Source organism: Manis pentadactyla, chromosome 4 (assembly GCF_030020395.1).
Source record: "Manis pentadactyla isolate mManPen7 chromosome 4, mManPen7.hap1, whole genome shotgun sequence".
Classification (NCBI taxonomy): domain Eukaryota; kingdom Metazoa; phylum Chordata; class Mammalia; order Pholidota; family Manidae; genus Manis; species Manis pentadactyla.
This window is the reverse complement of record NC_080022.1, coordinates 87,085,561-87,157,649: the sequence shown is the minus strand read 5'-3', so window position 1 is coordinate 87,157,649 and position 72,089 is coordinate 87,085,561. Positions and strand designations below refer to the sequence as shown.

Genomic DNA, 72,089 nt, shown 5'->3' with positions numbered 1-72,089 from the left:
ATAAATGCTACAAATGGATGAACTTCAAAAATGTTAACTGAAATAAACCAGACAAATATTGTATGGTTCCACTTACATGAAATACCTATAATAAGCAAATTCATAGGGACAGAAAATAAGTAACAGCTACCAAGAGCTAAGGGAAGGGTGGATGGGAAACTATTGCATAAGGATTGGCTATAGAGTTTTTGTGGTGAGAAAGAAGCTTTGGAAATGGATGGTGATGATGTTTGCACATTATGAATGTAATTATTACCACTGAACTGTACCCTTAAAATGGTTAAAATGGCAAATTTTATGTTATATATATTCACCACATAACGTCTTTTAAATAATATTTTTAAGTGAATGCAAATAAAGACATTTTTACATAATCAAAAACAGATTAAATATGTAGCTAGCATCTTTGCATTACAAGAAATGTCAGAGAAGTTTTTCAGTATGAAAGAAAATTACATAAAACAGAAATCTTGACTAAAAGGAAGGAAAAAAGGAACTGGAAATGGTAAATATGTAGGTAAATATAAAGACCTTTCTTTTCTGAATTTCTTTAAAAGTTAATTAATGAAAGCAAAAATAGTACAAATAAATTTTGGATTTAAAACATATGTAGAAGTAAAATGTATGCAAACAATACCGTTAAATGACAGAGGGGTACAAGTGAGTCATGCTGCTGTAAAGTTCTTAGATCATATATTTAGTAGTATAATATTAATTCTAGATAGATTATAACAAGTTAAGGATGCATATTCTAACCTCTAAACAAAGCACCAAATACAATAATAGAAACAGGTAGTTAAAAACGTAAAAAATGGAGGAGATAGAATTAAATTCTAAACAATGCTCAACTGAGAGAGGACAGAAGAAAAGAAAACCTACAAATCAAAGCAGACAAATAGGAAATAAAGAGCAAGATGATAGATGTAAACCAAATCAGATCAATAATTATATCAACTATAAATAAATTAACATAGTTAAAAAAAGAATGAAGACTTGATTTAAAAAAAAAAGGAAAGCAAGACCCAACCATACACAGTTTAAAAGGGATGATTTATTTATTTTGCTTTTCTTATTATTCATTTTTTTCTTTTTATTCTTTTTTTTAAAAATAAGGTACCATTGCTATACAACCTTATTAAAGTTTCACATGAGCAATATTGCAGTTACTACATTCACCCACATTATCAAGTCCCCCCGCCAAACCCCACCACAGTCACTCTACATCAGCATAACAAGATGCTATGGAGTCACTACTTGTCTTCTCTGTGCTATACTTCCTTCCCTATGACCCCCCTTCATTATGTGTGCTAATCATAATGCTCCTTAATCCCCTTCTCTCTCCCTCTCCAGTCACCCTCCCCACCCCTTTCCTTTGGTAACCGCTAGTCCCTTCTTGGAGTCTGTGTGTCTGCTGCTATTTTGTTCCTTCAGTTTTGCTTTGTTGATATACTCTGCAAATGAGGGAAATCATTTGGTACTTGTCTTTCTCCACCTGGCTTATTTCACTGAGCGTAATACCCTCTATCTCCATCCATGTTGTTGCAAATGGTAGGATTTGTTTTCTTCTTATGGCTGAATAATATTCCATTGTGTATATGTACCATGTCTTCTTTATCCATTCATCTACTGATGGACACTTAGGTTGCTTCCATATCTTGGCTATTGTAAATAGTGTTGCGATAAACATAGGGGTGCATATGTCTTTTTGAATCTGGAATCTTGTTTTCTTAGGATAAATTCCTAGGAGTGGAATTACTGGGTCAAATGGTATTTCTATTTTTGGCTTTTTGAGTAACCTCCATATAGCTTTCCACAATGGTTGAACGAGCTTACATTCCCACCAGGAGTGTAGGAGGGATCTATTCTCCCATACTGTAGAATGCCTTTTTGTTCTACTAATGGTGTCCTTTGCTGTAGAGAAACTTCTTATCTAATCCCATTTGTTCATTTGTTCTTTTGTTTCCCTTGCCTGAGGAGATATATTCATAAAAAAGTTGCTTATGCTTATATTCAAGAGATTTTTGCCTATGTTTTCTTCTAAGAGTTTTATGATTTCATGGCTTACATTCAGGTCTTCGATTGATTTCTAGTTTACTTTTGTGTATGGAGTTGAATATAATCCAGTTTCATTCTCTTAAATATAGCTGTCCAGTTATGGTACTATCACTTGTTAAAGAAGCTGTCATTTCCCCATTTTATATCCATGACTCCTTTATTGTATATTAATTGGTCATATATGTGCAGGTTTTTATCTGGGCTCTCCATTCTTTACCATTCATCTATGTGTCTGTTCTTGTGCCAGTACCAAACTGTTTTGATTACTGTGGCTTTGTAGTAGAGCTTGACGTTAGGCAGTGTAATCCCCCCAACTTTATTCTTCCTTCTCAGGATCTCTTTGGCTATTCAAGGTCTTTTGTGGTTTGGTATGAATTTTAGAACTATTTGTTCTAGTTCATTGAAGAATGCTGTTGGTATTTTGATAGGGATTGCATTGAATCTGTAGATTGCTTTAGGCAGGATGGTCATTTTGACAATATTAATTCTTCCTATCCATGAGTGTGGAATGTATTTCCATCTACTGGTGTCTTCTTTAATTTCTCTCATGAGTGTCTTTTAGTTTTCATGGTATAGGTCTTTCACCTCCTTGGTTAGGTTTATTCATAGGTATTTTATTCTTTTAAAAGCAATCTTAAATAGAATTGCTTTCCTAATTTCTCTTTTTGCTAGTTCATCATTAGTATATAGAAGTGCAGCAGATTTCTGTGTATTAATTTTGTTTTCTGCAACTTTGCTGAATTCAGTTATTAGTTCTAGTAGTTTTGGAATGGATTCTTTAGCGATTTTTATGTACAATATCATGTCATTGCAAACAGTGACAGTTTAACTTCTCCCTTACCAATCTGGGTGCCTTTTATTTCTTTATGTTGTCTGATTGCCATGGCTAGGATCTCCAGTACTATGTTGAATAAAACTGGTAAGAGTGGGCATCCTTGTCTTGTTCCTGATCTTAGAGGAAAAGCTTTCAGCTTCTCACTGTTAAGTATGATTTTGGCTGTGGGTTTGTCATATATGGCCTTTAGTATGTTGAGGTACTTGCTCTTTACATCCATTTTGTTGAGAGTTCTTATCATGAATGGATGTTGAATTTTGTCAAATGATTTTTCATCATCTATTGAGATGATCGTGTGTTTTTGTCCTTCTTTTTGTTGATTTGGTATATGGTGATGATAGATTTTTGCATACTGTACCATCCTTGCATCCCTGGAATAAATTTCACTTGATCATGATGGATGATTTTCTGATGCATTTTTAAATTTGGTTTGCTAATATTTTATTGAGGATTTTTGCATGTATCTTCATCAACATACAAATGGGTCTTGTTTTTTCATCCATTATGTCTTTTGACTGGTGCATTCAGTCCATTTTCATTTAGAGTGATTATTGATAGATATGTACTTATTGCCATTGTAGGCTTTAGATTTGTGATTACCAAAGTTTCAAGGTCACCTTTCTTACTATCTAACAGTCTAACTTAATTCACCTATTATGCTATTTCAAACACAATCTAAAGGTTCTTTTTTTTCTCCCTTCTTATTCTTCCTCCTCTGCTCTTTATATATTAGGTGTCATGTTCTGTGCTCTTTGTGTATCCCTTGACTGACTTTGTGGGTAGTTTATTTAATTTTGGATTTGCTTAGTAATTAATTTCTCTTCTTCCTTTATTGTGGTTTTATTTTTTCTGGTGACAGCTATTTAGCCTTAGGAACACTTCCATCTAGAGCAGTCCCTTTAAAATAGACTGTAGAGACCGTTTGTGGGAGGTAAATTCCCTCAATTTTTGCTTATCAGGGAACTGTTTAATCTCTGCTTCAAATTTAAATGATAATCTTGCTGGGTAGAGTATTCTTGGTTTGAGACTCTTCTGTTTCATTGAATTAAATATATTGTGCCACTCCCTTCTGGCCTGTAAGGTTTCTGTTGAGAAGATGATGATACCCTCATTGGGCTTTCCTTTATAAGTGATGTTTTTCCTCTCTGGCTGTTTTCAGTAGTCTGTCCTTGTCCTTGATCTTTGTCAATTTATTTATTATATGTCTTGGTGTTGCCTTCTCATGTTCCCTTATGTTTGGAGATCTATGCGCTTCCATGACCTGAGAGACTATTTCCTTTCCCAGACTGGGGAAGTTTTCAGCAATTATTTTCTCAAGGAGAGTTTCTATCCCTTTTTCTCTCTTATAATACAAATATTTTTCTGTTTGGATTGGTTGCACAGTTTTCTTATTGTCCTTTCATTCCTAGAGATCCTTTTATCTCTCTGTGCCTCAGTTTCTTTGTTTTCCTATTTTCTAATTTCTATTTCATTTACCATCTCCTTTACCTTATCTAATCTACTTTAAGTCCATACATAGTGTTTTATTTCAGATACTGTATTTTCAAAGTTTCTATCTCTTTCTCGAAGTTCTCTCTGAGATCTTGAAAATTTTTATATAGCTCCATGAGCATTTTTATGATTTTTATTTTGAAATATTTATCAAGAAGATTGGTGATTTCAGTTTCACTTAGCCCTCTTTCTGGCATCTTCTGTATTTTGCTTGGACAAAATTTTGTTGTTGTTCCATTTTTTTAGCATTTCCTATGGAATAATAATTTTATGTAGGTAGTGCCCTCTAGTGCCCAGAAGCTCTGCTCTGTGGAGCTGCTCAGCACCTGTAGAAATGGCGGGGGTTGCAGGTGAGCAGCACTGGCACCTGCTGGGAGGAAAGAGCTCTTTCCTGCTTTCTGGCTGTCACATCTGCCTCCATGGCCATGTACAGTGAGCCAAGCATGCAGGGAGGAGCCTCTGTGCTATACCACTGTAGCTGCTATAGGTGGGGCCATCCTCTGGCTGCCTGTTGTGATTGCTTGGGCAGCAGAGGTACAGGACAAGTGCCTGCTGGGAGGAAGGAGTGGCAGGCTACATAACACAGTGGGTGGCCTCAGGGCTGTGTTGCCAGCCAGAAGGATGGAGTGTCTGAAGATCTTGAGAGTTCCCAACCTGCTAGGCTGAGTGTGCCAGGATGATTTTGTCCACCTGCCCTTTCTCTTGAGCAGCAAGCTCTGTATAATATTTGCCCCTTTAGCACCCCTCTGGATCCTGGGAAGTCTTTGAAAGTGCCTGCCTTTCTTTTGTCCTGGGGAGCTAGTTATGCATGCCTGTTCTCCACAAGTGGCTGGAATATCAGTCTCTCCCAATATTCTGCCTGTTTTTGCTTTCCAGGCCCACTAATCTCCAGAGCACCATGTAATATGGACTCACGCTCTTGAAGCAGATCTCCATGGCTGGATATTTAGCAGTCCTGGGTTTCTACTCCCTCCCCACTCCATTCTCTTCCTCCTGCCTATGGGCTGGGGTGAGGGGAGGGCTTGGATCCCACTGGATCATGGCTTTGTTACTTTACCCTTTTCTGTGAGGTCTTTTCCCCCAGATGTAGGCAGTCTGTTCTGCAGTCTTCAGATCACTCTTTCAAGATTAGTTGTATTTGCTCTTTTTGTGTGTTATATGTGGTTTGGGGAGGAGGTTTCTGCCTCACTTCTCATGCTGCCATCTTTTCCCCTTGTAAGGGATGCACTTTAAATATAAAGATAAAGACAGGTTGAAAATAAAAGGTTGGAAAATATGCAATAAAGACAGCATAATATAGTTACACCAGTCTGCTTTAATATCAAAGAAAGGAGTCTTTTTTTTTCACTGTCATCAGTGTTTATTTGATAGCAATTAGTTTAGTCTGCAAGTTTAAGGCAAACATAACTAATGCATTTTCTTTTCTTCAGAAATTATAAAGATTACATAAAGTCCGTCCCAAAAGTTCTAGGACATATTCAGTAATTAAAAGTATGTCTGATTATGATGCCTTGTATGAATGGATACATAAATGAACTAAGGCAGTATACAATGCCTTTTAGAAGCAAAATTCAAGAGAAGTTAAGGGTGATTTTTATCTTGTTTGAACAATGTATTTTGAAAGGATTATAGTTAAAAAATTACTTAAAGTTAAATAAGGTTGGCAGCCATAATGAATATGATTCATAAAATAAACACAGTTATAGAGGCTACTTAAAGACTGAAGTTTGGGCTTTTGAAAAGGAGAGGTGCATAATGTTTGAACCTGTCCAGGGGAGCACATAGGTGTGATGGCACTATTGTGGGTGGCCCCATTCCATTGTTTCTCAGAGAAAAGGATGGTAGATGCACTTTGTCAGCTGTTTCTTTTTTCCCAGTGAGCAGTAAATGCCTAATATCATTAATAAAACAAAGTTAAATATGAAAAAAGGCAGCCCTCAAAGAAAAGAGTCTTTAAGAAGAGGAATATCACCAAGATGAAGTTATTTCACGTTAAAAGAGTCAAATCATAAAGAAGATCTAATGATCCTAAAACTGTATCTTCCTTCTAAAGGGGTTTCAAAATACATGAAGCAAAAAATTGACAGAATTAAATGGAGAAACAGATATATAGATTTGTTAAGAATTTTTGTGTCTATAACATATGGATCCAAAGATCAATTCATTAAGATGTCAGTCTTCCCCAAATTGGTGTGTAGATCTCATTTATATTCTAAGCAGGCTTTTTTTTTTTTGTAGGAACTAACAAGCTGTATCTAAAATTTATATAAGAATGCAAAGAACCTAGAATATAATTTTTAAAGAGAATAAAATTGCAGTTTTTATAATAACTGATTTCAAAATGTATTAGCTTATTGGAAGCCACAATAATCAAAGTCATAAAGTATTGACAAAAGTATAGATGACTACATCAATGGAAATATAGAGAGAGACTAAAAATATATATACATTTTAAAAAAGGAATTGATTTTTGACAAGGCACGCACCAAGATAATCAGTGGAGAAAGGAAAGTCAAAACTGATGTTGTTATAACAACAAGATACTTTTATGGAAAAAAAAATGATCTCAGCTGCTGCATCATATACTATATAAATATTACCATGATATGGATGATGGAACTAAACTGAAACTATAAAGCTTCTAGGAAAAAATATAGGAAAATATCTTCATGACTTTCTGGTATACAGAGATTTCTTAGAACTCTAAAGCACTAACCTTAATGTAAAATTTACATAGTGTAATTTATGAATATTAAAAACTTCTGTTCTCAATGAAACATCAATAATAAAGATATAAACCACAGACTAGGAGAAATATTTGTAATATTTCTGAGAATATCTGAGAAAGGACATGTTGGTAGGTCATATAAAGAACCCCATACTAAATAATAAAAATCCAAACAGACCAGTTTTTAAAGTGGGCAGAAGATTTGAAGAGATAATTCCTAAAAGATAATATACATGAATGGCCAGTAGACACATAACAGGCTGTCTGTATCACTAGTCTTCAGGGACATTCCTATCAAAACCACCATGATACTCTACTCCCTATCTACTAGAATGGTTAAAATTAAACAGACCAACAATACCAAGTGCTGACAAGGATGTGGAACAAGAAACACTATTCTGCTTTGGTGGTGGCAGTGTGAAGAGGTATGACCGCTAGTTTGATGGTTTCTTATAAATCAAACATATACCTACCCTAGGGTCCAGCAATTTTACTACTGGTTTTTAACCCAAGAGAAATGAAAACACACTTGGTGGTGGTGTTTCTGAGCTCTTTAAGTGATATTTTCATAAACTTCCAAAAGGTTAAAGCATACTTGTTATTTCCATTTCCTTACCTTTCATTTACTCCTCAAATCACCCTTATTAAATAAGCATCATTCTCTTGATTTCCCTGAAATTTCTTTGACAAATTCACAAATGACCTCCCAGTTGGCAAATGCAAGGGTCACTTTTCAGTTACTTTTTTACTCAATTTCACTGCTGTGTATGGCATCCCTGATGATTTTCTCTTCCTGAAATTTTCTTCCTATAGTTTACTGATTATATTCTTACCTCTCTGGTTTCCCAACTACTTCGTTTTGTTCTTCTTTGTTGAATTCATTTACTCTACCATCCTTCCTCATTAAATGTTGGCATTCTTAGGGTTTTAGCTTTTTGTTATTCTTACTTTTTATATATTATATATATTTATTTACTTATTATTTCTATATTCTATATTGTAATCTTGGTGATCTCATATATTTTTCTAACTTCAACAGCCATCTTTGTGCCAATGACTACCAGGTTTTTATTTTCAGCTTTGGTTTCTTTCCTAACTCTGATCTATATATTCATTTCTGTAATGGATATCTTTATTTATATAATCCTTGTCATAAATCCCATTTAATTCCTGTTTTAGTTATTCCTAAACTAAATTGACAAGAGTATAGATAAATAGGACTGTTATCCCTTTGTTAAGGCCCAAATCTGGGACACCTGGATATCCTTTATTTTAACTTTTCCCTCATTTTTCACTTTTAATCTTTTACAAAGTTTCATCAAAACTACTTTCTAAGTTTTCTTATTCCATCCCTTAGTCTCTGAAATATTAGTGCCATAGTGCAAGGCCTTACCATTTTTAAATTGTATTATTGACATAACTTCATAGCTGGAATTTCTGCTTTCTGTCTTTCCTAAGATGCAATCACTTGTAATTTCCTGAAAGTGACATTGGAATAGACCCAAATAGAGTATGTGCTCACAATTTCCTCAGAGACCAGGTGCATTTCCCATCATAGTTCTATATCAGATGAGAAGATCCTGCTTCCCTCATTTAGCATAGTAGTAAAGGAAGGACTAATCTGGATTAATTAGATTCCTTCCCTAGGAATTTCCAAACTAAAGGTTAAAGAAGAGAGTATTTCTTCTTTCAGGTCAGAAGACAATAATCCTGAGCCCAGAGCTTCTATCAACCAGGCCTCATATTTTATGGATAATCTCATCTGAGAGCAGGCATTTGGCCTAGAGAGAGAAGCAGAAATGAAAGGGAGGTGGGCGGAACAAAAGCCATGGGTTGTGATTCCAGTGATCTAGCCCTGTTCTTTTCAATGTTTAGTTATGTAGATTCAAAGAATTCCACTTTTATCAGATTGGTTTTCTGTCCTCTGCAACCAGAGAGGCATCACCATTATAGCCTAGCTTTTATCCGTCCATTTATTTAACTCAGAGCTCTCCCTTGGAGGGTTCTTCCTAGTCTCTTTCATTTGGATAAGACAGCCATCTTTCAAGACCCAGGCCAGGGGTTGGAATCTCTGGTAAGTTTTGAGTGACCTAAGGGAACAGACTCTTTTATTTCTTAATACCACACACAATTTGTTAAATAAATACAAGGGGGAGTGAATGAATTAGTCTCACACCAGCTTGTTATTTTTGTTAAGAATATGTCAGTGGCTAATGCTGAATTCATTAAATCAGTCACTATTCATTTTATACTCTTTCAAATACTCTCCAAAATCCTCCTGCCTTTAGATCCATGGGAATCTACTCAGATGTATATCTTCTTGAAAAATTTTTCTTCCCTAGTAAATTGTCTTTTACAGTATTTAAAAATATCTTTCCTTTATGATATTCTAATTTTGAGTTCTACCTGTCCAAATCTCAATAATGATTACAATATTTTATTTACCACATGTTGAAATGTTCACATTACTTCTCATGATTTTGCCATTAAAATCTAAATCTACAGGCCATGTGCCTTGAATGTAAATAATTGGCTGTTTTTCAGTCCTTACATAATTACACCATAGTATCTGAAACCAGATCACTCCATCCTTGAAATCCCTCTTCCTTTAGCTTCTGTGGGAACGTTTTTTTTTTATTTCTCTCTTTTTTTCTTACCTCTCTAGGGGATGAACACTGATCAGTTCAGATGCAAGTAAGAATTTTAAATTTAACTTTCATCTTAAATGTAGTTGAATGAAGAAAGGAGCTATGAAAAGGAACAAAGCTTTGTGTTTCAGGTGCTTGAAACTTCATAGTCATTTAAGAGTCTCCCTTGGCTTGAGATCATGATGAGTAGTGTTTAATAAGGTTGTTATTCTTAACCTGCTCAGTCATATCCTGGGTAAGGACAAGCATACCATAGTATATCTTTTTATTGACCATGTTGACTCTATACACAGCCAGCTCTGTGACTCAGTTAGGCAATGTGTCCCTAGATTCCCAGTCTAGGCTTTCTCTTATATACCCCAGTCCTGACCCACCACCCCTTAGTTGAAACCATTATTACTTCCTTTTAATTTTTTCAAGAAGCCTTACCTAATGGCTCTACCTCCTCTCTTATAATACCCATCTATTCTTCACGGTGCTGGGTGAGTAATGTTCCCAAAACACATTCAGATAACTTTGTGTTTCTTTTTGCCTGCAAAATAATGTTCCTATTCTTTCAGGTGACATTCAAGTCCCTCCATGATCTGGTGCTGACTTAGCACATCCTGGTCATTTTGAATACTTGGTTCCAACTCAGCTGACCAGGGCAAAGTTTCAAATAATAATATCTCATGTTTATTGAGGGTTTGCTTTGTGCTGAGCACAATTGCTCCTTAACATGATGGTCACAAGATTTGACCTGAAGTAATCCTTGTCCTAACCTTACTCTCGCTCTGTCATCCCACCCCAACCACCAGCTCCATTAATTTACTTCCCTTCTACTCTAGTCCCTCTGATTATGGCATCCTGATTTTTGGCTTTTCTAGTTGCTCTGCCATCCTTTATTTTTGGGCTTCTGTCTTCTCATCATGAGATTTGCTCAGCTTTCCTGTTTGTTAACTAACACTCGGCTTGTCCTCTGGATGCCCTCCTTAGAATTACCACTGCAGGAAGCCTGCTGGCACTAGCCCCAGCAATTCGGGCTCTACTTTGTTCTTTGTCTTTGATGCCATGGGGTGGGCCCTGGGCGTTCTGAACCTAGCCTTCCTGATTAACTATAAACTCATAGTATAGATTTCCTAGAATCTCAGGATTAAAAAGAATCCCAAAGTACTGAGTGAAAATCCCTATGTTCTTTCTATTTGTCATTCTTTATAATAGTACTTCAAATATTTGGTGGCAGATTTCATATCCCTAAATCTTCTTTCTAATCTAAACTTCCCAGTTCCTTTAGTCACTGTCTCCAGCCTGACTGACTTCCTCTAAATTAGCTTCATTTAACTACTGCCCCTTTTACAATGGCTGGTAGGTCGAGTTTTGAAACAACGTCCCAATTATGAACATATTCTAACCAGTTTGGACTAGAAGAAGGTTTTATATTATTTACAATTAACATTTACCTAGCTTTTCCCATGATGCAGATTGGGATCCTTTAAAATCCTTTTTCTAGAATCAATATATTAGCTATTTCCTGCTTTGGCATCAGCTTCATCTCTGATCCGAGTCATGAGGTGGGATGAGAGTGGGCCATGCTTCTTGCCACAGGGCAGCAGCTTCCACTAGTTTCTCTGCAGCAATGTGCAGACACCCAACAGATTGCTGTGGGTACATCCAGACGGGTCATGAGTGCTTGAGGATTCTGCTCAGTTTTCTCTTAATTGTAGTTCCTATTGCTCTCCCATTCACTTAAACCATCTGAATGCCAGGAGCAAGACATTATTAGACGGAAAACCTTGAATCCATGTCAATTTACTTTTCATTATTAGTAACAAATTCCTTTTCACATACAACTGATTGAGACACATCAGTGTATTTTGACAACGAGATTCCCCCACATATGAAACTTCCTCTAGGTAACTGACCCATTCTCCCAGGATGCACTGTATTCTTATTTAGTCAGGTACTCTGGTCCATGTATGCCCCAGGGGAGAATCCATTTCTTCGCTTTTTCCATGTTCTAGAGGCCATCTGCATTCCCTGACTCATGGCCCCCTTCTCGATGTCACTCTGTCTCCCTCTTAGAAGGACCCTTGTGATTATACTGGAATTACTTCAGTAACCTAGTATAATCTCCTCATCTCAAGATTATTAATCATATCTGAAAAATGTCTTTACCACATAAGGTAACATATTCACTGATTTCAGGAACTGAGACATGGATGTCTTTGGGGGTGGAGGGTGTCATCTCTCAGCCTGCCACAAATTTGGGCTCAGCTTCTCTTTTCCAAAATGATCAGTTTCAACTAAACAAACATTACTTGGATTTTCTTTACTATCTGTATTTTATTGCCTTTTCTGTTTGTTTGGTGCAATGCCACTAATTTGTATCAGGTTGGGTCTATTTGGGCAGCTGTATCATTCTCTCTTACTCTCACTAGTACAGAACACCACAAAGGATTCATTTTGCTTTTTGAAACAATTCCTTTTTTTTTTTTTGCTTTCCCATTTTCCTTCTTGCTGCCTTTTTACCTCTTTATTTCAAAGTTTCCAAATTCAAAAAGTATAAATATACATAAAGATCAAACATGTGCTGTACTTCAGGTCCAAAGCAATTTCCTCAAGAATTTGTTTATGATGGCAGATGGCCGTTTAAACATAGTAACCCATATGTTTCTTTTAAATTCAAGAGAAAGAAGATAAGAATCCAGTGAACAATCCTGGGTATTTAACATAAGAAATCTGGGATTCTTATGCATGTCAGACAAACACACAGCAAAAAGTTATCTGGACAATATTATCCGCCCTTCTTTCTTCCCATAGCAAACTGAGGACCCAAGATAAATTTCTTTTTTAAGATTACTTGTCATCTGTCCTTCATTGATGCCTAAGCCTGTCAAAGTCTATTTCAAGTGCATGAATTAAAGGTAGCACCACATAGAAAATAACAATGCAGGTTCTGGAATCAGATAAACCTCAACATTTCATTTCAGCTACTTGGCTGAAATCAGACAATCGCAACCATAGCTTTATCTATTACTGACCTTGGGAAGATTACTTAAGCATTCTAGTTTAGTTTTCCTATTGGTCAGATAGCAGTACTGAGCTGTATAGTTGTGAGTACTAAATAAAACAATTCATGCAAAGTACTTAATCTAGGACAGGCATGCAGTAAATTCTAAATAAATATTAGTTCTCTGTTCTTTTTATCAGGTCCCATTAGAACTACTCCAGACACATCAAACAGAGATTTGTTCCTCAGCTTTGGTCAGCCTGAAAAACAGAAATAACCTGGAGCAATGGCACCATGGACAAAACTTTCAAGACCCTTATTCTCCTGTGCATTTCATTAATATTGGCCTCAACATCACTTACTGGCTAAAAAGAAACAAATTGGTTTGTACTATCATTATCCTAAAATTCTGAAGATATATTTCTTCAAAAGGAAACAGGAAAAAAAGAGAAGATCTAGCCTTGTAGAATTTCTCTGTTATGATTAGTTACATTTTTCATTTTTTCTTCCAGATAAATCTACAAAAACACTTTTTAAAAGACTCCTAAAATTTCTTCACTTTGGAGAGTTTGAAAAATTAGGACTACAGTTATTCAGATACATCCTAGAGGAACCCATGTTCCTTTTGCATGGCAGAAAGAAGGGCCAAAAAACAGACTTTGGTTAGCAGGGATGAACCTAGAAGAAACTCATAGTAGGATAAGTTTCTTATGTCAAAGACATGGATAGAATTCTAGAATTACTTGACTGAACATTTTCTGAGCAAATCAAATGAATGCATAAATCTAGTTGCTCACCTATAGTCATTTAAAAGAATGATGTGGCAGTTCTTCTCATTTGCCAGGATTTTCTTAAATCCTTCTTTATCTTCTTAAGTATTATCAGATGCCCACAGTAGTAAACTCTGCAGGACCAGAAGGGAGAAAAAATGACTTTTGAGGCATTAAGTCAAAATTTGCATGAGGCATCAGTGCTAGGCCAGACAGCTGGTGAAATCGTTCCTGTATCTGGGGGTTTAAACCTCATTATTTCCCTTCAGTGTGGCATTTTTACCAAGCAGTTATAGCCAGGTCCTTCCCGACTCCAGGCCCTGTGAGAGTGTGGAGTGACGGTGTGCAGGCTCTTCAAGTCATCTTCCCTCCCTCCAAAGTCTTCTTTAGAAATTCCAGAGGCTGCTTAGTGGTGAAAGGTTGTTCAAGTATTTTCCTCTCCTTTTTATTCTCTTTTAGAGCAAACATTCAAACACTCCTTAAGCCAAAGCAGATGCCTCACCCCATGTCTGCATTTCAAAGCCCTGAATATTTATAGGTCTTTGAGAATTCCAAGCCTCAAGTTTAGGGTAAAATGCTATTTTTACTTGGTTGCTATTTACTTGGTTGAAGACTCACCTATTATGGTTAACACACTAGACAGTAACTTTTCAAACTGTAACTATAATATATTCTACTTTAGAAAATGGATAATAGTACAAATAAGAAAATAAGAATACCCCTAAAACCACTATCAATCTAACATTTTGATCTCTTTTTCTCTTTATATATGTACATGCATATAAATACACAACACTAGTGATGCCAGGATTCTTGTTTGCGGAGTCAAAGAATGAACTTAGCAAACAGTCAAGGTAGGAGAGCCAGGGTGAGGCTTTTATTTAGAGACACAGTGAGAAAATAGAGCTCCTGGCAGGGACAAGAGAGCCCGTGGTGGTGCATTGTCTAGGAGGTTTTATAGGCAGTTGAGGATTTTTCCAGAACATGAAAAAAACTTAGGGGTGTGGACTTGCATCACCTGCCCTGCCCTCAAGGTGGGCTGGGCTTTTGTCTGTCTGCTAGGGCTCTTTATAGTGAAGTCACCAGCTATGCTGAGATACCCTTGCAGAACACTCAAACATTCCAGGCCAAGTTGCTCCCCGCCTGTTGACCTCTAACTGATCTCACTGAAGATGTCTATATTCTTAGTCTGGTATCTTTCCCTAGAGAATCAGTGTGACCTTGACTTTGCATAATGCTTAGCACAGAGTTTCAATAGGGACTTCTTTGCCCATTGTTACATTGCTCTGACTGTAAATATTCCGCCCTGCTTTTCCTGGAGGCCCTCACCCTACTCTATCTAAGCCCATGGTCCCTGTCTCACTAGGATGTTTATGATGCTTTCAGATTTTACATACAATTTTTATTCTGCTTTTATTAATCTATTTTATTATTGGAACACAGGTATTCTCTCATGCCAATAAATATTTTTTTGAAAATGTATTAATTAGCTAAATATTAGTCTGTCGTATCCAGGTGTAACATAAGGAAAGTCGTTCTCTTATTTCTCACTAATGTGGCAACTTGGAACTAAGTCAGTGAGCTATGAGGCAATGCCAAGCAATAACCTTATGCATCTGTATTTGGAGTCTACAAAGGCAGAGGGGCAGATGTTGCAGAAAAAAAGTTTGAAGAAATAATGGCTGAAATTTTTCTAAATTTAAGGAAAACTATTAAATCACAGGTCCAAGAATCTTAACAAACCCCAAACACAAAAAGAATATTGAGAAAACTATATGAAGGCATATCATAATCAAATTCTTAAAGCTAGCAATAAAAATGTCTTAAAAGCAATCAGATATAAAAGAGATTTTGTTAACAAAAATAAAGATTTCTCATTGGAAATTCAGAAGACAGTGGGACGTTTGCAAAGGACTTAAAAAAACTTGTCTACCTAGAATGTATACTAACCTGTATATCTTATGAAAGAAAAAATACCTTTCTCAGACATAAAAAACTGAAATAATTCATCAGCAGCAAATATGAATTATGAAAAATGTTAAAAGAAGGTCTAAAGCAGAAGGAAAGTGATGACAGAGGAAAATATGAATCCACAGAAAAGAACAGTAAGTGCTGGAAATGGTAAAGATGCGGTTAAATATTAATTTTTTTCTTCATTTTTACATATCTTTACAAGATAATTAACTGAAGTGGTATAATAGTAAACAGTGATAACTTAAAGACATAAATTATAAACTGTAAAGCAACCACTAAAAACAAAAACAGAAGAATAACTATTAAACCAATAAAGGAGATAGAGTGGAATTCTACAAAATGTATGTAATCTCAATGCAAAAGAAGGCAGAAAAAGAGGAAATATAGAGAAAAGGACAGATGGGATTTATCTTACACCATACACAAAAATCAACTCAAAATGGATTGAACTGAAACTGTAAAACTTCTAAAAGAACACACAGGGAAAAAGTTTCATGATATTGGTCTTGGCAATGAAATTATGGATACAACACAAAAACACAGGCAACAAAAGCAAAAATAGACAAGCGGGACTACCTTAAACTAAAATCTTCAGCACTGCAGAGAAAACAACCAACAGAGTGAAAAGGCAGCCAATGAATGGGAGAAAATATTTGCAAACCATATATCAAACAAGAAGTTAATTTTCAAAGTATGTAAGGAACTCATAGAACTCAATAGCAAAAATAAAACTAACAATCTATTTTAAAAATATGCAAGGACTTGAATAGATACTTCTCTAAAGAAGACATGCATAGAGCAAATAAGTGTATTAAAAGATGCTCAACATCACTAATCATCAGGGAAATGCAAATCTAAACCACAATGAGATATCATCTCACATTTCATGGAATGGCTATTTTCAAAATAACAAAACAACAGTGTTGGTGAAATGTGGAGAAATTGGAACCTTTGTACACTGTCAATAGGAATGCAAAACGGTGTAGCCACTATGGACAACAGTATGCAAGCTTCTCAAAAAATTAAAAATGAAACTACCATATGATCCAGCAATCCCACTTCTGGTTATTTATCCCAAAGAGTTGAAATCAGAATCTCAGAGAGTTATTAGCATTCCTATTTTCAGTGCAGCATGGTTCACAGCAGCCAAAATGCAGAAACAACCTACATGTCCATGAGTGGATGAATGGATACAGAAAATGTGGTATATGCATATGCTGGAATATGATCGAACCTTAAAAAGAAGGAAGTCCTGCAATATGTGACAATGTGGATAAGCCTAGACAACATTATGTGGAGTGAAATAACCCAATCACAGAAGGACAAACACTAAATGACTCCGCTTAGATGAGATGGAAAAGAAGCAGGGGAAAGAAGAGCCATTTCCAGGGGCAGGAGGGAGGGGTAAATGAGGAGGTGCTAACTAAGAAATACAAAGTTTCAGTAACGAAAGATGAGTAAGTTCTAGAGATCTGCTGTACAAGCTCTCTTACTAAGCACAAAATTGTTTAGAATTTTTATCTAGACCATAAAAAGGATGAGATCATGAAGGAGAGTATCTAAAATAAGAGAGCATGGAATCTGCAGTGCAGCAACACTCAAAGAACATGTGAAAAGATTGTGTAGAAAATGTGAAGAAAGAGTCAGAGAAGTAGAAGGAAATTCAAGATAATGTGATATAATGGAAACCAAAAGAGAGACTCTTGAGAACTGATGCAAGTGGTCAACTGCCAATGCTGAAAAGATGTTGAATTGTCCATTGCATTCGATAATGTTAACAAGGCTGAAATTTCACTATAATACACAGAAAAGTAACTTTATTATCTAATATTGATTTGCTCTTGCCCTTGAGTCACCATTTCTGCTGATATCAGAAAAAAATATCTTAATAATTGAAAGCATTTCCTTTTACTTTTAAATATTTTCATATTTACTCAGCCTTCCATACTGCCCCTTTTTCCTTCTTGAGGACAGCATAGGGTACCTGGAGGCAGTAGGAGTCTTGTGGTCCCATGCTCTTGGCTGGTCCTTTCTGGCCTCTGCTGGATGACCTTTGTCTTGCTCCGTGTAGTTGGTGTAGCTGGTCCTGCCTGTCTTTTTTAGGCATCATGAGAACTGCAGGCCTTGCTATTGTGTCTTGTCCTAACATTTCCATACTTTGTGGTTTCCTGATCCCAGTTCCAGGCCACTTCTGGTCCACTAATCTCAGTCCTCTTTTTCCAAAGCTGCTCTTCTGCTCCAATACATCACTGGAAAATGCTGAAAATAAGTCTTCTCTGAGAAGCTTAAACTCTGGGAAAGGGAGATATTAACCTTTGCAATTCTCTGGCTCCCTCAAGCTTATTTAAAGAATTTTGGTGCAATATTCTTCCCATAATATTTGACCCAAAGTAGAGAGTGACATTGGCATCATGATATTTGACCCCAAAGCAGAGAATGATGTGGATGTTTGTGTCTATTATCTTGATCTCCAAGCTTTTGTTATGTTAGGGGTATTTTCAGAATGTAGAAAAGTGCTTTACTTTCTCTATATACTTTGCTTTCTAAAACCATGTCTTCCTATGGATTCAAATAAGTCTGGCTTGAAATATAGAACTGAACAATGATTCTTCCTATCTGGGTTCTCTCTGCCTTCATGAAACAATGAACAGGTGAGAGGGAAACCTTGGGACACGTATGAATTAGTGATTTCAGAAATGAAACTCTGCTGTCTTCATATTTCAAAATTATCCCCATTGTATCAAGTAAGAGATTATTAATGACCTTGGTAGGAACAGATTCAGAAGCTAGATAAGAGTTTGTGGCACTGATTGAGAAGCATGTGGTCATCCCTTCTAGAATCTTGCCGTGACAAGAAAGGTGAAACAGGGCTGTAACAGTAGGAAGTGCAGGATTGGGAAAAAATTCTGTTCGTTTTTTTTCTTAAAATAGAGGAGATTAGGCTCTTATTAGAGCTAGTAGATATAGGAGGTTGAAGACAGGAAAATATGTGAATGATAGTCCAGAGTTTCAAGAAAAGTGAGAAGAGGTGGTTGCAGACAGGAGAAATCCTACCAAAATGTAAGCCTCAGTCAATGCTTTCTGGGGATGAAAGCCCACTGAATAATTAAACACTTGTTTTATTAGAACAATGTTTCCCAAATACAGACATAGGAATAGCTGGGGATATTTACTAAAAAACTGGATTTCCAGGCCCTACCTGAGAGATTCTAATTCAGTAGGTCTAGGATAGATCCCAGGAGTCTGCACTACCCCATGGAATTCTCATGATGAAGAGAGCTTGGGAGATATTGCCAGGACACCGTTAAATGGCTATAAAACATACAAGTACATAACATTAAGGGCTAACTCTAAAATCACTAGACCACTTAAATAAGAGGAACTCAAAGAAATAAGGAGGAGGAGAGCCTTATGAGATTGCACAAGGAAAAATGAACTTGTTTGCTCAGTTTTCTGCAGGGAGCAAAAAGTGATTTTTCATGGTGCTGCAGAACATGTCCACAAAGCTTGGCAAGGCAGTGACAGAAACTCCAATAGAAAGCAGTTCCTTGAGTCTGCTGCTTTTTAAGTGGGCTTCATGTAAATATTCCTAAATATCTGAATACCAAGTGTGACCTCAAACCAATGTAATAATGTTAATTTTTATCATGCATCCAAACTCCTATATTTAATAACACTTCTTGCTGGGTTTTCAGCATGATAGTATTCAATGTCCTAGTAACTGAGTGAATTTTAATTGCATAAAATTGAATTAAAGAAAGTTTTTCTTATTTGGGAATGTTAGTTGAAATTCTTCACAATACAGTTCAATATAGAAGAGATTCACTAACCCCTCTTTGCCCCACAAAATCAGTGTCATCTCCTTATTATTCTTTTTCTAAGAAACATTGTTTTTCAATTGCTGAAGTAACTTTTTTTTTTTTTTTTTTTGCTTCACAATGTCCCCAAGAGTCCCTAACAATGAAGGAAGAACTAAAAACAATAAAATTTGTTTCTGAAGAGCCTTGTCCTTCACTAAAAAACCCAGCCATGAGATTCCATTCAGTTCATTGTACTCTTCTCAAGCAAACCTTACAGATGAACCTCTTTTGAGAGAAATCATGTTCAATAGCAGCAGTCTAAAAAGCTACTGCATGCATCTATGAAGTGAAATTTTTTCACTATCATTGTGCCTAAAATAAAAGACATTTCAAAAGACATTACAAATGTCCCTTTTCTCTTTGTAGGGAAGAGTGGCTATTATGAAATCCTTGCCAAAACTACTTGCTAATGTTGTATTAATTTAAATATTTCTTTTTTCTTGAATTCTGTTAAGATTCATTAAGAGATAAAGAGAAGATTCCTTGCGTTTTGTTCAGCTATATACAAAGAGATTCCCTAAAATAGTGAAAAAAATTACTTAAGGCATATGTTTGAATTTTCAGAGAACCATTGTGCCTGAGAGTTGGAAAGGATCTTAAAGTTTGCTGACAGAAACTTCATTTTATGTACAAGAAAACTGGAACCTCTTAATGCATAAGGTGATTGACCCTAACTATTAACTTCCTTCATAATTTTAATGGTTATTTCAATTGGTATTAGCAGTTTCCTCAAGTCTGCTATTAGAGAAAAGAGTTTTTTCTGGAAATTCAATGTGAAAAACAAATACAAAAAGATTTTTCTGTGTTAGACCATTATTTGAATCAGCATTTCATCAAGCAGTTTTTGTGGGGCCTGTACAGCTTTCCTTTATTTGTAAACGATCTTGAGTTCTATTTCATATTCTTCCTATACCCTTAACCCAGTGCAGGAAAGTTGATGGTATAGTTACAGGGGTATACTGTCATAATTTTTTTCAACCTGTTAATTAGTCTGGTTTGACTATCACAGTATCAAGTAGGAGATGGCAAACTTGCCAATCTCAAAAATTCAAACAAAAAAAAATGTTCTGGTAGATTAGAACCAACACTACCCTAAGTCTATAGCAAGCTTTGAACCCATTTCTAAGAAAATCAGACTATGCAACATGTTATGAGGGAAATGACTGTTGATTAATATCCTGAAAGCGCTTATGTACCTCCCCAAATAAATCAACTGTTGCTTCCTTCCCACGACAATATTAGGCAAATGAATGAGTTAGTTTTATGTTCACATTTATAAACAATATGAAGGACATCTACTTGACAGGGAAAGACAAGGCAAGTGCCTTCTATGATTCAATGTAACAACAGTCAGCCAGAAAAAGTTGACAGTAGTGTCCAATACAAATCACACCCACTTCAGAGTCCAAGACAGTCAAGTAAAAAAAATTCCCTTCTTCCCAAAGACCTGACAACTACTGTGGAGGTATAAGACCTACCTGTCTCCCTGACTTGTCTTCAATGTCCTTTCTGCAACTTCCCTTTAAAAGTGCTCATAACCAGGATCAGGAAGAGGAGGTAGGATCTCTTTGGTCTTTAACGAAGAATGATCTACGGTTTTTCCCCCACACCATCATTGAACTTCTGGAGGTAGAGAACCCAATGCTGTCTCTAGAAAGACTTTATAAGTACCCCAGACTATCGACAAGGGCCAGGTTTCAGTGAAGTCTCGGTGGAATACAAACAGGGTGTACCAGCGGCTGTTTATTAGAAGGCCCTCTCAGTAGTGATGACGACAGCTGATTGACTTCTCTGCTCAGGTGATGAGATGGGCCCTACTGAATACTAAGGGTGATCTTTCTGTATATACCTCAGCTCAACTTCCGCACTTGCTGGACTTCGTCAGGTTCTCCTTGCTAAAATTCTCTTCCTCATCTGGCCTCCTCAAGCCAGGTTATCCTGTTTAGCACAGGTCATACTCCATTTCCTAGGTCTGATGAAATTACCCTCTTCCTGTTAACCCAAAACAGAGAGGAAAGGTGGGGGAGTCTGGTGGGCAAGATCCTCTGTTTCTTCCCTATAGGCCTTGGATTTTTCAAGAATCTGTTTTTTTAATATAAATTTTATCAAAATTACCACCACCTGGAACAGGCAACAGAACACAAAATGTCCTGTTGTGCCCCTTCAAGTCAGTCATCCAAGGAATGACAAATACCTGACTTCTGATACCCTGTAGCTCTGGGAGGAAGGGGTTCCCAGCCCAGGGCAAGGCTCCTATGAGACCTGTGAAACCAATATAAGTCAGAGGAAAGGGTAGGTTGCAAGAAATTCTTTTATTTCATAGTCTCCTCCTGTCTCCTCCAGCCTTGGCTTGCACACTCTGCTTCCCCCATCTGCCCCTTCCAGCAGGAAGTCTATGGGTGGGTCCTTGGTGGCTGGCAAACCCCAGACTGATTACATACCAGGAATGGAGTAGAGGAGAGAATGGCCATTTTCTCTCCACCCTTACCTCAGATCGTCAGGAGGCTGTGCCATGGTAAATACCTACTGATATGTAAATAAACTAAGGCTAGGCAGGAGATTCTGGAAAGCCTGCCATTTACCCCATACACCCATACACCTATTCAACTATATGTATAGGTTTTATGAAAAGTTTTGCATGCTTTTCAACTATATGTAAGTGAAATCATATGGTGTGTATTCCTTTGTAAATCATTTCTTTCACTCAGTATTCTTTTTATGAGAGTCATCATACATGAAAACTACATATATGGCATTGCATGCAGTCATAGTTCAAGAAACTACCTTTGAAATTTAAAAAAATCATTGACTAGTCTTTCTTTTTTTATTGAGATATATTTGACATATAATATTATGTTAGTTTCAGGTATACAACATAATGATTTGATATTTATATATTGTGAAATGATCACCATAATAATTTTAGTTAACATCCATCACCACACATAGTTACAAATTTTTCTTGTGAGAAGAACTTTGAGATCTCTTAGCAACTTTTAAACATAAAATATAGTACTACTAACTATAGTCACCATGCTGTACATTACATCCCTATGATTTAATTTACTTTATAATTGGAAGTTTGTATCTTTTTAAATAATCACATTCTCCCACTTTGCCCACTCTCCAACCCCTACCTCTGGCAACCACCTATCTGTTCTTTGTATCTATGAGTTTAGGGTTTTTGCATTTTAGACTGCACATATGAGATCATACACTATTTGTCTGAGTTATTTCACTTAGTATAATGCCCTCAAGGTCCATCTGTATTGTCACAAATGGCAGGATTTTCTTCTTTTTATGGCTAAATAGTACTGCTATGTGTATTTATACTACATTTTCTTTATCCATTTATCCACCGATGGACACTTAAGTTACCTCTGTGACTTGACTGTTGCAAATGAAGCTGCAATGAACATGGAGGTATATATAACTTTTTAAGTTAGTGTTTCTGTTTTCTTTGGAAAAATAACCAAAAGTGGAATTTCTGGATCATATAGTAGTTCTTTATTTCATTGAACTATAGTTGACATACAATATTATATTAGTTTCAGGTATACAACATAGTGATTCTACAATTACATGTATTATGAAATGTTCACCATGATAAGTATGGTTATCATCTGTTATCCTACAAAGTTACTACAATATTATTGACTATATTTCCCATGCTGTACATTTCATTCCCATGATTTATTTATTTTATAATTGTAAGTTTGTACCTCTTTATCTCCTTCACCTATTTTGCCCATCTCCCCACACTACTGGCAACCACCAGTCTGTTTTCTGTGTTTGAGTCTACTTCTGAATTTTGTTTCTTTGTTCTTTTGTTTTTTTTAAAAGTCACATATAAGTTGAAATCAAGTGGTATGTCCTTTTCTGCCTGACTTATTTCACTTAGCATAATTCCCTCTAGATATGTCCAAGGTGTCACAAATGTCAAGATTTCATTCTTTTGTCTCAGTAATATTCAGTAAATACTCAGTAAAATTGTATATATTTACATCACATCTTTATCCATTCATCAATTGATGGACACTTAGTTTGCTTCCATACCTTGGCTATTGTGAATAATGCTGCAATAAACGAAAAGGTGTATGTTTCTTTTTGAATTAGTGTTTTTGTTTTCTTTAGGTAAATACCCAGAAGTGGAGTTACTGGGTCATATGGCATTTCTATTTTTAATTTTTTTAGGAAACCTCCATGCTATTTTCCATAGTGGCTGCCCCAGTTTGCATGCCCATCAACAGTGCATAAGGGCTCCCTTTTCTCAACAGCCTTGCCCTCATTTTGTACATTGCCTTTTCATTTTGTTGACAGTTTCCTTTGCTATGCAGAAGCTTTTTAGCTTTTTAGTTTGATGTAGTCTCATTTGTTTATTTTTGCTTTTGTTGTCTTTACTTTTAGTTTCAGATCCAAAAAACTGTCATCATGGAGCTTACTATCTGTGTTTTCCTATAGGAGTTTAATAGTTTCAGGTCTACTATTCAATTTTGGGTTAATTTTTGTGTATGGTATAAGAGATTGGTCAAGCTTCATTCATTAACATGTGGCCATCCAGTTTTCCCAACACCATATATTGAAGAGGCTGGCCTTTTTCCATTATATATTCTTGGTTCCTGTGTCATAAATTAATTGGCCATACATGCATGGGTTTATTTGGGGGCTCTATTCTGTTCCATTGATCTTTGTGCCCTTTTTAATGCCAATACCATACTGTTTTGATTACTATAGCTTTGTAATTAAGAAGCATAACTATTTGTATTTGCGTTTTCTTATACTGATCTAAAAATCTCCTTGTAGCAATATGGATACTTGTGATAAACACAGTCTGTTAAAATCTGTGGAATACAGCAAAAGCTACAATAGAAAACCAAACCATTAACACATGTAATGACATAGATGAATCTCAGGAGCACTGAGCTAACTGAAGGAAGCCAGACATAAAAGACTATGTGCTATGTAATTCCATTTATATAAAATTCTACAAGAGGAAGACCATAGTGCTAGAAAGCAGGTCTGTCTTTTCCAGGATCAGAAGTGGTGGGAGAGTGGAGAGATTTACTACAATGGGGCCCGAGGGAAATTTTCGAAGTGATGAAAAATGTCTTATTTATTGATAGTAGTGATAGTTACTAAATTTTATTATATAAAAATTATACCTTAATAAATATGTTTGAAAATACTATGAATAACAATATAAAAATATAAATGCTCTAGAAATAAGTCTAATAAAAGAGGAATAAGCCATTTATTAAATGAAGAAAATAAACTTTTCTGCAAGACATTAAGGATAATCTAAACATGTAAGAACTATAGTTTGTTCATAGATTAGAAAATGTCAGTTCTATTCAAAGTGGTCTATAGATTCAATACTATTTTAATCCAAATCTCAATATTTCTTTGTGGAGCTTAACAAAATGAAATGACTTTAAAGTTTATATGGTAGCACAAATACTAGAATAATCAGGACATATTTGGAAAAAAAATCGATGATACTTGCCCTATCAGATAATAATTAACATAATGTAATATTTGCATAAGATTAGATAAGTATCTTAGAAGAAAAATCAAGAGAGCCCAGAAACAGCTCCACAAGGACATTTAGTATATGATAAATATGTTATGACAGAGCTGAGGGAGGAAATAATGGGCTTTTCAATAAATAGTGTAGATGTTTATGGTGTAGGAACCATTGTTTTATCATCTTAAAAAGATGGAGTTGGATGCCTACTTACGCTATATACAAAAATCAATCCCTATTGGAAAAAAAAACTTCAAGGTAAAACTATGAAACTTGTTTGGAACAGCATGGTGGAATTTTATACCTCAGGATAGAAAGGATTTCTTAATTATGATACAAAATACAAGCCATAAAGGAAAGATTGGTAAATTTGACTACATTAAAAATTAAATTATATGCATTGAAAGATACCAAGAAAGTGAAAAGACAGGTCATAAACAGGGAGTAATGACATAAAATGAGTCACAAACTGGTTCATGATGTTTGCAAAACAAAAAACCAACAAAGGGCTAATATCCAGAATATTTATTATATATTTAAAAATCTCCCAAGAATCAAGAAGAAAACAGCCAGCCGCCAGAAAAACAGCAAAAGAAATGTATAAATTTTTTCTTCACAAAAGAGCCTGCTCAAATGATCCTAGAACGAAAGGTTCTTAGCAATATGAAAAGATGTTCAACCTACTTGTAATCAGGGAAATGCAAATTCAAACCATTATAAGACATCATTTTATACCATAAGAAAGGCACATTTTTGAAAGCCAGACAATGCCAAATTTTGATTAGTGTTTAGTAGTGGAAACTCTTATTCACTGTCATGGAAGTATAAATTATTACTGCCACTTCAGAAAATAGTTTGGCTTTCTCTATAAACTTGAAGATGTACATTTCCTAGAACCCAGAAATTTCATTAGTATGTATAGACTCCAGAGAAATTGTTGCATCCTAAGTTAATTCTTACATCTTAGCCAAGAACATGTAAAATAATGTTTATAGAAGCTTTGTTCATGATAGAAAAAAATGGAAATAGCCCAAATATACATCAACAGTAAAACAGATAATAAGTTGTTGCCAAATCTTACAATGGAATACTGTAGAGCATTAAAAATGAATGACAACATAATGAATTTTGCAAAAACATCATTTTGAGTGAAAGCATAAAGGCACAGCAGACATACCATTTGATTATATTTATGTGAAATTCAAAACCTCCAAAATGAAATAAAGTTCATGTAGGGCTACCTATACAGGTATAAAATCTCCAAAGAAAGCAAAGGAATGATTAATACATAATTCAAAATATTGGTTACTGCTAAGTGAGGCAGTTGCAATCAGTGAGTGGCACCTAAGAGGCTCTGGAGAATAGAAATGCTCTGTCTCTTGGACTTTACAGTATAAATACGGATGTTCATTTGCTGCCCTTTAATACGTGCATCTGCAATAACTATTTTTGTGTATACTATATTTTAATTTTTCTTAATTTTTTAAAAAATTGCAGATGAATTGGTGCAGTTCCAAGGATACAAACCCAGATATTTCAATTCAATAGATTGGGATTGCCCCAAGAAATCTGAATTTTTATCACATTCCCATGGTGATTCTAATGAAAGATGTCTAAGGGCCACACACGGAGTATCTGCTTATTATTTCTGTGAGCTTGAACTTCGCTCTTGGAACTTGGCATTTCAACAAGAGCTACAAGATGATGAAAGGAAGCAGTTTGCAACAAATAAACAGAGAATAAACTTCTCATTCCAGAAGGTATTACTTTACTCTACAAAATAACTAAACATTTACAAAGGAAAATTTTTTAAAGTTGCATTTATAAACCACACTGATAAAGTTACACAAGAGTCTGACGAACAAACAACATCATGAAACATCTCTGTACCATGTCAGTACCATCCAGAGAAATCAAGTCAACCATTATACCACAGGTTGAAGTGCTTAGTACCTGAAAATCAACCCAGTGCCCTCTTGGTTTATCATTTGTTTATCAAAATATAAAAACCCAGCACTTTTGCAAAACATGAAGTTGTTGTCAATTAACTTTATAGGAAAAAATTTTTGTTAAAGGAAATAAAATATAAAAAGATAATGTAGATCAGCTGCCAGTCAAAATTAATGCTACATTTTTCTAAGATACATTAAGTTATGACAGTCCAAGCAATGCTGTTCAATTATTTTAGAGATCTGACTGTACAGTGCTGCTATTCTAAGCAATCTTGTGATGGCATAATTTTATTTTACATATGTACAGATCACATTATTGTATATACACGTCAAGGAACTGCTCCAGTCATCACATCACAATGATAGTTTCTTATTTAGGCAGAAAGATTTCCTTTGGCTTCTTGCTTACAGCAAGGGGCACAGGCAGCCATTTCTTTCCAAGAGTTCACTGCATTCAGTGAAGTCTGGACTCTAAGCTTGTTGCTTCCCTCATGGAATGATGAGCAGTATTAAGGATTCATACTGATAAATAATGTCTCTGGTTGAACATTTCACACATTAGGTATAATTGATCTCTGTGCTTCTACGAGACTGTATGACCCTTTCATATTAGCTTTTCTAGCAAAGTAAATGATCATTCCAATGGCTGGTATTGTTAAGGAGGATGCACAATACAGCAGGAGAAGTTCAGGAGAAAAATAGTCCTTGTTATTTTCTCTTCCTGGAAAGTGACAAAATGGATGCAATTAATGTCTAGCACAAAAATTAATTGTTTAATAATAATACTGTTACATGTTTTATTTTAGTAGTACAACTAGTTCTCTAAAGTGAAGTGAATCAAAATAGGGATAAGGACCAACAGGACCCAAAATGCAGATTTCCCTGAATTATCCAAATAATCAGTTGTTAGTTGCTATGGTCCTGGTGGGTCTAAAGATGACAGCCATTGACTTCTACAAACTTGACTCAAACAGATTCATGTTCAGTTGTAGAATGGAAGGAAGTGTGCAACTTTTAGGGCTCAATTATAAGAGCAAGAACTGGAAAAGAGCGTTTGCTTTGGGAAATATAAATACCTACTAAAGAACTAGGACTCTGATCACTATGAATTGAAATGACCAACCAGTTCTCTAAGAAAATCCTTATAACACCTACAGTGTAACCAATACAGTCAACCGCCATTTATAGAGTAGTAAGAGAAAGAATTCTTGCCAGTGGCTTTTTCAGAGATATATAAAAAAACTTTTATTTTGTATCTCTGAAGTAAGGCATCTTAATATATGCTATACCTCACCAGCATTTATATTATCTCTTGATAAACTGAAGGTCTTTGGATAGTATCATATTTTAGCTTAAATGTGACTGACAGCAAGAAGCATTCTCCGATGCACATCTTCCCCAGCCTAAATTAAGAGCCCTAATATACTTACTTTCATAACCCACTACTTTCCCTTCATAGCTCTTATCACAGCTTGTAATTAAGCATTTGTTTAAATGATTACCTACTAAATTTCTTTTCCTCCTCAGACTGTAAATTACATAAGGACATTTTCATTTTGGTCCACCACTTAATAGCCAGTACCTGACTCACTGCTTAGAGCACTTGGCATCCAATTAACATTTTTTGAATAGTAATATATTCTATCTTTCTTCATCCTGTCATGTTGTCATTTAGTTTTAAATTGGGTAGAGAAGGTAATAATATACAGAAATTAAAATTAAGATTAGCATTCTTTCTGATCTAATAAAAATTATCTGACAGCTGCTATACTATTTAACATCTTAACCTTATCAGAAGATGCATTTCTATTTATGCTGGAGATTCATCTCTATACTTATATTTGTGTCTCATTGAATGACCTCACAAGTATTAAGTTTCTTTAAGTGGCATATATATTGTTTAGCCTAGGAAGAAACGGCTGATCTGACTTTGGTGGTCACTACATTCCCTCTAGAGGCTTCTAATCACCGAAGGTAAACCAAGTAGAAAAGAATCACTAGGGTCAGGTAATGGTTAAGTCAGTTTTTTTTAACTATTGAAGTTAAAAACACCTCACTTTAAACATAATGATATGACCTCACTTTCCTACTTTCCTTGCTAGAGCAGAACTAGTGTAGAGGTATTAAGGGTATAAGTCAAAGTATAAGGGTAATATTTTAATGGGATGTCCATTATCATAATTATGATTAGGCATAAATATTGACATGCTGGGCAATGGTATTTCTTCTCCTATTGTTTTCTTTTCAATTTAATAACTGTTATCTTTTGCCTCTGGTTTTACCCTCAGGCATTTGGAGTAAAACACAAACTTACTGCTGAGTCAGTTACCAGGGCAACATTCAAATATAATTTTCTATTAGCTGTATAAACCCTGAAAATCCTAAACATGTCCAACTGTTCCTGTCATTGGAATACATCCAAGCCAAAACCAAACCAAACAAAATTAATTATAAAATGCAGCTAAATAGAAAGGAAGACTAGTTCAAAATACCCAGGAGAAATGTAAACTTTTTCTCTCCATTCATTTGTAGTTATTTTAAACCATATTTAGTTTGGAGGCCTGAATTTCTAGCTGAGTGCCTAATTTGATTTGTTCTTTTTTTTCAGAGTGAAAAATGGCAAATGTGTAAGTTGCTTATTTAATAAAGGAATTAGAAAAGACAACAATGTGTGGGAAAGAGTTAAAAAGTGGGGAAGCTTTGATATGTATGTCTTTAAAAGAATATCATGAACTACAAACTGAATTACAAGAATGCTGGTAGTCTATTCCCTGGGCCTGGGTTTAATTACAGGTATCCTGGAGGTATCAAGGATTAAAGGAAATAGGAATGAATGAATTTCAACCTACTTACAATGAGATCTCAATCTGTCCAGAATCATCATCCCAAACCTTATTGGAAGCACTGACTACGTACACCCCTGTGTCATTTTGACTGACATGATGCAAGGCGAATGTTCCATTCTTTGAACATGTAGTAACTTCATTGGCCACATCAACTCTTTTTGGGATACCCATTGCAGGTGAATGACTAAATGTTTGACAGATAATTGTAATATTTTCCCCTTCTTTAACATTTCTACATGGATGTATTGATATTGCCATGTTTCAAGGAGGTACTGTGAAGATAGAAAACTTGGTAAGGCTTGCAATCTTGAGAAATTTGGCCAGGTGAGTAAAATTTTAACCCATTTTCTGACCATTTCCACCTTCTGACCTTCAAATTTTCTTTACATTGACAAGCGGTTGCTGATAGGCCAAGTGCCAGAGGCTCTTAAAAGTTGCATTTGTCTGCAGTCCTGTTCACTCCCAAGTATATACACAGTGGGAGCTCATTAGCACACAAGGTGCAGGAGACTGATTTGAAAAGGCTGACATATTCTGCTTACATCAGTAAAATCAAATGATACTACTGTGCGTTCAGCAGGAGGGATTAGGAAGTTAAGGAGCTCCTGAGTAACTGCTGAGACCATTGCCCCCTCCCTCTCTCTCTCCCAGAACAGGGTAGAATGGAGGACTAGGAGCTTGGGTTTTTAAGGAGGCAATTCTGTAGTCTAGAGGTTTTTGTATGTTGTTCAGCATCCAGAGAACCAGCCACTCTGGTTATTATCCTGAAAAGAATCAATCCAGAAAATGCACAGGTATTCCATGTTCAGAGAATAGCATTGCCTTCTGGTAGGGAGGAAAAAGTCTGACCAGAAGCCTTCTTTTTCCATGTGCCAGCCCTATTTCTTTAGTTTCCTTATATCCCTCCAGGGAAAGGTTTTGGAAATGTGTTTAAATATTGGAAAATGCAAGACCAGTGATGAATATTCAACTTTGAAAAAAGCAAATGGAAATTCTACATTCACCCATAATATCAACCTCCTGGGTAACCTCTGTAGGATAAGGCATCTGGGCATGATTATTTTAAGAATCATTAGGAAATGACCACAATTAACATGGAATTCAGATCCTTTTTGCCAGCTCATTCATCTAAACCTAGAAATTCTTTACAAACCTCTCATCTATAAAAAATAATGAAAAGCAAAACAAAAACTAACCTTTAACATCAAGTGTTAAACTTCTTAATTGCAAGCCAACCTCATTTTTAGATTCACATTCATACACGCCTGCGTCCTCCAGCTGGGCCTTGTGGATGGTATACGCGCCGTCTCTGGACTTCAGCACCATGTCTCCTGTCTCGGCTTTTTTCTTTAGGATTATCCAAGTTTGGGGAACATTTCCACATGTACAGGAGATAATGACAGTGTCTCCTTCTTTGACACTCTCAGAAGGAAAAACTGTAAGTTGTATGTCTTTTGGAGCAACTGTAAAGAGAATTTAAAAGGTACTTCTGATTGGGTTAAATACAGACCAATTCCATATTAATTTAATGACAGCAATAATAGTTGTCAAGGAACTATTTGTGCTTCCTGTTTGCATTAAGTGCTTAGAGGGGCAAGTAAAGAAGTCAGAATTGACTGGCTTCTTGTAAATGATCATGTTTTCAATAAGAGAAGACAGTTGTATTATTTCCCTCATATATTAAAATAATTCTTTACCTGATCTAGCCAAAGAATAGGTGTTGAATAAATAGCTATAGAATTCAACTGTGGAAAATAACTTTTTTTTTTAGTCACATTGCTGTGCAAAATTTTCCTTGAAGTACAAAGGCCTTTCCGGGCATCTGAGTTTTGAGCTGGATCCTCCCAGATCAAGAAATTAAGTTGTGCAGAGACAGCTTTCTTGCTACCCTAAACAACTACCATTTAGCAAGTGCCAGGCACTGCACTAAGTACTTGACATACAATATCTCTATTAAAACACAACCCATGGAAGGAGGTGCCATATCACCATTTTATAATTGAGATTCCCATTAAATTCATTAATTTTTGTGATTTGAGGATCTTTCCCGAACCAGAGCTAGAGTACCATGACATCTATCCTAAGGACTTTCTTTAAGGTTGTTCATTGCTCTCCAAGTTTCTTCCTTTAAAATACGAATAATCACTGAGATGAAGTAACAAGAAAGTCATTAATTCCTTAGGGCAAATAATATCAAGGGTAAGAAAGGAAATAATAGCCCCAGTGAAAAAAAGGACTTTAAACCCCAAAGGGAAGGTATGGGGGGAAATCCAAAATAGTAATCTCATGGGTTTTGCCAAAAACTGCCTATGAGTTCAGCCTAGGAATTGTTCTAGAAATTGTTTCATTTTCAGTCTTGGATTTTCATCCAGGAAAGGGGGTATAGATCTGATATACTAATCAACTCTCATGGTTCTTATACCACCACACTGATGAATCAGAGGGCATGATCACTGCTACTCTTAATTTCATAATTTACAAAAGGTTTAAGTGCCTTATAGGCTTTTAAGCAGATACTAGCAGGCATCTTGTAATACTATCCTTCAGAGTCCAGTTTAGCCAGATATGGAAGTTTTAATCCTAAATAATTTCCAAATATATATTTGTACCTCTTCCTCTCCTTATGTCAACACCATAATCATTGCCTCATAAGTGTAACTGGAACTCCTGGCACAGATCCTGGAGCTAGCCTTCCACTGGAGGTTAAAAGAATTTAGAATAAATTACTTGGACTGGATCATAAAAAAGTAATGTTCCAGGAGCTTTCCATGCATAGGAAACATCATGAGCTTTTCAAAACCCTCAATATCTTTTTTTAGTTAAAATTTTGTTTTCAAAGAGACTTTGACCAAAACCAGTAACACAACCAAAATAATATTAGCACTAAGAACCCATTAATCACACTTTGCTCACCTTGGATAATTAATTCAACTTCTTTTTTGCTTATTCCAGCCTGGTTAATTCCTTCACACACATAAATACCAGAATCATCCATTTTTGTAGAAATTAAGGTCAGAGTTGAATTCTGAGAAAGAGGCTGTAGATCTCCATTATTTAACTTCCTACTCCACAGGATTTGGGGAGCTGGAAGGCCATGGCTGCTGCATGTCATATTCACAGAACTACCTTCCTCCAGGGTGGAGGAGGGGCTGACCAAGACGGTTGTATCCCTGGGAGCAACTGAAAAAGTAGGGACACTTGTTAGCATTACCACTTCTTCCCTGAGATCCAGAGTTTTAATAATGTTGCAAAACTGTTCTATGGATTCAATGGATTATAATTCAATTCATTATAAATGTTCATAACGTTACCAAAGTTTCTGTCCCAGTTACTTTCTCAGATACAGAATGACAGAGAGCAAAATGGGACACATCATGTATATTTTCTAATGGAAATAAGTTCTATAGAAACTCTCTTGTTACCAAAAAATGGATGATCAATGATAGTATGTATTGACATTCCTGGTGCATTAAACGTGACCACGAATTGTTTGAATCTCCTATAAAAAGATGAAGTCTATTTTTCTACCCCTTGAATCTAGGCTGGCCCTGTGACTCGGTTTGTCCAGTGTAACATGGAAGAAGTAACACTGTAGGACTTCCATGCCCAAGCCTTTCAGAGGCTGCTTGCATTATCACCCTCTTGTAACTCTCCACCCAGGTGACTAAACATAGGCCACCTTCCTTGAAGATGAGACAGCACGTGGAGAAAGGAAGACCTGAACATCCTAGAGGAGGCCCCAGACATGTGAGTGAGGCCATCCAGGACCAGCCATCCCCCACTGACCTGCCAACTGACTGAAAATGTATAAGTGAATTCATCTGATACCATATTGAGCAAATAACGGCCCATCTGATCTCTTCCCAAATTGCCAACTCATAGAATCAAAAGGTAATAAATGATTATTATCTTAAGTGTTGGGGGTTGTTCATTAAGGTAATCATTACTTTGAAGTTTCTTTTCAATTATTTTTTTTCACAGAAGTTCTAACCATCAACCTCATGTTAAGTATTGCCTGGCAAACATGATAAAGAAATCCATGTCGCACTGTGGATAGATCACACACCTACTTACCATTAATGTAAAGTGTCTGTGTACTTTGCCTTTGTTTGGGTTCAAGTTCCATTTCATCAATATGTAACTTAGCCCGACAAACAAGGACTTTTCCAGTATCTTCAGTGGTGGGGATGAAGGTCATTTCCAAACTCTTGGTCTCCAGGGATTTGCCATCCGCCTCATCCAAAAAGTGTTTGTTCTTCATAATACTCTCCCCCTTAAGTAATTCAATCTCCAGCAGGTCAAAAGGATACACATTAGGAACCTTGCAGCTTACAGTGACTGGGTTTTCACTCACTAGTGGACCACTCATTTCAATTTCTGGATCTCTTGGGAATGCTACAAATATCAAGCAAAAATGGTGCTCATATGAGACATTCAACAGAAGAATGGAACTAATCTCTATTACATGCAAAGTTCTCATAGTGACAGTTTTAAACTCACTTGGGATAGAATGATTACCAATATAAAAATAATGACATGAAGTATAAATATTTATGATGTTAAATATAAATAATGCTGGAACAAAAAATACTTATTACATGAAGTAATCAAGTAGTAAATATACTTCTTATTTTTCTCTTCTTAGTGAGGCAATCTTGCAGACAACCAAGACTGATCTTTTCAAAGGACACATGAGCTTTCACCATCTTATTAAGTAACTATATATTTTAAATGTTTTTAATATTTGCCATGATGTATTGAATATTTGTATGTACTAGTCCCTTAATACTTATTACTTCAGTCTTCCAAACATCCTGACAAAATGAGTATTATTTAACTTATTTTAAAACTAGGAAATTTTACAAAAAGTATAGAGGCTCAGAGACTTTCACTAAGCATCATATCTAGTAAGTCACTGAGTTGAGATCAGGACCTGCATTTCTCTGAGCTCAGAAACAGGCTTGGTTTCACAGAGCCATGCAGCCTCTTGGGATCAAGTAAGACCCACTGGGCAGGTCTCAGTTTAGACATTTTAATTTCCAATGTCCAAGTTTAGGCAGCAGGTTTTAAATATTTCTTTTTTAATATCTGTAGTTAAGAAAAAACTATAAGAGATTTAGATTTTGACTAATATTTATAATGCATCTTATGTGAGCCAATAAACATGAAACTAACATAGTTACCAAGAGTAATGCTAAAAAAATTTTTTTCCTTAGGCAAAATGTTTTTAAAGTGATACAGTCTCAAGTATTTCCATAGTGCAATAAGATTTCCCTGCTGGTTCTCATTTCTGCTGGGAATGTGCCAACATCAGCAGATCTTGGATTCTGGGTAATATGTATGACACAGTAAAATTTACCCATCTTTTGAGAGATTCAAATCCCTTTATAGACATACTCTAACTCATTTTGAAAAAAATATGAGGGGTAGGTAACACGAGTTTGGACAGGCTCTCTGGTTGAAATGCTTCTCTTGAATTCTGCTGAAGAAAGCAAAGCAGCCTAATCCTCTCAAATAACCTTGCGGACACTTTGTAGATGTTGTCCCTCACTCATTATAAACTGAGGAACTCCAGCAATGTCAAATTCATAGAGATTTGACGTTGTAAAGGATTTTAACAAAAGCGACAAGAACAGCAAGAAAAAGTGTAGTGCACGTGTTTAGTGTCAATCAGCATGAAGATCTAGTGCTAATTCCCGGCTCTGCTTTTTACCTGAGGGGCGGCTGCTAACCATCTCCTATGGCCAAGCTAACTGTCTTCATTTTTGGTTTTCCCCTGCTCTCTATTGCTTCATTTTTTCCCAGCCTACCAGTCAGCTTTTCAAATGTGACTTCAAACAAGTAGGTCCAGGCTTCACCCTCAGTTCGAATAGTTGAGCAGCAGTCACCCCCATCCAGTTATCTGAATGGGTGCTGACCCCCGATTCTTATTTCCTACCAGCTCTATGTGTGTGTGAATTCCCCATACACACAGAGGGGATGGGCAGCAGTGAGCATGTAGTAGGTTCTAGTGCATGATGGGAGAGTATGGACAAGACAAAAACTAAGAATTGTGGATGCAGTGTACATACGTAATATATACTGAAGGTGTAGGCCATTTAAGTTGCTTCAAATACTGGTTTAGAGATTTAGGAACCATTTACAGTGCTAAACTTCTTTTCTAAACACATAGATCTCATATATCATAGACTTATATGTTTCTTCTAGTGGACTGAAAAAAAAACCCAAGCAATAAACAATTCTGAACACCACTTACAATAGAGGCCCACCATGATTGCTTTCTCCACTTTCTTACTTCCACAAGTCACAGAGCACAGGTAAGAGTTTTCATCCTCCAAACTCACAGGGCTTAGGGTCAGTGTGGACTTGGTCCCCTCATCGTTCCCCTGTCCGTCCAGAGAGCCTTCTACCTGGGTGCTCCAAGAGAAAGATGGGGACTCGCAGCCCGTGACTCCACATGTCAATATGACTGAGTCACCGATATGAACAAAAATGTGGGGTGCAGGGAAGATCTCAACAGTAAATTGTTTCTCTGGGAGAAAAAAGAACAAGACAAAAAGAAAGTATAATTCTTTTCTTCTTTTACTAAATTCCAGTACATGATATTTTTTTCTTTCAGCTAACATCTTGGCCAAAAGAAATTATTCCCTTTCACCTGGGGACCATGAGGAATGAAATCATATCTTTTAAGAGTGAATCCACAATAGTACATTGATTCAGTCATTTAAGACAATGAATGGGGATAAAAATGTGTCAAGACAGAGATTGGCATCTTTTCATAACAATAATTTGGTCTCTGCTCAAATGTAATTTATCAAATCCCTGTAACAGCAGACATCAGCTCAAATAATTTAAGAGGTTTCAGTATGTCCAGAATTGTGTAAACCACTTTACATATATTATCTCATTTAATCCTCACAACAACTTCACACACTGTTGATTCTTTTTCTCCTTCTGCTGCTTCTCCTTATTTTCCTCCTCTCCCTCTCTGCCCAACCCAGTCCTCCCCGCATCCCTTTCCCTCTTTTATTTTGAGGGAACACGCTCAGAAATGATAACTGGCTTTACCCAGCTTGCAAGTAGCAAAATTAGGACTTGAAGCCAGGTGGGTCTGATTCAAGATCCAGCTTTTCAGTTGTTTGAACAACTAAATCAAGTCATCCTCATGTGGAGATAAAATAAGAGCTAATAGAGTTATTGAAAAATGTTACAAAAGTATGTCTTCTAATTAAATACATTATCCATAATAAACCAGCCCTTAGAGTTTCTGTACTAACATTATAAAATTAAACTATTGAAAGTCATACAGAATCACACTGAAAGCAGTCAAAATCTAAGCACACATTAAAGTGGTGGACAAGCCACCTCTAAAATTTGATGCAATATGAAAATACTTTGCAATTAATTTGGGCCTGGAAACAGATGCAAGGGTAAACTCCTAATTCTTAAATACCCAGGAAAGCTCTTTGCCTACCAGTTTTATCCCTACTGAGCACACAGTCTGCCTTGGGATGGCTGTTGTCTAGGGAAAAAGGGAATTCCAAGTCTGCACTCTCTGTTCCTCTGAAGAAACTGGAGTGATTGGGTAACTCTGGAAGTGACAGATGAGACTCAACAGAAAGCACTAAAATTGTCCTTGTAAATATCAGACTGGAGCTGGAAGAAAGAAATCTCAACCTGTAAACAATCCAAATACATCACATTTTGCAGAGTTCTCATCTGTGCCAGAAGTTGTTTTTCTCAGATTTTTGTCTGTGACATTGTAGTATCTTCCAAAGAAGGCTTTCTTCAAATTACCTCGGTATTTAACACTATTTGATTTTGAAAGAGAGAAATCATTCAGAATAATAGCCAGAGTTTCCAAATTCTTTATATATGCTAGTGTGAGAACAGGGGGCTTTAAAAACAGATCCACTTCTTGCCTGGGAATAGTTCTCAGACCATTCTCTACAGGGGCTGCGTATGTTACCCTGTGAACCTGGGGCTCCTGCAGGAGTACGTACCCTCTAGGTAGCTGAAAGGTCCTTCACCAGTTCAATTCTCTCTTCATCATTTAAGGTTGCTAGTATTTTGTGATGCAGAATGCAAAACAACCCTCCCTAAACCCTCAAACGCATTTCCTTTTCCTTTTCAGCTTTTTATGGGGAAGAGTTATTCCAGGCTGGATGATTAGCTTCACATGCTTTGATTAATAAAAATAAAATAAGCCTTCCTGCTCTCCTGCTAATGCTAATCTAACACCAACTGAATTAATCTGATGGTGAGTTTGAATTTTATTTTTTTAATCATCCCAAGTTTAAGCCCCATGTTTTCATGTTCTAAAACTTTTGTGTTACCCATATTTACAATTTATTCATTCAACACCTACTGAGCACCTGCTGTGTGACAGGTACCCAAATATCAGAAAACACATGCATGTATACACACAGTTCCTGACCTTAACAAGCTTAGAGTTTAATGGAAAGACACATATAAGTAGATATGTTAGTTTGGCTCTTACTAAATATGTACATCTACTTATATGCTTGTCCTTCCTCCCTGGATTGTAAACTTCTCCAGGTAGGGCAGTTGCCATAACTTTTTCATGTCTATACTCACAGCATTAAGTACAATTCTTGGATTCTTAGACAGAGTTCTTAATATGTGTTGAACTAAAGTACATAAATGTCTGCAAGAAGTGTTGAGTGTATATTAAGGGAGGAATGACCAGCTTTGCCTAACACAATCTGGAATTGGGAGGCTGACATGAACTTTGTCTTGAAAGATGGCTAAGATTTTGCCAGGTGATGAAAGAGCATTCCAGGCAGAAGGAACTGCATGGGCAGAGATACAGTCACCAGTGAAGTTGCAAGGGTAGTCCTGACCAGATTGTGAAGAGTTTTATGCAACTATTTTAAGAAAAATGTATTTTAATTTACATGTAATTTGGTTGAAGTCATAAAAAATAAGCAGGTTTTTTGTTTAAGTTCATAGTTAGCACTTAAACTGTGCACAGGATTATTTTTGAGACAGAATGATGGCAGGATGACCATTTAAAGACAATTAGCTATAGTTGAAAAGCCATGGAATTTTGGATTGAAATAGGCCTGTGTGAAAATCGTAGCAAGTGTCACTAATGAACTATTTGACTCTAGGGAAATTATGAACTATGCTGAACCTGAGTTTTTATTCAGCTCATAAGGTTGTGATAAAGACTAATGAGATAACATATATAAAGTTGGAAGTAGAATACCTGATAAATATTAGGCATACAATCAATAGGAATCATTATTAATCTCTGAAACAACATTTTCTCATCTGTGAAGTGGATATAAAATACTCTTTCATTATTTCTTGATGATTATAGCTAACATATATAAAGTGCTTGGAATATAGCTGGTGTTCAATGACTGTAGTTATTTAAGAACATCTGTGAAGAGTCCAAGTAAGAGATGATCAACTAAGGCAATGGCAAGTGGGTTGAAAAAATAATTAGATTCTAGGGATCATTTTGAGGTAGAACTGACAGGATTTGGTGACTTTGAATGAGAACATGAATAGGGCAGTAAGCAGCATTCAGTAATCCAAGTTTTGGGATTCTAGAGTGGAAGAGACGAGGACCAGAATGGTAAACGAAGAATACCAATATTTGGGGCAGAAGGAAGAGAGAAAGCCAAGGAATAAGGCAGGGAAGGAATGGTGAGAGATGGAAAAGAATAAAAAATCAGAGCCAGGGAAGCTCTGGAAGAAAGACTTTTAAGAAGTATGAGTAAAGCGAATATAAAATTGTGCTAAAGTAAACAACAATCATATGGGTCATCAGTCAAACTTAAGGAAGCAGTTTTGGCATTGAAGCAGTTTCACTATTGTTCAGATCCTGAAGCCAGCCCCTTTATCCTTCCTTTTTCACATTCTACTCACCTTGAACAATCAATTCCACCTCTTTTCTGTTTCTCCCAACCAGATTAACTCCTTCACACACATAAATTCCAGAATCTTCCATCCTCATAGCAATTAAAGTAAGAGTTGCATTCTCAGAAAGGAACTGTGGACTCCCATTATCCAGTTTCTTGCTCCAGAGAATCTGTGGAGCTGGTAGACCTTCACTGACACATGTCATTGTCACAGAGCCACCTTCCTGCAGCCTTGTGGAGGGATTCACAGAGATAACTGTGTTCTTGGGTGAGACTGAAAAGGCAGGCACAGTATTAGTAATTGTTAAGCTTCATCTTGATTCAACAGAGATAATGTACTTGTCGCATGTGCTGTTTTCATGTGTTTTCACAAATTTGACAAACTTACTCTGCCAAACTGGTATAAAGAATTGCAGTTGTAAAAATTAGTCTATCCAATTTCTGACTAATTTGGCTTACTTTTTTTTTTTTTTTGATGTTTAGTGTTTTCAGATGACCATAGATACTCAAGAAAGACCTTTGGAGTGATGTGCTTCAATCTCCCAGGTAAGGTAGGAGTACCCTCTCAGCATCCTTAACAAGTGCTCACCTAAACTGGCTTCAATATTTCTGGTGTGTAAGGCCATCTACTGCCTTATAAAACAGTCTATTTGATTTTAGGACAGCTCTAATTATTAGAATTTTTCTCTCCTATTGAGCTGATATTTTCCTCTTTGTAACTAACTTTTGCACATTGGACATAGTTCAGTCCTCTGCTGTTACAGAACAAATCAAATCCCTCTTCCACATGACTGTATTTCAAATACTTAATCGTAGCTCTCTTTTCCAAGTTTTGTATTCTCTAGGAACAATATCCTGTATCTAGACTATTCTTTTCAAAATATTGATAAAAGCCTTTCCATCTCCTCTTTCGGCTACACATGCTATAGTTGGCAATACTCTTTGCAAATGTGGTGTCCAGAGCAGGACACAGCATTTCAGTCTAGAACAGAGCACAGTGAGTCCACATCTACATGATTCTAGGACTACAAGACTGCCTCAAATTCCCTGGCAATGTTAGGGAATGTGGAAGTGATCAAACCTCACCTCCATCCTCCCACCCAATGCACATGTGTACATGTGAGCACATGCATATGTGCACCACACAAAGAAGTGCTCAGCTTATAAAATCTCTATACTTTGATATTTCAAGGCATATTTTATTTTATAAGAGTTTATAAAATATGATTAAAAACATTTTATCATTTGAGCTTATTTCCTCCTACCCAGTCTGGTGGTATTATCATTCCCCTTGGTTAGGTCAGGAAATAGAGAAATTAAGTGGCCCAAGTTCACACAGTGAATGAAGGCAGAACTTAACCTGAAGTCTTCTCAGCCCCAATCCAGTGTTCTTTTCACAGAATTGTACTGTTGATTAAAGTCAACAACTCAAGAAATAAAAATGGAATAAAAACTACAAACAAGTTTCTTCTTGACTTCAGCTGCTAACTTTCTTCCCATAAAGACTAGATTACATCCCACAAATACTTACTGTAGACGTGCAGTTTTTTTGTAGTTTCTCTTTCTTTACGCTTAAGATCAATTTCATCAATGTGTAATTTAGCCCGGCAAACAAGAGCTTTTCCAATATCCTCACTTGTAGGAGTAAAGGTTACTTCCAAACTCTTGGTTTCCAAGGACTTTCTTTCCATAGGCTCCAGAAAATCCTGATTCTTCATGAGGTGGTCATTCTTCAACAGATCCATCTCCAGCCTATCAAATGGGTAAACATCAGGAACCGAGCACTTGACTGTGACTGGCTTCCCAACCTCCAGAGGGCCACTCAAATGGATCTCTGGGTCCTTAGGGAAAGCTGTAACGTCAAACAAATACATATGAGTGGGCTTTTTGCTCAGATTATGTAAGGTCCCTTACTACTTTAACACAATGCAAAACGTTTAATTTTTTTGTTAATACAATCTTCATTCATTGTATAAATAGCCTTTCATGGTTCTGAGCAAGTTCATGAATTGGAATCAACCACATTTCAGAGCTCTTCAGCTCTGATCCTACATGTACAAGGATTGCATGTTATTGGAGTAAAAGAAAGCCAAAGAAATGAAAGTTTATTGAATACTTTTATGTGCCCATCAACATCAATGACTTTTATTTTTATCCTCACAATAACTCTAAGAGATAGAGAACACATTTCACAGATGTGAAAACAGATTAGTGCGTTTGAGTAATTTGCCTAAGGTCATATAGCCAGTAAAGGGTAAGTCTATGATTTAAACCCAGGATTTCTGTTATTCTGTATTGCCACTGCAGATTCACGTTACGTTATATCACATTCTCTTATTTTAGTCAGATATATTTCCACTTAACAGATAAGGAAACTGAGGCTCAGAATGTCATTGCAAAGAATAGTTATTGGGCAAGATATGCTAAGATATGAAAGCAACAATGTAAAATATTGGTTTCTGAAAATGGTGCCCCTGACAGGAATTCATCCACCAGAAAGATATGGCTGTGCAATCTTTAAATTCTGGGAGGCAAGTTTTTCTCCTGTGGTGCCTAACTCAGCGCCCTAACCGGTACTCCACTGGCCCCTCCTAATGCCAAGGGAATGCGCTAATTCAGTTGGCCATTGCTCCCTCTGCGAGGCCTACCTGTTCACCAGCTGTCATGACAGTAACACACTGGCTGGACTCAAGACTCTGCGTAGTTAGAACACCAAGGTCTCAACTCTAAAGAATATTACAATCGAATGTGGAGTCTACACAGGACTTTAAAAAATAATGAAGGACAGACATGCTTGAAGAAAAACCTCAGGCTAGATAATTAAAGCCAGAAGGGTTTTCATTTTTTCTTTTTTTAAATCTTCAAGTATTTGGTACTTGTGAGAAAAGGCAAAGGAACTGGAAATGCTCTGCTATGTGAAACAACACAGTACATTTCATTTTTCCACCAATGATTTCTGCCCTCTGAGTCTGTAAGAAATATGCCTACAATCCACACAGTTTGCTGTCAAGTAATATAAGAACTTGCTACTTTTCCCTGTATTTACATAAGGGGGCTTTTCAAGGAGCTCAGGAGACTGCACAGACATAAACTATGCATGTACAACCAGCATAATTGAAAACAGATGGCTGGGCACAGTGTTTTGGGCAGCATTAGCAACACATGGGGCTTGTTGAAGTCTCAAAGTAAAGAGGCAAAGTTGAGCTCCACTACAGCAGAAGGGAATCAACATAATTATAAGATAATCACATGAGGCCTAGTTTTTTTGAAGGAGCAGTCATCAGGAACCAAAGGCAAGTGATTTATTTCAGTTAAATTTTTAATCCTCTTGCTAACTTTATTTGCTGGATTGAGAATGAATTGGGATGCATTTTGGTAGAAGGATAAACTAGGGGTATTCATTCACATTCATGAGGCAAATCTAATTCATTATATAAAAATCCTGAGGTTGAGTGGTTGAGTATTAAGTCTTAATGGCACCATCACCAAAGAAAACCTCCTAAATTTATCTATACCATAGTCAAGTGAGTGAAATGTTCACAGATATTTTATTTATGCCTACAGGGAAAATTTTTGTACAGAAACCTGTTTCCAAATTATAAATCTACTTAAACTGGTTTTAAACACCAAATTGCATAAGAATAAATAAATGGGAAAGCCCTGAAGAATGGAATTCATAAATCATTTGGACACATGGCCAAGTAAGCACATAAGGATATACATCACATAGAAATTTTTGAAAATAAAATAAAAAGATCTTCATCTTATGGCTAAGAAAACCAAAGCCCAGAGAGGCTGAGTCTTATCCATAATCACCATGTTTGTGGCAGAGTTGGAAACAGAAGCCAAGATTAAGTTCCTAGTGTTAGACTCAGCTGTCTCTTAATTTTCTTGGAGCAGTGTGTCCTCTAGCCAAGAATCTGGATATGAATATCCTTATAAAATATTTTCTTTTAAAGAATCCATTTTTAAAAAATCTCATTTTAAGGCAAAACTTAAAGAAAATTACAGATTGTCTGAAGTACTCACAGTAGATCTCCACCTGGTTTCCTTTTTCCAGTTTCCTCAATCCACAAGTCGCTGTACACAGGTAAGAGTGTTCATTCTCGAAACTAATGGGATCCATGATCAGCGTGGAACTGGCTCCCTCATTTCTCACCTTCCCATTCAGTGGACTGTCTATCTGGGTTCTCCAAGAGAAGGATGGGGGCTCGCAGCCTGTTGTGTTGCATGTCAGCGAGACCGAGTCCCCTATCTGAGCAACAATTTTGGACTCAGGGAAGATCTCTATTTTAAAAGCTTGAGCTGTGAAGACAAGAAAAGGAAAGCAGACTTTGTTTGGTGTTCTACTCCCACCTCTCTGTTCTGGTATAACCTCCAAAACTCAATCTGGCTGATCTCCCTCCAAAAATGCTTCTAACTAACAGCAAGGCAGCCAAAAACCAAAGGCATCACTGCCAAAGAAGGTGCTGGAATCACCTTCACTTAGGAGAATTCTCATTTCCATTCTTGATGCCCATTTATCAGAGTTTTTGTTATTTGTGAAGTTTGATCTCATTATCAAGTACAGGAAACTAAAGAGATAGATCTTACTAGAGAAAGAATTCAATTACTTGGCATTGGAAAAAACAAAAACATCAATTTACAGCTCCCGTTTTGACAATATAATGATACATAGCAGGACTCAATAGCACATTTAAAGTTAGGTTAAACTAAGTTTTCCCACTGTTTAAAAATCCTAGTGCTTTCTTCACTACCATAGAAAGCCAAAATCAGGGCTAAAATGGAATGCAAGCATTTGGAACAAAATCAAGTTTAAGAACTTACAAGCTACGAACAACATCCAAAGTATATTTGAAGCTCCAAAGATCACGACCATCTTCCTACACATTGTAAGTTGCTGCTGTGATGAGAAAATAGTGGTGCCAAAACCCTCCTTACTGTCCCACCTGAAGGTGCCTGGGAAGAGACTTTTTGCTCCTAAAGCCGGGCAGGCTCAGTGAGGAGTGAAATAGAAAGTCTGCTCTTTATAAAGGGTCTTGTTGCAGAGGCGCAGAGGCGGAGGGAAATCCCTTCGAGGGGAAACCCAGAGGAGAGCCAGAAAAAAAGTTTAACTGACACTCAGCCAAGTCCAACATTAACCCCTTCAGTTGCTCTCAGTACTGAAGGTATTCTCTCTGCTCCAGAAAAAAGAAACATTTATGAGGCAATAAAATTAAAGCTTTTTGTGATTTTCCCTCCAAAAGGGATATCTTTGCAAGAAAGATATAAGGAAGTGCTCATGCAGAATGAGGCTTTCTCAATCCAATGGGAGAAAAGAGAGAGAGAAAAAACAGTAAACTGTACTCTAGTTTGTGAAGTGGCTAAATAACTTGTGTCATGGGAACTTATTTTTCTCCTTAAGATATATTCACAATTCTAAAATAGAAACTAAATTTTGTCAAGAAAAAGGAAAAGTTCTTATCTTTTGATGAGTTAGTTTGAAAAAGGAAACATTAACTTCTTAGTTTTATACTTTTTATTCATAAAAATAGTTCTTCTGACAGTAAACATCAATGTTCTGAAATGATTTTCTTGAAACTAAATGAATGCTACCAAAAAAAAATTATTTATCTGATTTGCTTCAGAAAAGTGACCAACCCTTTAGTTCAATTGCTGGAAAGTTGGAAGTCTTTTGCAGACTTAAATGCAAATGCATGGAATTCATCTGAAGTTGTAAATCTCTTGGACTGTGAGATTTTACCACAAACACAGCTAAAACACAAAAAATAGGGTTGTTTTTTTTGTTATATGGGCAGTGATGAAAACCAATTTTATGCTCTTCCATTGTGTCCCAGTGCAATTACTTTTTTAAAGCTGTTTTAAATGGCTGTTTTAGCCTTGCACATACATAGCTCAAGTCTTTGTAAAATGCTTGTCCATCAGAAAGAAACTGTAATAGCCACTGCCTTGAATTATACACATGCAGGTTTACCTCCCCCATTGGGTCATCAGTTCCTTGCCTGGCCAGGACAAGTTCTCATTCACCATGGTGTCTATCTCTGCCCTCCCAATAACTAAACACATGGTTTTGTACTTAGTAGATCCTAAAATTAAGTGTAATGATAACTATTATAAATCAAAAATTGGAAAAGAAACTTCCAAAATGCTAGCAGTCATATGTAAATACTGCATGAAAAAAATGTTGGATTCTACAAGGAAATCCCAAAGTTCACAGATTCAGGGGGAAGTGTATAATAAACAGCCCTGTGCTATGTGACAAAGACTGTAACTGAGGTATGGAATCTACACTTGTCCTTCTACAGGCTGCAGAGTTTTCTGGATCTCTGTTTAGATACTGATGAGGCTCCCACTAAAGGATAAGGAGAGAAAAAGAAGTGGAAGAAGCTATTCTAGAGATGTGTTGATATGTAAGTATGAACTACTAAATATCTAGGGACCAGAAACGTGGTTTCAGGCAAAATTAGCTGTTAAACAAGTAACCGAGAGGCCCTTTACAATGTAGGTCTCATCAGAGAAAATGGTCAGAACCATTTATGCTGACTGCGTAACTTCAAAAAAATCTAAAGGGGATGAAAGAGTGTTAATTCATTTCTCTGAGGTGCAAAGGCCAGTGACCAATAGGATCCAAAACAGGATCCCAAAGACCAAATCATGGTGAACGACTTCCATTCTGATTTGGATATGATTCTAAGCTTGGGACATTGGAGAAACACCTCATCTATTGGATCAGTTCATAGTAGTTTCAGCAAAATGTTTGATTAAGGCCTTCATCATATCTGAGTTGTATACCATTTGAAGTTCTACCTGCTTCTTGCAGGCTGAATTGGTAGCAGTCACTTCTGTGGCCTTTACACTAGTGCATGCTGGCAGTAAGGCACCTGTCATGCTGCATTTATCTTTTAACATGTCTATCTTTCCTAACTTACAAACACAGATGGTTTCATTTTTCATCTCAGAATCTAGCCCAGAATAAGATATTCATTAAAATTTGTGGAATGAATGTGTGAAAGGAGTTGAATGTGTAAAGTTAGCAGATTGGGACTAATTTGCCTGGATACTGTTACTGTGTTTTGTCAGCAACATAGAAGATGTGATTATCAAATTTATTCATAATTCAAGATTGGGAAAGAAAGTTAACCTTAGCAATGACAAAATCAAGATAAGGAAGATTTCAAAGGATGAAATTTAATGGGAATGCATTAAAGCTAACCATTTAGATGTAAAACATCAAATAGTTGAGTACAGTATTTGATGAGGAGGAAAGTTGACTTAACCATAATCCATAGGAAGATCCTCTGGTTTTAGTGATCCATACAATGGACACAAACCAACATAACCATGAAAAACCAAAGCAGATGCGTAAGTTCAAATTGCAGTTATACCATTCAAACTTCTAATCACCTGAGACCATGGTCCCCAAGATCATATTGGGAGCAGGGGTGTCTAATTCCAGATGCCACTGCTTAGAAGAAAGACTGAAAAAATGGAGGGCATCCAAAAGAAAGAGATGAGGACTGTAGACAGTTCTAAAATCCTTGACCTAGTAGTAACTGTTGAAGGAACAGGATATTTTGTTTGGATTAAAGATGCTAATGAAGTCACATGTTAACTGAATGACTGATGTTTAGAGGAAGAATATATTTGTTATTCTGGGTTATACCAAGGAATAAAAGTAGGACTCATTAATAGGTGGTTACAAGATTATTAGCTCTAGGAAAACCAGGGATGTGTGTGTCCTGTTCACCATTAGAGCTTCAGCACTTAACATAGTGGCTAGTAGATAGTAGGGGCTCAGTAAATCAATACTGAATGAATAAATAATATCAGTTTGAAAAAGAGCTTGACTCAGAGCCCAGTAGTGAAATGATATGAAATAAACAAGGGCATGCTTTCTGAGCCACTGGGTGTTATCACATCCACAGATAATTACTGAAGCAATAATTCAGGATATTTATTCAGTTAATAGCACTTGACATTTGTGTTTACCTAAAGAGTTTTCCAAAATGCCTTAAGATTACTGCCTATGAGCCTCTTCCTATTAGAGGTAAGGTGTCTGTTTTTACCTTCACAGTGTTGATCAGGAAACTGAGGCTCAGAGAAGTTTAGTTGAGCAAGATCACACAGATGGCCAGTTGGGTCTTAAACCCAGCTCTTCTCACTCCCAGCTCGGTACCTGGTGCACTATGCCAAGCTGCCTCCGCCTCAGTGTTTGTTGGAAAGAGGCATCTTCCTGTTAATGTTGTCACTTAAAAGGACCCAGAAGCCTACATATCTACCTCCAGTCTGACACAATGAGTATGACAGATGATCTAGGAGACTGTATCCACTTCTCCTCCAGCTGATGACTGTAAGTTTCTTAATACCACTGTCAGGGCCATTTCTGAAGTTTATGTACTGAAACAACTTATGCTGAGCATTCAGAATGTTGTGCACGTGTACAAGAAGGGGAGGAATGAGCAGGCAGTATGGGAGCACCTTGTCCAGACTCACTCTTAGGGGGTCAAGATCTAATTCAAAAAAAGGAATTCCCTTTACCTCTTGTCAGAGCATAGAAAGAAATTTAAGCGAGTCCCTGAGCATTAAAACACACTTTCTACCCATGTTCTTGTAGCTGCCTCCAGTCAGCCCTAAGTGGGATTTCCTTGGAAGCCAGCTCATAAGACCATTCTACCATACTTTCTGGCCCAGAATGAATCAAACTCCATTCTTCTTTTGCAACATGAGCAACACTAAGGAATTGAGGAGATGAAGATATATTCCCACTCAGAAATTATTGCAAAACATCTGTTTGCATTGTGAGAGGTGACTTGGAGAGGATACTCTATGAGCTCATGGAAAATAGGGCTAAAACAACACATGATAAAGAAAAATGAGGCAAATATCATGAGAGAAAAGCACTCTAAACCACAATGTATTAGATTTATTAACAAATTACTTATTTAACTTGGGAGTGATCTCATAATTTACAATGATCAGAGTTTTGTACAGAAAACAAATTTTAAAACGTATTTTTCTGTCATTTGACTAGAGCACAGACATATATCCCCCCAAATGTAAGACCTTTTGAAATTTCCCTTTAAAAAACAATGATTTTTAAAATTAATGTGCTAAATTAAAGTTCCAGCTTTCATAAACAGCATATAAGATTTTCTTTCGGAGCTTAGAACCAGTACAAGAACTGTAGCTCAGCATTGCATTGCTAAACTGTTTAAAAATACATTTTGACACTGGCAGTGTGCCGTGAAATAAAAAGAAGTGGTCAAGAGTAAGGATACCTAGGTTCTTGCCTCTATTCTGTAAATAAAAGGGTAATCTAAGGCAAGAGTCTTAACTTCTAAGGTCCAAGTTTTTTCACCTGTAAAGAAGAAGTGTCAGGATACACAGTCTCCAAACCTCCTTCCCTTTGATTGTTATGACTTCTGGACTAATAATAAGTAGCTTAAGAACCATAGGCAAATTGGCCAAAAATAGCTGGCCCAAGCATTATTACTGTAAGCAGACCAACACAGGTCCTTTTGCAAGGCACATACACTTTTGCAGGAAATTCCTGGAAATCCTATTTCATATCTTTAAGTCATTGCTATCACTTTGTTGTGATTTACACTGACTTTCTGCGTTGGCTGAAGCTCTAGGTTCTGGATTTACTCTGTATGTCCCAGTGAGCCCCTGGACATGGACATGTCTATCTCCCTGCCACAGCTAAGGTCAGTGACAAAAGGAATATTTACTGAGTGCCTCCTGTATGCCAAGCACTGTTCTAGGTACTTAGGAATACAGTGGTGCCAAGTAAACAATATCCTTACTTTCGTGAAGTTTATATTCTAGTGGAGCTAAGCAAAGAAATGTCTAGAGCAAAGGGACTAGCAGAGGGAAGGTAAGTCAGAAAGGGCAGGGGAGCAAAGTCAACACCAAGTGGAAGTCCAAACCGTTTGAGCAAGAAGATGGAGGGTTTATTTCAGGAGCTGTACTCCTCTTTCCCTTCCCCTCAGTCTACTCTAAAATAGAGGTTTTAGTGGCCTAAGATATAAAATATAGTGTGAACTAAATATTTTAAGAAGTCACACACCCAAAACATCTGCTGGCCATGCCCCAGCTGGGTTTAGCCAGAACAGTGCAGGTTTTGAATGATGTAATGTTGGCTTAACCAAAGTTGGAAGTTTGCCATCTGAGGATTGGAAAAGAGGGGCACAGGAGGTGAGGGTGAGTTTGGAACACGATAGGTAGGAATAATGAGACAGAGTCAAAGATGGTTAATTTGGGATTGTAGTAGAGTAAGTGAATTGTACAAAAGTAAGGAGGTGGTGGTCAGAAAATGAGAATCTTGATGTCAAGATTTCAGTTAGGAACCATATGGGTGATGAAAAGATGTAGGGAATGATTATGAGAGGGAATAACTAAGGCTCGGCAGAGGCAATGATTATCACAGGCAAAGAGGTCAAGGAATTCAAAGGCCAAGTTCATGAAGGTATTCAAGTTACTAAGAATTAAGACAGGAGAGGTAGAGCGGAAGACATTGAATCACAAGTCAAAATCATTAATGAATGAAGCAGGGTCACCAGAAGGAATCAGGAGGTTAAAGATGGGCTTTGCAGAGTAGTAGAGAGGTGAAATGTTTTGGAATTGCAATAATAAGAAGGAGGATCCCTAATCTAACCTGCAGGCCCTTTGGCATCAGAGGTCACCATGTGACAGGGCTCCAGTGGAAAGAGTGTTATCAAACTAAGCCAGGATCCCATGAGAATAATGAGATGGAGGAAAGCCTTAGTGGAGGTAGAGACTATCAGAGATTCTGTAGATGACTGATCTAGTTCTAGAGGGCAGTGAAAATCTTAGAAGACTCAGAATTGTCTCAGAATAAGGATGCACAAAGGGGTATTGATAACGATTCCAGAAGTTCAGACTTGTCAAGAAGAATATAAGGAAAGATAGGATTCGCCCTGATGGCCTCTTACAGAAAGATCTAGGAGCAGACCTAATTACCACCATCTTCTGGGTCTGGCTTCATAGGCAATTTGTAGTAGTAAGACTAAGATGGGCAGGGGAAGGGTGGTTTTTTCAGAAGTTCATTAAACTTTGGAAGAGCAGAATGGAGGAAGGTGGTTTTACCAGGAATAATAGGAACACAGAAGGCTTTCCTTAAGTTCCCTAGGAGAATCATTAATATTTGCTGACTTTGCTCTAAAGAAATACTTGGATAGACTTCTGAGGGTGTAAACAAGTTTCAATGAGACATACACCATATCCTGACCAGTTAAATGCACCAATTAATCTCACAATCCCATCCAGTTTAAACATGACATATTGAAAGGTGTTATAAAGATACTTTGCATTTGTCAAGTGCCTTGTAATTTTTTATTTTACCTCATTTGAACCTCCTAACAATCCTAAGAAGTAGGCAGTATATTTTTATCTCTGTTTGAAGGAGGAAAACACTCAAGGTCGGAGAGGGTAGCTGACCCGCTTGAAAGCACACTGCTAGGTAACAGGAAAACTAGAACTAGGAGTTACGTTTCCTGACTCCATGTTTAGTGTTCTTTCTGTTCTAGCGCACTGCCTGCTTTCAACAGTCTCAATTCAACTCAATCCCAGACCTTTTTTGGTCTTCCTGTACCAGTGGCTGTCCAGGAAAGCCTTGTAGATAACAGGCATCAGCCTTTCCTGGGATGTGGTGTCGTCAGATGAACTATTTTTACCACTTTTTCCTTCTGATCTCACAAAAACCAACTTTCCATTTCCAAATCACACTTAAAATTCACACCCCTGCTAAGCAAATCTATTTGAAAAATTACTTTAGTGAAGTAAATCAACTGAATTCAAAAACTCCCTGTTTTCCATCTCTGTATATTTTTGTTGGCTCAGAACATAAGCTATGGAAATTCCAAGACGTCCACATAAAAAATTAGAAAAGCTTGCTTGTGATTTGCCACATTATAGCTAAAATGGAACTTAAAGAGAATATCCTGTTTTTGAAGATTTTGTGCCAGGATAAATAGGATAAATACTAAGTGATTAAGACTTTTAAAAGGGATATTGTGACACAAATATTGCATTGTCCTTACAGAGATTAAAAATATTTTCTAAAAATTCCCTAGGCATTCTTTTAAGAATCCCAAAGGAAAAATAAATAAATCCCAAAGGGAATAAATACACAAGTAGTTTTAAAAATTAAAATGATGAAGGTGAAAATGAAAGTAAACAGTTTTAACCTAAAAGATTTCCTAGTCAAGTGGTCAGGCAGCCTTATGAATCAGTGGGCCCTATTGTATCCTCCATGCTGGGTCTGAGGCCATCTTTGCTTCAGGTGACAATAATCTCCATAAGCCAGCAGGCAGTGGGCAACCTGACATTTTCCATCCCTCTCAGAATTCTGTAGGAGAAATGATGGAGCAATTATATTTTCTTCTCAGGGTTGTTCTTAAGTTTTTTCAAGAGATAGCTACAACACCTTTTTTCCAGATGAGCAAACTGAACAAAATAGCTATACTCTCCATGCTGTGCTACCATCCCTATGACCAACTTATCTTATGACTGAGAATTTTTGTGCCCACTTAACCCCCTCCCCTTCCCCTGCTGCTACCCCAACTCCTCCCCTATGGTAACCACTAGTTGGAAATGACTTATTTTTTTTTAATAGATTAGATTGCCAGTAATTTCCATGACAACATCATCATGCTTACTTTCATTCTGAAGTGCTTTCTTGATTAGGTACTCTTAATCAAGAGGTGGAGTTACAGCCAGCTTGCTGTGAATTGCTCATATCCCTCAGTGTGTAGTAGCTGTGATAGGCTGAGTAAGATAAGCAACATTCTGTTAATTATTATGGTTGTTGCAATTAGGAAAAAATGTCTGCTGTCATGTTTGTTTTGCGCATGTGCAAAATATTTACAGGGTTCACCCAAGTCTGGGTTTGTGAATGTGAAAATCATCTATCCTATACTGTGGTGGAAAAGAATTTGAGTCCGTCTGATCAAGCCATTACATTGGATGTAAATGAAGCAGTCAATGGCTGCCAGAATCACAGTGAGTGCAGCAGAGCTGGACTGAAACTCCAAGCCTGATATAGCTCTCTTTCCCACTGATCACTGGTGACCCCAGAACATCAGCCTTTTCAGTTACACATTAAAAAGAAAATAATTTTTGAGTAGTTCCATTGAATGTCAGCAGACAAAAGGAATGCAGACCATTTTGAGGAAAAGGACATAAAAATAATTCTCTAAGGATCAGACATGCAAGGAAAATAAAATAGGCAATAGGAAATTTATAAATGGTAGCATTTGATTTGTTGTAGAAAGGGAAAGTAGGATCTACAATATTTCAAAAAATAATATCTTGTAGCCACAATATATCCTTTCTCTGTAGCCTTAATAAACCTATCTTCTTATTCATTCCCACATTCTCCTTGGTGACAGGCCCATTTTGCAGAATGAAAACAGAAAAGGGAGTGTCTCATGGCTTTCCAGTATTATATAGTTGGAGGCAGAATAGTACAGCAAATCCAAGTCCCACCACTTCGTTTTTGACCAGCATTAGGCAAATTACTTTGCCTCTCTAGGTCTTTGTTTCCCCATCTATAAAATGGGGATAAATGTAAAACCTGTATAAACAGGATTGTCTCAAAAGTTAGATGAGATAATGCAAGTAGAGTTAACACATTTCACAGTAAACAGAAAATACTCAATAAATATCAGCTACAGAGAGAAAGGGAAATCGAATCTGAACTCTGATAATGATCTTTCTGTTGGATTCTATTGAAAATTCATGATGTACTAGCCAAACTATGTCAATATTTTTATCATTTTAGGACAATTATGTGAGCTAAACTGTCTACAGTTTTGAGCCATGAAGAGCGGAAGAATGGGGAAATTGAGTGAGTGTATGTGTTTGCCCTGTTCTCCATTTTCTGTGTTCCTGGGGTGTGTGTGTGTATGTGTGTTTGTGGGTGTTTTCATAGTGATTATTACTGGAAAACAGAATCTTCTGAAACCCAAAATAGAAGGTTTTGGTACCGTCTCAAAAGCTTCCCATCATATAATGGGGACAAAGTTGATACAGAGACAATCAGATCACTGCCTCAACACTGGGCAAATGATGCTCTAGAACAGTGTTTCTCCAGGGTGGTCCCCAGACCAGCAGCATCAGCTTCACCTGAAAACCTGTTAGAAATACAAATTTTCAGATCCTGCCCCAGGTCTACTGAGTCAGCAACTCTGGGAATGCAGCCCAGCAATCCATGTGATTCTAATGCTGCTCAAGTATGAAAACCACAATTCTCCCAAGAGCCCTTCCCAAGGAAATCCCCTTTTCTTCCTAGGACATCCAGCAGACGGGACCTGAAACACATTCATGTGACCTAAACTTCTTTTTAGCACAGAGCCTCCATATGTATCAGTAGTTTTGCTTAGAAGAAGATTAAATCATGGAAAGGTATGTCAAGATGAAAGGAAATAGTATTTTATGTTCTTGATCCAAAAAATTAGGAAATGAGGGCAATCAGAGGCATAGTATTCTAATTTCTATTGTAATTTGCTTTTTCCTATAATTTTAATAGCTTAATAACATAAGAGCTGAACAGGATCTTGGCATTTGTCTAGTTCAATTAAAGCCTAGAAGAACCATCATCTTCCCAAATACATAAGGCTATTTGCAGAAGAGAGCCCAGTTACAACCCAGGCCTGTAAAATTAGCTCACTGTTTTTCCAGGGGACTGATACACTATACTACTTCTTGTAAAATAAAAATGTCATGGCAATAGAGAGACCCTAAGAGAACTTTATTCTAAAATTCTAATCTGGTCTATCACTTAACCAAGTTTCTTAATGCCTGTTTTACAGGCTCTGTAAAAGGCATTTGCTCAGGTGACTGGTGACAATATTATTGTCCAGTCTTAGAGAAAATTGTCCTAAAAGTCACAGGGTTAAGTGGTGGGTAGATGGACCAAAAACTGGTTGGGGATGGCAGAATCTCTCAGAAAAAGGCTTTGGTGTTTAACTCCTTCCACTCCCCAAACATAGACACTTGCATATCCCAGAATAATCTAAGAGGGATCTCCCTCTCCCTCTCTCAGAGTTGCCATTTAGTCATTGCTTTTGATGAACTAAGTTTCCACTATGAATTGTAAGATGGCTTCTCCCTTGTAAGAGGATTCTTTGAGCACTGAAGTTCCAAGTGCCTGTAAGAGATAGAAAAATCTGTGCAAGAATGCCTGGAATGACTGTATCAGGCTTTCCTGGGGCCTGAGAACCTCACAGTGATAGGTGAGGTATGACAGTATGGCCACGGGAGCTGCCCTGTGACAGTAACAGAAGAATGTGGGACTTTGCAGGATAACATTATAGACAAACGATATATATATAATGACTGGGTGATTTACAAGACAGCATTGTTCTGCCACTCAGATTGTATATCATGAAGTATTTATAAAATATTTTTAAGGAATCGATCATAAGGTGGCTTTGCTCTGTCTGTTTTTCCCAGCAAATTTAAACCCACTCCCCCTTTTCACAAGCCTGTGGTGTCAGGCCATCCATACATTTCACATACAAGGAGTACCAATTAAAAGCCTACTACCCTTTCCTTTTCAGATCTTCAGGAATCAGTTGTCCTCTTAGAAATTCAACTCTAAGATCTGTGCCATGTAACCAAGTAAGTTATACACCTTTGATTGTCCCTGATTTTAGTGCAAAGGTGCTATTTCCCGCAAGTTAAATGAGATCACTAGAGTTGCATCAGCCAACAAGGAACTTATACATCACAGATTACTAACCTAGCTCTGTGAGTCACTGATTATGTTGTAGTCAGTAAGGAGAGAACAGGTAGATAGCCCATAGGAAATGTAATGCAATGAATCTAATTCACTTTCTACTTTCAGGATAGGACAAGTGTGTAGAGGCAGTGTGACGTGGTGCAAAGAACAGAGAAAAGTCAGAAAAGAAAGGTCACCTCTACTCACTAAATGGCTGTAAGCATCTCTCTTAATATCTGATCACTCCATTTATTCATATTTAAATGGTGATGATGATAATAATAGCAAATTCATATATAAGAAGACATGGCAAAACCCCCCAAAAGTAGAGTGTTTTCAATATATTCTAACTGTATTACAAGCAATTCTACTCCTGGAGTAGAATTATAGAGTTCAAATAGATTCTCACACACATTCTTAAGGGTCATATACATGGATATTGTCTTCAGCATCCTTTGGGGTGAGGTAACTAGAGGTAATCTAATCTGGCTGCACATCACTGGGGGAGTGCATAGGGAAAATTATTTATCATTATGTACATTTATCCTAGGGAAAATATACACATTGTGTGGTGGATAGAAGTAAGGGACTAAATGTATACACAGTAACACGGATGAATATTAAACATGTGATCCTGAGGGGAAGAAAAGTTTTAAACATATAGGAGTACAAAATGTGATATTATTTATGTAGATTAAAGGTACATAAATATGCACTTTGCAAGAACACATGCAAACAAAAAAGACACACATTTAATATATTAAAAGGCTGCCTGTGGGGAGGTGGACTGGGAATCACAAATAGCAATAAAATGGAAAAAATTAAAGAATACAAGAGGAGTCTTGCTTGGGCCAGTGATGATCATGTGCCATGAACTGAGGGAGTCATTAACTCAATCCTCGGCATATGATACCAAAAAAAGAGAAAATTTTTTATATAAATGGTATTTGTTAAAAGATAATTATTGCCTCCTACTCCAAACCCTTCATCTCTTTCTTTCAACTCTTCATTGAAGAATTTTCCTTCCTCTGATCCTTATTCATCAACTATAGCAATTCTTCTATTAGAGAAACTGATATGAATAACTCATTTTATATTGTTTTTTGTATCCCTTTGTCTTATTCACTCTAATAATATTTTTTACTATTAGACAGAAAGAATTGCTTAAAATCAAAGACTCTTTCCTTCATGGGGGAATTTAAGGCCCCTGCAAATGGGTGCACTATTTTGGAGCATGGAGAGTACTCCATGGGTACCAGGTCATAGACATCAAAGCCTCAGAGATCTGAAACTGTAAATTGAAATTTGAGCAAGGTTGCATACAATTAAAGAAAGAATATTGCAAGTGGTGATTATTCTCTTCTCTCTTTGAAAGTGTGTTCAAAGTCTAAGTTCTCAGGTCAAGGTGGCCCTCCTACCGTTCTTCCACAACACACACATGGATTATTCAGTGAATATGTCGTTTAATCTATTAACACCTTTGAGATTTTGTGAGTGGAGTGATGAAGGAGAAGTGAGGTAGAGTTGAAGACTTGAATAACCAGGACTGGGGGATAACAGATAGAAGGCTGAGTAAGGTAAAATGTAGCTTGCTGCATGCATTGTCCAGAGCTGCCCAGGAAGCACCCTCCCACCAGGTGCACTCACACTGCCTACGCATCTGGTTCCCCCACCAAGGAAGTGAAGGAGTTACAGTGAGAGGCTCTCTTTTATGTATTAACAAAAGGGCAGGTGTTTGTAGGTGTATTGCGGAGGAGGCTTCTGACATTTCCTATTCTGTGGATTATGTTTAACTTGTCACCTTGTCATCTTTCTTTTGTGTTTCTTACCTTCCCCTTTAACATTTTCACCTTGTTTTACCGACTCCTTTGTTCCATGAGATGTTAAGGGTCATCAAGCTTTTAAAGCCATTGTCAAGACACTGTCATTTTTTTTCAGGAAGATCAGTCACTGCATTGTCCCGCTGTGCCTGGTAACTCCTATGTGAAGTTTAAAGTGTTAAGACACTTTTCTTGTTCTTTGCTCAATCCTGATTACTCAGTCTCCCAGATCTTGTAAGGTAATGAAGGAACATAGTATCTGGCCTTCCCTCAAGAGGTTTAACTTCCAAAAAAGTTGACAATAAGAGCATTTACAAATAAGAGCATTGACATCTCCTGTTCTCACTCATTTTTTTTTTTACTTGATTTAGGAGCATTTCTGTAATAATTATTTTTTTAACCAGCATGCTCTGTGACTTCCAAGAAAGATCCAGATACTGAGTTGTCAGTTCCTCAAAAAATAAACAATTTTCAGACACCATTATTTCTAATATATTGTGTTAAATAGTTGGATTTTAATTTTAGTCATTTATGGGAGTTTAAATTCTATTACAATGTCCTAGGAAGAATAAAATTCCATCTATATTGCTTGCCTGGATTTCATGTGGCTTCTTATTGCAGGGCACTGGGAAATTCATCTCAGAGACGCACAAAAATGTGTTGGCCGGGCCGGATGCTGCCAGTTGCTCTAACGAGTCACAAGCCAGGGTTAGAAATTAAAGGCATGGAAAGGATGTTTTTCCCTTTTGGTTTCTAAGGAAATACTGCTGCAATTTAAGACCTAAAGAGATGAATTTGGTAGATGAAGGATATTCCAGATAATAAGAGCAGGTGTTCATGGTACAGCCTTCCTTGTCATCTTTAGGAGCACTTGAGACAATGAGTTTTTCTTAAATGTACTTCTCCTCTAGTGCCTGGGCCAAAAAATGTGTAATTCTTTAAAAACCCAATGATTCAAAGAATAATCTTAATTGTCCCTTTCTCTTCAGAAAGATTGGACAGAAAAGAACTATGGGCAAACAAATCTCCAGAAAAACTAAGCCAGATAGATAATAAGCAGGTCATTTCTTTTAGCATTTTCTTTACATTACTTTAATAATTTCTTATGAGAAAATCCAAAAATCTACATTTTACCTGTTATTACAGCTGATGTGATACCAAATACATAGTTTGTGAGCTTTTCCCCCACCAGCCTTAATGTTACCACACATATGACGGGGAAGAAGATGGAGCCCAAACCTGTAAAAACTGAGAAGAGGCCTGGCTGGAAGGCAGCTGTGTTGCAATTAATGAGGATAATGGGCATGGGGATGAGAGTGGGAAAGCATTAGTCAAAGACTGAAGTGAGTTGGGAAATATAGCTGAGAAATAAGCTGAGGGAGCATTTTGGAACCGTGCTCTTTTCTCTCCAAGCTCACTGCATTAGAATGGCTATTCCTGTTTTCTGTATTGCCACTGCAGGGCAGAAAACCAGCCAGGTCAATGCACTGCTGGCCAGAAACAGGGCAATGCCATAGCCCAGCCAGAGGAGCAGACAACAACAGACACAGATGGAGCAGCAGCCTCTGAGAGTTCCGAGAGTCCCTTTTCTCTTCCTCTCTCTCCATCTGCTGAGACTGTCATTGCTTTGCAGTGTGTCAGCTTGGCTAGGATGAACCACATTTCCAAGAATTCCTTTCTCTGCATCTAGTAAAGGCTTTTTTTTTTTTGCAGTATTGTAGAGTGAAAGTGAAGCACCACCCAGATTGTTTTTTACACTCAAAATGTCAGAGCAAGATAACCAGGAACTTTTGAAGCTCATGCACTTTGCTGGCTTACTTCATGGATATGCTGGTGACCCAAATTTCCCTGGAACCTCCTTCAACTTTTCTGAGTCAAGAGCTAGAAGTGTTTAGCTCCATGAAGGGTTCTAGCTTCTCATTGCCTTGAGGCTGAAGACAGTATGTAAGAACTGACATGGTTCCAGTACATCCATGTGTATTCCAACTCATTTTTGTGTTCCAGTTTGTCTTACTTTCCCTGACTTTATATCCATCTTTCCTTTCTGACTGAATTCCCTACAGACTTTAAATTCCAGCATCAGAAATGAAGAAAACAGCCTTACAGAGACTGTTTAACCACCTCCTTAACTGTGCAGGTTTGAATCCCATAACAAATCCCTTAGTATAGAGAAATAGATGGATTTCCTTCAAGTGATTCTGCCTAGACTGATACAGAGATCTAGCATATTACAAGCAAAGGAAAAAGCTTTCAGAAAGATCAGGACCCTAGGGAAGGCATTATAAGATTTTCTGGGAAACAAGGTCAATTGCTTGTGGGGAATGGCAAAGATGTAGTGGAAGAGGCTTGGCTCCCCACTGTGATGACTTCCCCACCCTACCTGTACCCCTTTTATCTACCACAAAGTTCAGAGTTAGCTTGGAATTTAGCCTTTTCATGAAAGTCAGTTAATATTCCTGGGGGAATATGAGCTCACAGGCATGCTAATAAGACAGCTGATATTGGCATTAAAAAGAAAGCTAAAAAAACAATACCTGAAGAATAAGGCTTAATTAGCCAGAGAGATTTAAAGTAAGCATTATAATCACCTTCAAAAAAGAGAGAGGTATTAGTAATATAAAGAACAAGCAGTTACATGGTATAACCAACCAGGTGGAAATACTGTAGCAGAAATATGAAATTTGAAATAAAGAGCTCAAAACATGGTGTGACAGAAGAGTAGATACAGTTAAAGAACAAGTTAGTGAGCTGGAAGACAAGAGTGCAGGAATCTATGAAAGCATTAAGAAGAAATGAAGTTTTGGGAAATATGAAAGAAAATTTAATAAGAGATGTGATGGTAGAATTAGAATAGTCAACATTCATATGAATCATAGAAAAAGAGAAAAACAATGCCAAGTGAAGGGATATTTGAAGGAACAAAGACAAGAATTTCCCAGAATTAGAGAAAGATGAAATATCTTGAAATGAAAGGGCTCATAAAGTACAAAATGGCATAAGAAAAAACCTATAAACAAAAAAACTTAACTAAAATTTATTGCTATTAAAAATAATAATAATAATAATAATAATAAGCAAAGAAAATTTCAATTCTCAAAGAACATTTTTTCAACCAGAACTAAAATTTTAGAAAACTGTATCAGGCAAGGGCTAGTGATAGAAGACTAAAAGGAATCATTTTTAAAAAGATGAATGTGTTAAGATGTTAATCTGCTTGCACAAAGGAAAATATTAAGGGTAATAAATTGATAGAAAAAATAAGCATGTGTAAGTAACCCATACCATAAGAAATTAGAATATATAAATTTTTAAATAGCCAGAATATAATTTAATCTACCTAGAGTCAGGAAAGAATTGTTTTTAAGGAAAAGAAGGTAATTCAAAGATATGAAATGAGTTAGCAGACATAAGTTTTAATGTAAGAGTAATGACAATACAAACATATGGATAAACTTAGTGATCAAAAGAGGGTCTCAGTTTGTATTTGCAAAACCAAGACTGGGAACAGTAGCCTACAAGAGTCATACAATTATAAGAAGAAGATTAAGAGAGTTGGAAATCAAGGGAGAAAAGGCTAGTATCAACCAAAAGAAAACCAGGATAGAAATTTAAGTATCGAAATACATTTTAAAATAAAAGCATCATAAGAGTTAAAAAAGGATGTTCTGTATGCTGAGAAAATGAACAATAGTTCAAGAAGTCACAACTGGTAGTTGGAAATATTAACACATCTCCCTCAGAAAGTGACCTATGAAGCAGAAAATTTCTTGAGAATTAAATTTAATTGGCTGTGATGAAAAGAGCATGCAATTTGATATCAAATTCAAATTGCTATCATCTCTATTGGGTTCCAGTTTTCATCTCTATTTACTAGCTTTGCTTCTTTCAACATGTCATTTATCTTTGAATGTCAGTATCCTCTTCTCAACAATACCTAGCCAACCAACTGTATGACTTTAAATTTGCCTCTCTGATTTTCAATTTCCAATTTCTAAAGTACATATTTAAAAATACCCACTTTACCAAACTCATCGAGTTGGAGAACCCAAATAAGAAAATGTATGTAAAATATTTGGCATAATGTGATGTTCGGTGAATGTTATTATTATTGTTGTTCTTATGTTTATAGTAGGAATTTGCTCACTGTTAACTGCACTGTTTTAAACATTAGAACATGTCTGTAATAATACCATCGCATATGCATACGAATACATGTAGTTTCCTATTATTTTCACCCTCCAAAGAGTTAGGTATTGATATTCCCACTGTGAAGACAATGGCACTGTGATTTAGAGAAGCCATGAAACTTGACAAGAGTTACCCAGTTAGAAAATTATGGAGGTTGTGCTGAACTCGTATCTTCCTGACACCAATGTTACAGTACAACACTATAATCAATAGGTAGAACATATGTAATAAACATTCTAACCAAATAGTGAATAACACCCTGAAATGAGTTAAAACTAGAAAAGGAAATGGCCCCTGAGTCCTTTAGGAGGTATGCAGGATGTAAGGAAGTAATTAGAGAAGGAGTCAGCTTTCATTGCTCCTCAGAGCGAGAGGGAAACTTCAGTGTCATAAATGCAATGAGGCGCCCCATTCCCTGAGTCCTCAGCCAATGGTAGCGAGAATGGTACCGAAAGCCCTTCAACTGTCAACCATTCCACGAAACGCTCTATTTCAGAAGACGTGTATGGGGGTATTTTGGAGTTTTACAAAACACATGGAGTTTTCTCAGAAAGCATGAAATGAAATCAGGTGCTGAAACAAAGAAATGGCCTTTCTTAGCAGGAGTGGAACCATCTCAACCCCAAGGCTCTGCTCTTCTCTGGTTTATCAAGAGCATCCAGGGGCCCACTACCTTGCTAAGCAGGGAAGAGCAATGCATGCACAAAGGAGACAAGAAGATAAGAGTCCCAGCGGTGGAGTTGGTTAGAATGTACCCAGAGCATCTGCCGAGTACCTTTCTCAATGTTAGTGCAAGAAAGACTTAATTAAAATTGTGAGGAAGCCACTGTAAGTCCTCCACAATCCACCATTTCATATTTCAGAATCTCCTTGCTGGAAAATCACCATTTCCCCTTCTCCTTACTGGGCAGCTTTCTCCTGCTTCCTCATTGCTCTGGCTACAAATCTGCTTTTAATCATTTATACCTCAGGATAAATAAGAAAGCTTTGTTCTGGGAGCAACTGTTTTTTAAGCTTCACCTCTAATTGTTGACTAAGAAACTCAGTCACCTCATCAAGGCAGCTGTGGGGAGAAGGAAGAGCTTTGGGAGGAAGAAGCTGAAGCTCCCTGCCAGTCTGTGGAATCTCAGAGCTGAGGTCAGCCAGTTTACTCCCAGGACCACAGGGCAAAAGAGTGGGCAGTTCCCTTTTCACTGGCCAGCTGCGAGCTCCAAATCACGCCATTTACTAGCTGAGGATTTTAAGGAAGGAAATTTTGTGGCTACCTGTCGGTGGGGGGAGAAAGTCCCATTAGGGGCAAGTGGTCCATTTTACCGGCCACAAAGAGGAAATTTAAATCATTTCCCACTGAAGCATGAAGCTATGCTGTTTTTAGGCCAAGAGTAATTAAACCAAAATTAGGAGAAAAGCAAACACAAATGAGGAGATTTTATAATTAAGTAACATATTTCAATCTTAGACCTTTCAAAGTGTTGTCGGGCAGCTGCATCTGAGGAGGTCTCTCTCTGTGCACTAGATGAAACCTCAACTTGGACAAGGGAAGGTTCTTGTCTCTGATAAAGAAAGAATTCTCAAACAGGTTGAACAAGTGTATATAAGGAAGGAATTCATTAAAGCAAGAATAATAATGAATGACAGCAGTCATGCAGGCACTAGAGAACAAGAAAGAACAGAGGGAGGAAAGGGAAGTTCACTGAACTCCTGCTTGGCATAGGGCAAATCCCTTCTCAACTCCTTGAGTGGGGTCATCTGGTGTCCACTGTCTGCTCGAATCTGCACAGCATGGGAACCAAGTCCCTACCACTCCAGGCTTCGGGAAAGCCACAGAGTACTGGATGGAGTGAGATTATGTTTTGAGAACTTCCCAAAGACAAAGAAAGGAGATTTTCAGGCAGGCTACTAAAGAGCATGACCATACAGCTGCAGTCCTGTCTGGGTCACCCAGGCGATGGAAACGTGCAAGCCCAAATCAGAGATCTCAGTATTCCTTCCCTACTTGTCTGAAGTAGGACAGAGAGAGTGAAGACTTGTGCTTAAGTGTAGAAAATTAAATGAAATAGCAAAGTAACAAAGATGCTTACCACTGAGAAAGGGGGTCTCTCATTAACCTTCCAAGAATTTGGAAGAGTCCAGAGAAAAAACATTAGTAAGAGGAGCAGCAAGAAGTCTTTACTTAAGGCAAAGTACACACTGGAAGAAAGGGGAGTGTGAGCAGCCTCAGAGAGGAAGTGTGCTGAAAGGCTTAGGATTTGTGTTTTTTGTGGATTTCAAGAACGGGGCAAAGGACCAGCGGGGCATAGGCTTGACATGTGGTCTCATGATGTCTGTCTCTGGTGAGAGACATTATGTCAGCATCCATCATAAGTCCTCTAGATAGTCTGTAAGATAAACTTAACACAAGGAATTTATTGGTTCTGTTCCTCTCTATAAGATAGTGGTTATCCTCAAGCAGTGGAAACATACTGTTTAGGACTGTTTGCCCTGCCTTAAGATAGGCTCAGTTGTTGGCTAATCACTATAAAATATGTTAGGAATCTTACTTCCTAATTCCCTGGTTTTTAAAATGGAATTGTAGTCTTAAGGTAGACTCCCCTCTTCTTACTATACTATTTATATCTTGGCATATTTCATCATAGGCAGGAAAAGTTAATCATGATGCTTGTGCCATGTCCCTGCTGTACCTCAAAAGGAAGGTGACACTTGAGATAAAAAGGACTTAGCTTTTTTACTTTTAACCATAAAAGTAAAAGTCACCCACATTATGGAGTTGTCAAGAACAATGTACAGTTGGGGTGGGATGCAGAAAAGGGACTATTAACTTTCTTTCACTGGATAGTGTATAGTAGCTCAAGATGCATTATTGTTCACCTTTTACACACAGTGTTTGGCATGCAGAGGACCACGGATAGCACAAAGGTTTTAACTTGTCAACTACAATCTACTAGTAGTTACTGGGAGCTCTGTGTTGAGGATCCTAAGGCTCAGAGGAAAGAAGTGCTGTGATCCATTAGTGCTGTCTTCCAAGAGTATGAGCTGGGGAGAGAGTGGGCCCAGATACCCACAAGTATTTCCCATTTCCTTGCTAAAAATTGCTCAGTAAGTGATGACTGAATCAATGTGCCTGTCATAGGAAAAGAGGTGAAGGAAATTTTGCCAAAGTAGAATTTCTTCTGTGAGATCTGAAGGACTTCTCTGTAGAGATAACGAACCATTTGTGAGGTGCACCAATTTCCAGTTCTGCATGTAATGAGTTGAAAGTTGCCACTCTGTCCTAACAACAAGTTAAAAGCTAAACAGACTGAAAAATCAACTGTCCCCGGGTCCATATGAGAGGGGAGAACACAGGGCAAAGCACAGCCTCTAGAACTGGAGTAAGAGACCAGCAAACACAAGGAATCCTGACTCACCAGATGAAGCTCACCAGTGGAAACCACCATGGGAACCAGTGCTGGGGTAGGAAAACCTGAACTGTAAGTGACAGACTGCTGGAAGCTCAGTGCAGACAACTCAGAAAGTTAAAAACTCCAGAGAGACCCAATCATGGAGGATTCTGCCCTTACCCCAGCAATACTGCAAGATTTATCTCCAGAAAGTTGATCAGGTTCCTGTAGTAAAAATTCCTGCTTCAGGCAGGAGGATGGGAAAAGGAACAATTTTGAAATATGCCAGGGCATCTGTTCTTCTATACAAGGCCTGCCCTCAGGGGAAACTAGTTAACCAGAGACTAACTGACCTGGGAGATGGAAAATATCCACCTCTGGCACCCTCTACCCTTCCATGTGTGTGAAGGGAAATGCTCAACCCCAGACCACACTAGTCATTGTGTCCCACCTGAAAGAGGAGGAAAATCACCTGAGAAACGCTTCTGAAGTTCAGGGTCCAAAGGCACAGGCTCACTAAAAGACTGAGACCTAATCATAGGACTACAGAACTCTCCCCCTCCCCTAACATCTCACCACCACATTACCAAAGACCCTTTACAGCAGTTCCTTTGACCTGGTACATCCTGTCCAGCTATCAAGAAAAAATTACAAGGCATATAACAAAAGGCAAAAAACACAATCTGAAGATACAGAGCAATCACCAGGATGCTGGAATTATCAGATTCGATATTTAAAACAACAATGATTGAGATGCTAAGGACTTTAATGAATAAAGTGTGAACAGCCTGAAAAAACAAATGGTCCATGTAAGCAGAGAGATGGAAATCCTGAGAACCAAAAAGAAATACATTTAGAAACAACCAAGATGCCCTTCAGCAAGTGGCTGTATAAATAAGTTATAACAAATATTCCAGACCATGGAATATTACTCAGCACTAAAAAGAAGTGAGCTATCAAACCATGAAAAGACACGAAGGAACCTTAAGAGTATATTACTAAGTGAAAGAAGCTAATCTGAATAGGCTACATGCTGAATGAAGGCAAAAGTTTGAAGACAATAAATAGATTAGTGGTTGCCAGGGACGGGCAGGGGGAGAGATAAATAGGCAGAGCACAGAGGACTCTTAGGGCAGTGAAATACTCTCTTTGAAATGATCATGATGGATATGTATCATTAGATATTTGTCCAAATCTGTTGAATGTACAACATTAAAAGTGACGCATTAGGACTTCAGATGATTATGGTGTGTCGATGTACGTTCATCTGAAGTTAAAAATGTACTGTTCTGATGACTGATGTTGATGACCAGGGAGGCTGTCCATTTGTAGGTGTAGAGGATAAGGGAAGTCTCTGTACCTTCCTCTCAATTTCACTGTAAACCTAAAACTGCTTTTAGAAATGTTGGCTAGAAAAAATATAAAGAACTATTTGGCTCTGCTATCTCAGTATCTGACCACTTACACCAAAAAACAAAACCCAAACCACTCAACCATCCCTTTCCAGTAGTGGGTCTCAGGACCAAGCCTCTCTGTAAGTTGCTCAGCTGTTTAATAACAAGGCAGTATGGTTGGAAGGCCAGAGCCAGTGGTGGAGCCCAAAGTGAGGGAGGACCACATGGATGCTATATTCATAGCTCTCTGCTTTGGTTATAAACCCTCAATAAAACCATAATTTTATAATAAACGTTTAGTGGAATTAAACTCAAGTATCTTAGAATGATGGTAATTGCATTAACTTTCAAACACAAGGGCTGATTGAGCCAGGCTGACATCTGGAAATTGTTAATTAAACAACAGCAATGGCAGAGATGGGGAAGTACTTCAACTGCCCTGGCCAAAAATGTTTTTAATATAACTGTTTTGGCTACAAACTGCAGACCAGCCACTTTCTGGTTAGAGAGAGCATTGGGTCACAATTTGAATGGCAAAGAGATTTCCTGTACAAGAATAGTCTTCCTCTGTCTTCACTCTGGTTGCAAAGTAAACTTACTGCAAGACATTTATTTTTCCTAGCAAATGGATGATTGATTGCACCCAAATGAAGAAGGGGATTCAGGAAGAGGAAAAGATAAATTTGGGCATTCGTCTGCCCAAAAGAAACATTCAAACTCTTGTGTTTAGCTCATGGGACAGGCCTTTCCCCATACTCCACATGCCACAGGGGCCAGTAGGGAGCAATTCCTAACAATGTCTCGGTGCATAAAGGCAAGGGGCACAGTGCAGCTGCCAAATGCCCTCAGTGTAGCCAGAGTACATAGCATCCTTTAAAACAATGATTTTACAGTAACTATTCTCATACTGTCATGGACCCTGATTAAAGGCTGGAAGAACATCTAAGCTTTTCTGCATCTCAACCACTGCCTGGATTTGGAGAGGGAGAGAAGACAGAAAGAAACAGATAAAGGAGAGTGAGCAGCTTGTCAGGAAAGAGTTCATAGAAAGGATAACCTTGAGCTGAGATTTGCAAGATGAGTGGGATATCCTTCAGGAATTCTGAAAGAAGGGATGGTCTAAGTAAGATTCAGAGGTGAGAAACAGCCAGGCACACAAGGTTCATGTTTTCCATATCACCCACATTCTCCGTCACCAACTCATGATTTGGGATGGTGGCCTCAGAGCCTGCACTGTTTAAGTGATTTTCTCTCTTACCTTCTTCCTGGTGGCTGGGGAGCCAGATCCATCGTTAAGATGATCTATCCCCCCAGGTAATGCAGCCTCAGAGTCTGAAAGCAAAGATAACATGGTCAGAGTTGTACTTCAGAAATATCACTCAAGCAACGGAGGAGGATGAATGGCAGAAGGACCCAAAGTGAGGGAGGACCATCATAGTTCACTGTCTTGCCAATGGATTTCAGCCCCAAGCAAGTTCACTATGGATTCAGTGAGACTGAGGAATGACAATGGAACGTTCTTGGGGTGATAGGATTTATTACCTGGCTTGTTCTCCCAGAGACAGGTAGAGCACTAGAATTATGTCTGCATCTAGAAGTCTGCAGGTCTGTAGTCCTTCTTCATCTCTGCCTCCACTCAGAGCACTGAGCAGAGCTCTTTATACATTGACTCAGCTAATAATAGCTTATTGCCTAGGGTGTGGAAGCAATAGTCTAACAGCAGGCTAGTTACATCATCAGGTAATTTAGGTTCAGGTGAAGATCCTGGCCATAGGAACTTCATTCTTCCCCACACCCACACACAGCAAGAAAAGTGAGTGGTCTGATCTCAGAGCCAGACAAAGATAGGTAGAGAATCTGAGTAGGCTAGTTATTTGCCTCCCCTACTGATAGTTTTTTATATTTGTTCAATATTTGCTTAGAGAAGGGGCTGAGTGCTAATCCCCACTTAGCAAACACATGGTCCTGCATTACCCAGAACCCACTTGCTTCCTAAGGCAGTTGAGTGGCCATCTGTTGTTGCTGAAGCAGACCCCATGAAGGTCTCAGCCCTCACGCCAAAGGCTTTTTAATACCAGTGCAGTGTTCTCTGAGGATTACTGGAATAAACAAGATTTCCAGTGGATATAAGCACACCTTTTACATTAGCAGCCAGGCCCTCAGCTGGCTTGACCTACCCCTTGGCTTGTGTCTGCTTAATGAAATCATAGCAGAGTATTTAGGTATACAGGCACCATTAAAAAATAGAGTCCATATGACCTGGTAACTGAACAGAGCAGCTGCTGTCCCTCAACTCTACACCCTGGAAGGGAACCCCAAACCAATTGTCACAGCTCTGCCACAGATGCCAAGAAAAGACAAAGCTCAAACACATGAGTATTTGATAAACTTAATTTTTACTCAATAAATGAATATATAGTTTTGGGGGGCGGAAGATGGCGGCGTGAGTAGAGCAGCGGAAATCTCCTCCCAAAACAACATATATCTATGAAAATATAACAAAGACAACCCTTCCTAGAATAAAGACCAGAGGACACAGGACAATATCCAGACCACATCCGGACCTGAGAGAACCCAGCGCCTCGCGAAGGGGGTAAGATACAAGCCCCGGCCCCGCGGGAGCCGAGCGCCCCTCCCCCCAGCTCCCGGCGGGAGAAGAGCAGGCAGAGCGGGAGGGAGACGGAGCCCAGGACTGCCGAACACCCAGCCCCCGCCATCCGGGACAGAGTGCAGGGCCCTCGATACTGGGAAAACAGGGCAGCAAGAACAGTGAGCAGGCACTGGAGGCTGGGCGACAGAGAACATAAGAAAAGCGCGCGACCATTTTTTTTTTTTGCTTTTTTGCTGCTTTGTTTTGGCGAGCGCTTTTTGGAAGTCTTAAAGGGACAGGGACCCCAATATTAGGGAAACAGGGCAGAAAGACCGGTGAGCAGAGGCCTGAGGCTGGCACCGGAGAATAAAGAAAAACGAACGACCACCTTTTTTTTTTTTTAATTAAAAATTTTTTTTTTTTTTTTTTAAATTTTTTTTTCTTGTTTTTTTTTGTGGTCGTTGTTTTGTTTTGGCGGGTGCTTTTTGGAAGTCTTAAAGGGGCAGGGCAGGCCACTTAATCCAGAGGTAGGGAATCCGGGATCTCTGGGCACCCTAACCCCTGGGCTGCAGGGAGCAGGGAGGCCCCTTACGGAGATAAATAGCCTCCCAGCAGCTCCTGCTCCAACGCGACTCCACCATTTTGGAGTAGCTGCCCGAGCCAGGCCACGCCCACAGCAACAGCGGAGATTAACTCCATAGCAGCCGGGCAGGAAGCAGAAACCCTGTCTGCGCGCAGCTGCGCAGCACAAGCCACTAGAGGCCGCTGTTCTCCCAGGAGAGGAGGGCCACAAACCAACAAGAAAGGAAGTCCTTCCAGCCGTCACTCGTCCCAGTTCTGCAGACTATTCCTATCACCATGAAAAGGCAAAGCTACAGGCAGACAAAGATCACAGAGACAACACCAGAGAAGGAGACAGACCTAACCAGTCTTCCTGACAAAGAATTCAAAATAAGAATCATAAACATGCTGACAGAGATGCAGAGAAACACGCAAGAAAAATGGGATGAAGTCCGGAAAGAGATCACAGATGCCAGAAAGGAGATCGCAGAAATGAAACAAACTCTGGAAGGGTTTATAAGCAGAATGGATAGAATGCAAGAGGCCATTGATGGAATTGAAATCAGAGAACAGGAACGCATAGAAGCTGACATAGAGAGAGACAAAAGGATCTCCAGGAATGAAACAATATTAAGAGAACTGTGTGACCAATCTAAAAGGAGCAATATCCGTATTATAGGGGTCCCAGAAGAAGAAGAGAGAGGCAAAGAGATGGAAAGTATCTTAGAAGAAATAATTGCTGAAAACTTCCCCACACTGGGGGAGGAAGTAATCAAACAGACCACGGAAATACACAGAACCCCCAACAGAAAGGATCCAAGAAGGGCAACACCAAGACACATAATAATTAAAATGGCAAAGATCAAGGACAAGGAAAGAGTGTTAAAGGCAGCTAGAGAGAAAAAGGTCACCTATAAAGGGAAACCCATCAGGCTAACGTCAGATTTCTCAACAGAAACCCTACAGGCCAGAAGAGAATGGCATGATATATTTAATACAATGAAACAGAAGGGCCTTGAACCAAGGATACTGTATCCAGCACGACTATCATTCAAATATGACGGTGGGATTAAACAATTCCCAGACAAACAAAAGCTGAGGGAATTTGCTTTCCACAAACCACCTCTACAGAACATCTTACAGGGACTGCTCTAGATGGGAGCACTCCTAGAAAGAGCACAGCACAAAACACCCAACATATGAAGAATCGAGGAGGAGGAACAAGAAGGGAGAGAAGAAAAGAATCTCCAGACAGTGTATATAACAGCTCAATAAGCGAGCTAAGTTAGGCAGTAAGATACTAAAGAGGCTAACCTTGAACCTTTGGTAACCACGAATTTAAAGCCTGCAATGGCAATAAGTACATATCTTTCAATAGTCACCCTAAATGTTAATGGGTTGAATGCACCAATCAAAAGACACAGAGTAACAGAATGGATAAAAAAGCAAGACCCATCTATATGCTGCTTACAAGAAACTCACCTCAAACCCAAAGACATGTACAGACTAAAAGTCAAGGGATGGAAAAACATATTTCAAGCAAACAACAGTGAGAAGAAAGCAGGGGTTGCAGTACTAATATCAGACAAAATAGACTTCAAAACAAAGAAAGTAACAAGAGATAAAGAAGGACACTACATAATGATAAAGGGCTCAGTCAAACAAGAGGATATAACCATTCTAAATATATATGCACCCAACACAGGAGCACCAGCATATGTGAAACAAATACTAACAGAACTAAAGGGGGATATAGACTGCAATGCATTCATTCTAGGAGACTTCAACACACCACTCACCCCAAAGGATAGATCCACTGGGCAGAAAATAAGTAAGGACACGGAAGCACTGAACAACACAGTAGAGCAGATGGACCTAATAGACATCTATAGAACTCTACATCCAAAAGCAGCGGGATATACATTCTTCTCAAGTGCACATGGAACATTCTCCAGAATAGACCACATACTAGGCCACAAAAAGAGCCTCAGAAAATTCCAAAAGATTGAAATCCTACCAACCAACTTTTCAGACCACAAAGGCATAAAACTAGAAATAAACTGTACAAAGAAAGCAAAGAGGCTCACGAACACATGGAGGCTTAACAACACGCTCCTAAATAATCAATGGATCAATGACCAAATCAAAATGGAGATCCAGCAATATATGGAAACAAATGACAACAACAACACTAAGCCCCAACTTCTGTGGGACACAGCAAAAGCAGTCTTAAGAGGAAAGTATATAGCAATCCAAGCATATTTAAAAAAGGAAGAGCAATCCCAAATGAATGGTCTAATGTCACAATTATCGAAATTGGAAAAAGAAGAACAGATGAGGCCTAAGGTCAGCAGAAGGAGGGACATAATAAAGATCAGAGAAGAAATAAATAAAATTGAGAAGAATAAAACAATAGCAAAAATCAATGAAACCAAGAGCTGGTTCTTCGAGAAAATAAACAAAATAGATAAGCCTCTAGCCAGACTTATTAAGAAGAAAAGAGAGTCAACACAAATCAACAGTATCAGAAACGAGAAAGGAAAAATCACGACGGACCCCACGGAAATGCAAAGAATTATTGGAGAATACTATGAAAACCTATATGCTAACAAGCTGGGAAACCTAGGAGAAATGGACAACTTCCTAGAAAAATATAACCTTCCAAGATTGACCCAGGAAGAAACAGAAAATCTAAACAGACCAATTACCAGCAACGAAATTGAAGAGGTAATCAAAAAACTACCAAAGAACAAAACCCCCGGGCCAGATGGATTTACCTCGGAATTTTATCAGACATACAGGGACGACATAGTACCCATTCTCCTTAAAGTTTTCCAAAAAATAGA

At 37.6% G+C, this 72,089-nt stretch overlaps 1 protein-coding gene across 1 annotated transcript; it reads right to left on the bottom strand.

Annotated features, from left to right (window-relative positions):
- Positions 1-25,384: 25,384 nt before the first annotated feature.
- VCAM1 (vascular cell adhesion molecule 1) lies at positions 25,385-44,584 on the bottom strand. The gene is made up of 9 exons (XM_036883854.2): positions 44,393-44,584; positions 43,595-43,870; positions 41,097-41,417; positions 39,573-39,839; positions 35,929-36,204; positions 33,747-34,067; positions 32,586-32,852; positions 30,869-31,135; positions 25,385-27,547 (listed from the first exon to the last, which is right to left on the bottom strand). Exons 1-9 carry the CDS (start codon positions 44,454-44,456, stop codon positions 27,378-27,380), a joined length of 2,229 nt encoding a protein of 742 aa, XP_036739749.2. The 5' UTR covers positions 44,457-44,584; the 3' UTR covers positions 25,385-27,377.
- Between the last annotated feature and the right edge of the window lie 27,505 nt (positions 44,585-72,089).

What these genes read in the sequence shown, in the direction of transcription:
- VCAM1 (XM_036883854.2), bottom strand. Translation starts at nt 44,456, where the DNA reads ATGTGTAGGAAGATGGTCGTGATCTTTGGAGCTTCAAATATACTTTGG. An exon ending in AAAAAAACTGCACGTCTACA is followed by an intron (nt 39,840 to 41,096) that starts GTAAGTATTTGT and finishes CTGCCTTTTCAG; the next exon opens with TCTCACCCAAGAACACAGTT. An exon ending in AGTTGAATTAATTATCCAAG is followed by an intron (nt 31,136 to 32,585) that starts GTGAGCAAAGTG and finishes TTCTCTTTACAG; the next exon opens with TTGCTCCAAAAGACATACAA.